At 44.2% G+C, this 72,089-nt stretch overlaps 1 long non-coding RNA gene and 1 other non-coding gene across 3 annotated transcripts; both read right to left on the reverse strand.

Moving 5' to 3' along the window:
- Nucleotides 1-1,654: 1,654 nt before the first annotated feature.
- Nucleotides 1,655-19,970, reverse strand: LOC125963130 (uncharacterized). Of its 2 annotated transcripts, XR_007474932.1 has the most exons (4): nt 19,800-19,970; nt 18,831-19,133; nt 5,659-7,671; nt 1,655-4,333 (listed from the first exon to the last, which is right to left on the reverse strand). It is a non-coding gene; the product is annotated as an uncharacterized LOC125963130 (long non-coding RNA). The 2 variants fall into 2 exon arrangements; XR_007474933.1 differs by lacking the exons at nt 1,655-4,333; nt 5,659-7,671 and adding an exon at nt 10,018-14,591.
- Nucleotides 19,971-33,161: 13,191 nt separating this feature from the next.
- Nucleotides 33,162-33,233, reverse strand: TRNAE-CUC (transfer RNA glutamic acid (anticodon CUC)). The gene has a single exon. It is a non-coding gene; the product is annotated as a tRNA-Glu (tRNA).
- Nucleotides 33,234-72,089: the final 38,856 nt, after the last annotated feature.

Genomic DNA, 72,089 nt, shown 5'->3' on the forward strand with positions numbered 1-72,089 from the left:
TGAGACAAATAGGATCACAGTGAATTTCAATGAACTGTCCAGATTCTTTTATTTGAGTTTGCTGGGATGATTGGTGTGTGGAATCAGAGGGCTGTGGGTTGAAGCTCGGCAATTGTTTCATTAGGCAAAAATTCCGGTTGCCGTAGTGCTCACTGTAACAGAGTCTGAATTGCATGTCACATTATCTGTACTAATGAAGGACAGGAACACCACCAACAGATGTCAGCTTGAGACGGGTCACAGGCTTCCTTGGAGCCCGTGGTTCTTAAATCTCCATCTCTACCACATCTAAAATTTAGCAAAAATAACATCATCTTGTTTTCTCATGATACCTCCATTCCTAGGAACTCTTACCCGTTTTCATGAAATCAACTGTAGGAATATTGTAGAAGAAACTGAAATTATAGATGAGGGACTGGACTCCTTGATTTTTGAGGTTCTTTTAGGTTCCAAAATTCTGGGCTCATCTAAGCTCTCAATAGCTCAGTTAGCTAGGAAGATATGGCCCAATTCTTTTTCTTTTTCCCTTCCCCCCACCCATCCCCCCTGGTAACCATAAGTTCATTCTCTAAGTCTGTAAGTCTGTTTCTGTTTTGTAAATAAGTTCACTTGTATCATTTCTTTTTAGATTCCGCATATAAGGGATATCATATGATATTTCTCTTTCTCTGTCTGACTTACTTCACTCAGTATGACAATCTCTAGGTCCATCCACGTTGCTGCAAATGGCATTATTTTGTTCTTTTTTATGGCCGAGTAGTATTCCGTTGTGGATCTGTACCACATCTTCTTCATCCATTCCTCTGCTGATGGACATTTAGGTTGCTTCCATGTCTTGGCTATTGTAAATCGTGCTGCAATGAGCAGTGGGGTGCATGGATCATTTCAGGCCATCGTTTTCTCTGGATATATGCCCAGGAGTGGGATTGCAGGGTCAAGATATGGCCCAATTATTGGCATAAGTCCAGAATTACCTATATTTATTAATTCAGCAATTAGATACTATTTGCTCACTCTGGGGTAGGCACTGAAGACATAGAGATGAAAAAGCTTGGATGGTCCCTGCCCTCCAGGAGCACTCTATCTAGTGAAAGAGATGGTCGTGATGACTCCAATAGAATGTCTCATCATCACCTCAGCTTTCTGTATTGCCTGCTGGAATATAAACCTCCTTAAAGGCAAGATTACTTCCTATAAACAGATCTGTCCCCCAAATCCAGAATAGGGCTTGGCACTTAGAAGACATTCAAATAATATCAATCAGATTAATAAATTTTTGGATGAATAGCATTAAGGAGATGTGATTAAAATATGGTAGGGAGAGTAGACAATTTCCTTTCTTGTTTTGAACTGTGTTTCTATTTTTTTTAACCTTTTATTTTGTATTGGAGTATAGCCGATTAACAATGTTTTTTCAGGTACCCAGCAAAGCGACTCAGCCGTACATATACATGTGTCCATTCTCCCCCAAACTCCTCTCCCATCCAGGCTGCCATATAACACTGAGCAGAGTTCCCTGTGCTATACAGTAGGTCCTTGTTGGTTATCCCTGTTAAATATAGCAGTGTGTACATGTCAATCCCATACTCCCTGACTATCCCTTCCCGCCACCCCTCCCCCCAGTACATATATACAATGGAATATTACTCACCCATTAAAAAGAATGAAATAATGCCATTTGCAGCAACATGGATGGATCTAGAGATTGTCATACTGAGTGAAGTGTCAGAGAAAGAGAAATATCATATGATATCGCTTACATGCAGAATCTAAAAAGAAATGATACAAATGAACTTATTTACAAAACAGAAACAGACTCACAGACTTAGTGAACCGTGTCTCTTTCAATGCAGCTGCAGTAGGACCTTAAACAGTACCATAAGATTGGTCTTTAATCCCCATTTTCCCATGAGGAGACTCAAAGAGGGGCAGGAATTTGCCGAAGGTCATACAACTAAGTAAATGACCTAAATGAAAATCTAAATATCTGATACATACCTAAGTGAAACTTGACTTCAAGCCTGTGTGCTTCTACTGGACTCTTCACCATAACTTGTCCTAACCACGTAATGAAAATCTTAAGCACTAGGTCCTTTAAATAAGTCACCCTACCTGATTGTTAAAGGAACCTGCAAGGTGGGTTTTGGTCCTCTTCCCATCCTAATCACTTTTCTTCAGCTCACCAAGGATTGGCAGTGACCTTGTGTTATTGCCCTTCTATAGATTAGAAAACCAAAGGTGAGCAGTGAGTAAATGTCAGATATGTCAGTAAATGTCAGAACATTGGTCTTTCTGTTTCCAGACCACACACACTCCACAGCACTTTCACACCATGTGGGTGTCTTCAGAATCCAATCACATGTTTACTCATTAAATGTACAGACAGCTGGACAGTGGCTAACTTTCAGTTGCATTGCCCACACCTATACCTGTATGGTTACCTTTTTGTTTTGTTTTGTTTTAATCTTAACTTCTGACACACTGTTTTATTTTATTTTTTAACTTTTTATTTTGTATTAGAGTACAGTTGATTAACAATGTTGTGTTAGTTTCAGATGTACAACAAAGTGATTCAATTATACATACACATGTATCTATTCTTTTTCAAATTCTTTTCCCAATTAGGTTGTTACAGAATATTGAGCAGAGTTCCCTGTGCTATGCAGTAGGTCCTTGTTGGTTATCCATTTTAAACATAACAGTGTGTATATGTCAGTCTCAAACTCCCTAACTATCCCTCCTCCCCCCCTTCCCCACTGGTAACCATAAGTTTGTTCTCTAAGTCTGTGAGTCTGTTTCTGTTTTGTAAATAAATCCATTTGTATCATTTCTTCTTAGCTTCTGCATATAAGCGACATCATATGATATTTCTCTTTCTCTGTCTGACTTACTTCACTCAGTATGACAATGTCTAGGTCCACCCCATGTTGCTGAAGATGGCGTTATTTCATTCTTTTTTAATGGCTGAGTAATATTCCATTGTATATATATATATGTGTGTGTATATATATATATATATATATATATACCACATCCATTCTTCTGTTGATGGACATTTAGGTTGTTTCCATGTCTTGGCTATTGTAAATAGTGCTGCTATGAACACTGGGGTGCATGTATCCTTTTGGACCATGCTTTTCTCCAGGTATATGCCCAGGAGTGGGGTTGCAGGATCATATGGTAGTGTACAGCTCCCTTTTTGGACCTGGCTGTAGGGCTTCACATTTTTTTTTTTTTTTTTTAATGGTGAGATGGAACACATCAGACTTGAATCAGCTCTTAAAGTTTGGTCATTAGCACACTTTGTCCTTCAGAATGAGGAGTACAGCAGCAAAACTCAAGCACGTGAGAACAGAAAAGCATTCGTTCCTCGCTCTGAGTCTCCCCTGTCCCTTGGTGAGGTAGAGGACCAAGTTTCTGAATGACTGGGGAAAACTGTATAAGTAATTGATGACCAGAAAAACACTACTTGTAATTCTATGCTTGACAGTGAAGATAATGTCTTATCTTGGCAGTTTTCATTAGGGTCTCCTGCCATCAGCCCCTCCTGATACAGGTCACAAATACTGGCAATCTAGACCCTCTGCCGGCCCCACTCTCCTAAGCGGGCAATGTCCACGGGAGAAATGCCTGCTGTAACTAGACTATGTCATACTGTTATAGCCTGTGGGGCAGATATAATAACAGAAAGCAGGAAACTTCCTTTCCTCCATTCACTCCATCGTCTAATTTACAAAATGGGTGCATGACATACGTCATGCCACACAAATGCCATGGTCATGTTGTAGAAGATGATTAGGGCTGGGATCTGCCCTCAACTGTGCTCAAATATTCTGTGACTTTGAGACATCACCTCCTTCTTCTGGACCTCGGTTTCTCCATTAAAAACAAACATATGAACAAGCAACAACAGTAAGACAGTCAAGATGATTTAACTTGAGAATCAGCAAGTTCTCTCTGAATTCTCATATTCCATGATGCTATTTTAGAATTTTCAGGGATATTTTAAGTCCATCAAGAATTATACAGGTTCCATACATATGTGTTAGTATATGGTATTTGTTTTTCTCCTTCTGACTTAATTCACTTTGTATGAAGTGAAGTTAAGACTCTAGGTCCATCCACCTCACTACAAATAACTCAGTTTTGTTTCTTTTTATGGCTGAGTAATATTCCATTGTATATATGTGCCACATCTTCTTTATTTATTCATGTGTCGATGGACACTTAGGTTGCTTCCATGTCCTGGCTATTGTAAATAGTGCTGCAGTGAACATTGTGGTACATGACTCTTTTTGAATTATGGTTTTCTCAGGGTATACACATATGGAATCTAAAAAAAAAATAGTTCTGATGAAGCTAGGGGCAGGACAGGAATAAAGACACAGATGTAGAGAATGGACTTGAGGACACGGGGAGGGGGAAGGGTAAGCTGGGACGAAGTGAAAGAGTAACATTGACATATATACTACCAAATGTAAAATGGATGGCTAGTGGGAAGCAGCCACATAGCACAGGGAGATCAGCTCATTGCTTTGCAACCACCTAGAGGGGTGGGATAGGGATGTTGGGAGGCAGACGCAAGAGGGAGGGGATATGTGGATATAAGTATACATATAGCTGATTCACCTTGTTATACAGCAGAAGCTAACACAACATTGTAAAGCAATTATACCCCAATAAAGATGTTAAAAAAAAAAGAATTATACAGGGCATCACATCCATTCTTCGGGAGATGCAGGTTCCACGTGAAACTCACATTTTCTAGTCATCAGGCTTGGGAAGAGAAATATCATTATTTCACAATGTCCCTCAAAGAACAGAGCTGCCAAACTGTGTCATTGTGTGGACTCCCCGCAGTGATACCCTCATGTGGTTTCTCACCGGTTTCCTCACAGGGTTAAGACAGAGGAGGTTCTTGTTCACACACAATTGAACAGGGGAAAGGTAAACACCCAAGCTACTTGAATTCAGAAGCACCTTTGTTTTGTCCTCACTTGAATTTAATTTCCAAATCACAATATTACAGATTTAAATAGAAGGTCCAGAGGTGCCAGGGAAGAGTAAAAATAGAAGCTAGAATGACAGAGGGGACCATCCTCCAGTAAGTGGTATCTGACTTATTAACAGACGAAACAGAAACGAAAATTGATTTATAAATGATCTTGGGGAGGTAAAGGCTGCTGCCTACATTTTAAAGTTAATGTGCAATTATATATGAAATTCTTAATTACACTTGTAATCCTTAATTACACAAGCAGTATAGGAATACATTTCCCTTTTCAAAAATTAAAACACTGTAGATAGGGCTTCCCTGGTGGTGCAATGGTTAAGAATCCACCTGCCAATGCAGGGGACACGGGTTCGAGCCCTGGTCCAGGAAGATCCCACATGCCATGGAACAACTAAGCCCGTGCGCCACAACTACCGAGGCTGCATGCAACAACTACTGAAGCCCGCGCACCTAGAGCGCATGCTCTGCAGCAAGAGAAGCCACCTTAATGAGAAGCCGGCACCACAACAAAGAGTAGACCCCCTGCTCGCCACGACTAGAGAAAGCCCACGCGCAACAACGAACACCCAATGCAGCCAAGAATAAATAAATAAATAAATAAAAACACTGCAGATAAGCTGATGTCCTCACTGATCAGACCTCACCCTCTCCATCCTGAGTTCCTGTTTGACGCATATCCTATAAGAACATTTTCCTTGATTTTACATAATTTTGATATATATTGATAGATCCATAAAATTATATCATTTAGTAGTACATTAATTGTTATTGATTTTAATAGCACATATAATTTTATTCTACAACTTGTCACTCTATGAAATGACTTGAGTTTCCACCCATATTCCTATATACATTTATGTTGTTTCAAGTTTTTCACTTTAAACACGACTGCAGTGAGCATTTCTGTACCTACCCCTCTGGGTACATATGGGTCGTGGGTGAACGGTTCTTCAAAAGCAGCTGTATCATTTTATAGTTCTACCGTTTCCTGTTTAAGTGTCAACACTTTATATTATTTCCAAACTCTCTTGATTTTGCCACTCTATGGGTGAAAAATGGTATCTTATTGTTTTAACTTGTATTTCTTTATGAGAGAGTTGAGTATCTTTTCATTGTATATTTTCTGTTGTTTACTGTATATATTATATGATCACTTTTCTATTGGGTTATTTGCATTGATTTTTAAGAATTGATTTTTAGGAATACTGATTTTTTCCAATATTTGTTACAGATGTATTCTCCCAAGTTGCAGACACCATGCCCCTTCCCCCCTTAAGATATTTGTGTGTGTTTCCTAAGAATAACGATATTCTTTTATGTAACCACAGTCCCGATATTAAATTCAAGAAGTTTTACATTGAGGCTATAATTTTACCTAGTCTAACCACTCATATTCCAATTATTTACTTGTCCCAATAATATTCTTAATAACCTTCTTTATTCTTTTTTTTTTTTTTTTTTTTTTTTTTTTGCGGTACGTGGGCCTCTCACTATTGTGAGAGGACCTGCTTGCCCTTTTCTCATACCTACTGAGAAAAATACTAGCCTGTATCCACCCAACTGCCTGCTTCTTCCAGTCCAATACCTTGGCTTCTGAATACTGTTGGAGAAAACTGAATAACCATGCAGATTAGGGTCATTACAGATGTGTGACCTCAGAGCTCAACAAGGCCTTCCACATTGCTTGGAAATACTTTCTTATTTCTCAAGTCAGCTTTCATTTACATTTTTTCTCAGTAAACTCTCCTGACACCTCCTAGCCACCCCACCACTCATCTTCCACCCACCTTCTCTTCCCCTGATATTCATGTACACATGTACACACTGCCCATCGGGAAAGTAGAAGTTGTCAGACTAGACTTCTTGGAGCTCAGTATTTTGGAAATCTGCTTTATTGTCCGGGGTTTTAGTTTTGATGGTGTCTTTTTAGTACTCATATAAATTCTTACTGTAGGTTTCTGGAAGGAAAACCTAATACAGTAAGTCCCCTACATATGAACCTTCAAGTTGCAAACTTTCAAAGATGCAAATGTGCATCTAGTTCCAGCAAGGAACCAGAACCTGTGCCATCCACGTCAGGCGTGAGTGACATCACCGCTCGCCCTCCATCTCCTGTTGCTGACGATCCTTCAGCTCTACCATCTCCCACCTCCTCTCCGTCCTCCAGTCAGTAACTCTTCTTTCCTGTTCACTCGATGTCAGCCCCTGGATGCCAGCTGTTGTACTGTACTACTGTACTTTTCAAGGTACTGTACTGAAAGAGTCAATGTTTTCTTTACTTTTTAATTGTTTTTTAATGTATTATTTGTGTGAAAAGTATTATAAACCAATTACAGTACAGTACTATATAGCCAGTTGTGTTAACTGGGTACCTAAGCTAACTTTGTTGGACTTAAAAATACATTGGACTTACGAATGCGCTCTGGGAATGCAACTCGTTCGTATGTGGGGGACTTAATGTACCTGTTCCAACTTTCCTAGTTTTCCTTTAATCAAAAAACAAAAACAGGGCTTCCCTGATGGCGCAGTGGTTGAGAGTCCGCCTGTCGATGCAGGGGACACGGGTTCGTGCCCCGGTCCGGGAAGATCCCACATGCCACGGAACGGCTGGGTCCGTGAGCCATGGCCGCTGAGCCTGCGCATCCGGAGCCTGTGCTCTGCAACGAGAGAGGCCACAACAGTGAGAGGCCTGCGTACTGCAACAAACAAACAAACAAAAAAACCCAATCCCTCCCCTCCACTACCACAACAACAACAAAAATACCTTCAAAGATAATGGAAAAAGTCAAAGTAGTACACAGGCAGAGAAATTAGTTTCCTAGAAGGAAAATCAGCTGGCTCAGACTTTTCCTTTACAATATTAAATTCCAGAAGATAATGAGAGCTTTTTGCAGAACGTTTTGGGGGAAAAGAAATCTAAATACAATAATTTTTTAATGAGAGAAGGCAAAGAATGACATCATAGATAAACACATGACCATACATCCCATCACTCAGATACCTTTCTTGCAAAAACTACTCAAAATTTTCCTGTGGACAGACAGATAAATTAAATACATGAGTGGAGAAGTTGAAGCTTAAAAGAAAGTAGGGGGGCTTCCCTGGTGGCGCAGTGGTTGAGAGTCTGCCTGCCGATGCAGGGGACACAGGTTCGTGCCCCGGTCTGGGAGGATCCCACATGCCGCGGAGCGGCTGGGCCCATGAGCCGTGGCCGCTGGGCCTGCGCGTCTGGAGCCTGTGCTCCGCAACGGGAGAGGCCACAACAGTGAGAGGCCCACGTACCGCAAAAAAAAAAAAAAAAAAAAGTGGAAGAAAGCTTGGAATTCCATTTAATGATAGAGTGGATTATATCTATAGTGTTTGCAAATACATTATAGTTAGAAAATTGAAGGAAAAAGCCAAAAAGTTTCTTGTAAAGATTTAGAAGAGAAATAACAACAATCATGTGAAGCTCATCTAACTCTTAAGTCTATGTAGACCTCACCACAACTGCCCATTCCCCAGGAGCTGGACCCGATAGACATGAACAGACCCCTCAGCTATGTCTGTACTAGGTGATTCTGCTTCACTGGCCACAGGTAGGCATCTGACTCAAGCTAAGCCATTAATCATCCCTACCAAGGGTCTGAATCTTGTACTGAGAGACGCAGCACCTGAGCACCTTTAAACTGAGCTATGTTAGAGTCCTCCAGAGTGAAGGCTCGTGAATCCCTCCAACTAGGACCACGAATCTGCCCTGGTCCCTGTCCATCTCAAGGCGTGGCCATAGCAACAAATGTCCTCTTTAAGTTAAGCTAGCCATGGTCCATCTCTGCTATTGTTGACCAAACGAAGCTTAACTAATGCAGAAGTTGCTGCGAGCAGTGGAGATTTTCAATTATCAGGATTTTAAAAGGAGTGTGGTGAGGAGAGAAGTGAGGATGTGCTTGAGACAGGCTGGGACCTGGGACCTGGGACACTTTGCTGCAGTGCTTGCACCTGGACACACCTCTCCTTGAGAAACAAAATACAAAGAAACTATAAGGGACTTAAAATAACTGCATGCATGCACAGTTGGGGTGAATTATGGACAACAAGATACAAAAAGACCAAAAACCCAAGTGCCATTTCTGAAGAGCGGGAACAAAAGCAGGGTACGGCGCATGTCCCCTGCACACGACACCACCTAAGGGGTGGGCAAAACACCTAAGCCACACCTCCAGCTCGACCCCTGGACACACCCCTACCCTCACCCCATATAAGGAGCAAGCTCGCCCCCCCCCAGCTAGTGAGCAAGGGAACCTGGTGTTTGTTCTCGCTCCCCTCTGCTGCAGCAGGGTCCCAATAAAGCCTTGCCTGAATTTCTTTTCTGGCCTCTGATCAATTTCTATTTATTGAGGAGGCCAAGAACTCTGGTCAGTAACATGCTCACCTTCCTATCCTTGTCTGGGAAGGTGGCAATCTTTTCCATGAAATAGTGACATAATTAGTGAAACTGTTGCCTATTTGCTCTTGGGACTTGATTCAACAGTAATTTCATAGGATTTTAGCATGTTTCAGTTACTTCTTTAGACTTTATGGTACAAGATGAGAGATACAAACTCCAGTCCAAGATAGCCATTCTAAAAATTGATAGAGAAGAGCATAAAGTATGTGACTCTGTGAAACAAGGCCTTTTATGGACATCACCAGAAATCTGAGGCAGCTGAGGATCAAATGATCATATACCTTGCCAAACTGCAGCAGTCAACTTGGCCGGTTCATCATAAAGCTAAAGTTAGTGTCCTGATCAGAAAACAGTAGAGTTACGGCACTTAGGAGATGTCATGTCTGGGAGAGGCCAGAGGAGTCTGGGCATCCTGGGATTTCCCGTTGCCTCGTTTGTTCCTCCAAATCACCTTCAAAAGAAAATGAGTGGAAGGGGACTTCCCTGGTGGTCCAGTGGTTAAGACTTCTCCTTCCAATGCAGGGGATGTGGGCTCGATCCCTGGTCAGCTAAGATCTAAGATCCCACATGCCTCGCGGCCAAAAAAACCCAAAACATAAAACAGAAGCAATAGTGTAACAAATTCAATAAAGACTTTAAAAATGGTCCACATCAAAAAAATCTTAAAAAAAAAAAAAAGAAAGAAAATGAGTAGAAGAAGGGATAATCCCCAAAGACTGGGAGCCTGGAAAAGAGAGGGTCAACATCATGTTAGATTTCCTTGCCAGATGGGACTTCAGCTCACCTCCCATAGGGGAAAAGGAATTTGGTGAATCACACGAGGTAGAGCCCTATTTGCATGTATGAGGGAAAAGGATGTGTGCATGTATGTTTGCACATGCGTGTAAGCCTGTATGCTGGGAAGTCAAGGGGAAGAATGTAGTGAACATCTATTGCTTGATTCGCTCGCCTTCTCTTATTTTTCTGGAAAAGGACTTTGTTCTCCTCCATCTACATGGAGAAGAGGAAGCCACGTTTACACGATATTGCCCTGTCTCCTGGCTACCTAACTCAAGCTCTATTGGATTCAAGCTGAATCAAAGTCTTTTCTCACCAATTTCAAATTTGAATTAAGATATTGAAATATCAGCCTGTCTGCTCTCTGTGTCCGGATGACACATTCTGGAGCCATTACCAGTGACTGAATTCCTTCATGTGAACTAGAGAAAGAAAGCTGGACTGCAGGGCAAGCGAAGTATCAAAAATGCATGCTGAGCAGAACACATAAGAAAGATCTGCCTGAATCTTTAACGCTGCTCCAGTGTGTCTGCGAAAGCTGACTGCATCCTTGACTGGGATTTAGGATTTCCTTGATTTGCATGATTCCTCTAAATTCTTCATATAACATGCTTAGTAGGCACCCTTGGGCTTAAGGTTTCTATTTCTAGCAACCAAGAGAATTTTAATAGCCATGATCATATATAGAATTTACATTTTTTACTTTATCTTACATATATCACCCTTCTCTCAAGTTTCATCAACAACTTTAACGAACTTTTATCACAGCTCTTATGACAGTGAACAGTAATTATTTTGCACATAGACCACCCACTATACTACGAATTCATGAAGAGTCAGGATGGTGTGTTGTTCATCTGTGTTTTTTTTGGGTTTTTTTTTTGAGGTACGTGGGCCTCTCACTGTTGTGGCCTCTCCCGTTGCGGAGCACAGGCTCCAGACGAGCAGGCTCAGCGGCCATGGCTCACGGGCCCAGCCGCTCCACGGCATGTGGCATCCTCCCGGACCAGGGCACGAACCCGTGTCCCCTGCATCGGCAGGCAGACTCTCAACCACTGCGCCACCAGGGAAGCCCTGTTATTCATCTCTTGATCCCCAGACTATCAAGGGCTAAGCTGTCTCACTGAGCACCTAAAACCAGGTGGCAGTGTCTGCAGTGGGAACAGAATTTCCTGCCTTGGCTACTGCTTCCGAGGGAAGCTCCTGACTCACCTGAGAGTCATGATGTGTCCTTGTCACCCCAGCACAAGAAGGCCAGGAGATTGAGATAATGGGAACAAGTGGAAAATTTCTAGGGGAATCACAAGCTCCAGCACGTCTAGAGCTGTACTGCCCAGTATCCCAACCAGTAGCCCCACGTGGCTCATTGAACACTTGAAACGTGGCCAGTCCGGAGTGAGATGTGCTGTTAGCATAGCATACACACTGGCTTGTGAAGACACAGTAGGAGAAATACAATATAAAGTATCCCGTTAATAATGTTTACACTGATTACATGATCTATACTATATTGCTTTATATAAAATATGTTATTAAAATTAATTTCACCTGTTTCTTTGTACCTTTTTTTCCAAATTCTGTTTTTTTATTGAGGTATAATTAACATATAGCATTATATTGGTTTTAGGTATGCTACATAATGATTCAATATTTCCATGTATTATGAAATGATCATCGCAATAAGTCTAATTAACATCCGTCACCACACATAGTTATAATCTTCTTCTTGTGATAAGAACTTTTAAGATCTATTCTCTGAAACAACTTTCAAATAGGCAATACAGTATCATTAACTATAGTCACATGCTGTACATTGCATCCCCTGGACTTATTTTATAACTGAAAGTTTGCACCTCCTGAACCCCTTTACCCATTTCACACCTCCCCCCGACTCCTGACCTCTGACAGCCAACAATCTGTTCTCTGTATCTTCCAGTTTGTTTTTTTCTTTTTGTACCTTTTTAACATAGCTACTAGAAAACAAAACGACACATCTGGCTCTCCCTGCATTTCTGCTGGACCGTGCTGTAGACTTTCTTTGACTGAGGATAAAGAACAGGGAAAAAGGAGGAGACGCAGGAGGGGGAGAGGAAGGTGAAGGAAGAGGAATTGTCTTTTTTCCGTGAGGAACTTTGCTTCAAAGTTAACATTCATTGAACACTTACTATGCTGTAGGCACCAAGCAGAGAACTTTTACATGTAATATTTCATTTAATCTTCACAACAACCGTATAAGGTTTCTATTACAACGATCCCCACGTTATTGATGAGGAAACTTAGGAAGTGCAAGTAATTGGCCCAAGGTCCTATAGAGAGGGAAATGGTAGAGCTGGGGTGTGCACAGGAGCCACACCCACACTCTCATCCTTTATTCTTCATCCTCTGTCCTCTGTGTAGTCCAAGCTAGAAGCTCTGTGTATGTTCTTGCTGACTTCTCCCAGAATCTCTGGGCCAAAGCTGCATTGTGTAATTTTCTTTAGGAGAGAGTTCACTGTTTTTTCCTTGAGCAAACATAAGAGGAGTCCTGGTGGATTCAGTGATTCTGGATATCCGATCTCAAACCCAGCCTCCCTGGGACCATCACCACCCTGCATCCCTTCATGGTAGAGATGGAAGACGCCGGATTCTCTGAAACCCTGGCTCAAGAAAATTGGATGGGACCTAATCAGCTGAAAAAACAAGGCTGCAAATTGATCCTGACATGGGAAGTTATCAAGTACCTGCAACGAAATTTCCAAGCTGTCAAAACTGTTCAATATGCATTCACTTAGAGCGTGTGGGATTAAGAATTCCAATTCTCCACCAGACACCAGTGATGAGCGGAGAAAATGAATGGGGCATTATGAATCTAATCTTCTGATGCTAATTATCCCTGGAATAGCACAGGACACAAACACCATCTTCCCCTGTAGCAGCCTTGAGAGTGCAATTGGATTTCCATCTGGTTCTTTGTAACCAGGGACCCCACCACTTGGAAGATGAGCTACAGTGCTTACTTAACACAGCAGGGATCCAGTCCTGATAATGGCTGTGCACCTTCTGGCCTCTCTTGGCACCAGACAGCAATGCTGGGTCCTTTCAAGTCAGGCGATGGCACCAGGGCTCCCTGGAGTTTCTCAGTCCAGGTCTGACTACAGGGCTGAATGCAGGACACACACCCCAGGAGCTCTGGTGTATCAGTGTCCTAGGGCTGTCATAACAAAGCACCACAGACTGGGTGGCTTAAACAACAGAAATGTATTGTATCCCAGTTCTGGAGGCTAAAAGCCCAAAATCAAGGTCTTGGCGGTGTTGGTTCCTTTTGAGGGTTGTCATGGAGAATCTGTTCCATGCCTCTCCTCTAGCTTTTTCTGGTTTGTTGACAATCGTTGGGGCTCCTTAGCTTGTAGAATCATCACCCCAATCTCCACTCTTGTGTTCACACAGAGTTCTCCCTGTGTGTGTTTGTCTCTGTGTCCAACTTCCTTCTTTTCATAAGAACACAAGCCATACTGGATTAGGGTCCACCCTGATGACCTCGTCTTTACTGGATCATCTACAAAGACCTTGTTTCCAAATAAAAGTCACATTGACAGGTGCTGGGGTTAGGACTTCAGCATCTTTGGAGGAGACGCAATTCAGTCCACAGCACCTGGGATGGCCGGTGTTCCCTAGGAGGACAATCCTGTCCCTAAACAACGGTCCAGCTTGGAGGCAAAGTCATCTGTCCACTTGACTATTCCCTGCCACAGACATGGTTTTTCCCTGGGACCCTTGCTGTGGTGGCTGGGGACAGGCAGTGCCCTGTTCTCTCTTGAGCCCCTGGAGCCCTTGGGAGAAAAAGTTCCAGAACCATGACTGTCTTGCTCTGTGCCACCTCGGGCACCCAAGGGTGGGGTGGGTGGGGGCAGAATGTACCTGTCTCTGTCTTTATTCTTCGCCTGCACCTGTAACAGGCAGTGTGTCACCTAGATCCATATTCAGGTCTAGGCTCTGCCATTTACCCTCCGTGTGACCTTGGAATGTTCTTGGACCTTGTTCACCCTCATTCTTCTCATCTGTCAGTAGGGACCAGGATGCTCACTTCCTGCCACACGTTGTGCTGAGGAGGTGGTTTGGGTAAGGCACGGAACACAGGGTCTGGCGCAGAGTTGGTGGGTAATAAACAGTAGCTTCCATCACTAAGCCTCGCTTAGGCAGAGTCTGACTTGGGAGGGAAGCAGCTCCCACCCTCTGAGAGGCCACCCAGCAGATGTCATTCTGAGGACCAGCATTTCCAGCAACCATTTCTTCTGACTAACCACATGCGTGCCTGGCTTCACACACTCTTGAAGATTCTCACTGTACAGCCTATCGGCATTTGAGTCCCAGAGACAAATGCTGGGCTCAGCAGCCCTGGAGTTGGGAGCAAGATGCAGAGAGGGAGAGAAAATGCATGTTAATGAAGGAGACTGGAAGACTAATAAGAATTCCATTCGTGAGGATCTACCAGAAAAACAACACCCTTTGACCAATCTCCCAGGGCCCAATTAGACCACTGCTTTGGCAAACTTGATTTTGAGAGGTGAGTATTCTTTCATCTGTGTCTTAGAGAAGAAAGGAGAAAAAGAGGGAGGGAGGAAGGAAAAGAAGAGAAGAGAGGAGAGGAGAGGGTAGGAGGAGAGGGGAGGGGAAGGGTGGGGAGAGGGACAGAGAAGGGGAGAGGGAGAGGAAGCAATTGAGAAAAATCTATGCTTCTCTTCCTAGAGTGCACGTTCATCTGCTCTGATGAACTCTTTCTCAAAAGACTGATGCACGAGTTACTCAGACCCCTCTGGCTCCAGGGATGGGTCAGCTAAAGGCACATGCTCATTGCTTCCACAATGCTCCATGGGTCGCCTTGGAAGTCTGTGCCATTCTTGTCTATTCATGCGCCTGCCATGAATATCCGGTGACCTCCTGGTGGCAGAGACTCTGCCTTATTCGCCTTGGACTCTCAGGGACACGGTAGGTGCTCAGAAGGTTTGTAAAACAAGGCAACGCAGTTGAGTTTTACAACGCAGATGAGATGCGTCCACTACCACACACATACGAGGAGGAAAAGAACGGTCAGCAAAGATGCTGTCCCCCCAAATCCTTGATGCCAGCCTGCATTTTGTCAACAGTTGGGATCCATATCAGGCCAGGAGTCCTTGGAGGGGTGTCATCGTCTCTCCTTCCTGCTGGCTTCACGCCTGGTGTAGGGTGGACCAGGCTGGCAAGACGGAGGGCTCTCCTTCTGGGAGCTGCTGTGTCCTCTCACTGTTGCCCTGCTAAAGAGGTATTGCATGAATGAAGTCACCTTCTGTCCTTCTCTGGGACTTAGTGTTTCCATCTCCAAGACAGGAGTGGGTGGACTAGACGACCTCTAGGTGTCCTTTCACTATCAGCGCGTCTCTCTACCAACCACCAAGGCAGGTTGCATTGTGCACAAAAGTTACCCAACTGAGGAAGCAGGTCACTCTGGGAAACCAGCGTGCACTTCATGTGCCAGGCTTTGCTCCATGGCTGAGGCCACACCCACAGGAGAACATAGGCACCTGTTCCTCCTTTGTCTGCCCAGAAGGGTTACCCTTTTCTAATCCAACTGCCCAGGAGGGGCTATTTTCTGATTTGTCCATGAAAGGGAGTCTTTCTTCTAATTCAAAAAGAAGTACTGGGACTTCCCTGGTGGTCCAGTGGTTAAGACTCCATGCTTCCACTGCAAGAGGTACGGGTTCTATCCCTGGTCGGAAAACTAAGATCCCACATGCTGTGTGGTGCAGCAAAAAAAAAAAAAAAAAAAAAAAGATAATAGATTGAAATGTCAAAACATAGCGGAAATTAAAAAAAAAAAAAGAAGTACTGTGTGGGCTAACATCCACCCTACAACCAACTGCAACAAGAATGACCCAGTAATTTTCATCCAAGTGTGGGAACAGGAAGCTCATCTTAGGCTTCAGTTTTCTAGATCTTTTCCAGAATGTTCTGTAAAGCCAGGCTTTGAGGTTATGCTCCAAAAGGTACTTTCCTTTCCTTGAATCTTCATGATGCAGTGATGGGGGGAGGGTGGCTTCCCATTGATGTCCATTATTAACACCTTCCTTATGTGTTAGAGCCCCAGGCTTACCGCGCTGGCCCACGCCATGCCTCTTTGAACTTACGTGACGGTTAATTCTGTGTGTCAACTTGGCTAGGTCACCATTTCCAGATATTTGCCCAAACACTGATTCAGACACTGCTGTGAATGCATTTTTTAAGATGAGATTAACATTTAAATCAGTGGACTTTGAGTAGAACACATTAGCCTCCATAATGTGGTGGGGGGGCCTCATCTGATCAGTTGAAGGCCTCAAGAGAAAAAAGATGGACTCCCCCAAAGAAGAGAGAATTCTGCCTCCAGACTGCCTTGTGGGCTCAGGCGGAAGCATCAACAGCTCCCTGAGTCTATACCTTATTTCCAGGCTGTCTCCCTCTCTGACTTGGTCCTAGTTTTGTGCCCCCTGTGAAATCTAGGTCTTCAGGAAAGGGTGTGCTAGGAGAGTGAATGAAAGAATTTTTCTGGGTTTCCAACCAAATACGTCTCTCCATATCTGTTGAGGATGCCAACAGGAAAACAAGTCTGGGTGGAAGGGCTCGAAGCTAGGTAGCGACAGGCAAGCCTGTGGGTGATAAAAAGTCTGACCCCTGGGACAGAAGAGGGTAAGCTGCCCTCGCCATCCAACTCAGCACCTGCTGACCCAGGTGAGCCACCCAAGCCCGCTATTCGCATCCTAAGGTCCAGGGCACTGCCCTCCAGATTCCACTCCAAATGAGCCTGGTTTAGGGCATTATACTTACTGAAAAATTGACGAGTCATATATCTCAGACGTTGGACCCATTTCCTGAAGGGCCTACTCTAGTTACAGAATCCTACCTTCAAGCCCATTCTACCAAGGAGAATTCATAACCAGTGACATCCGAAGGGAAAATCGCCTGCCAGGAGAAGGCAGGACAGTGCCTGAGAGTGGACAAGAAATTCCTCGAGGGGAGATGTTGGATCTATTGGCCTCAAGATCTCCAGGACCCAGCACAGGACCTGATACAAAGGAACAAACCTCTGCTCAGCCGAAGGCCAGAACAGAGCCCGGAGGAAAAGCCTGGAACACGCAGGATGCAAAAAGGAAACTGCAGGAAAAGGAAGGCATCTGGAAGCTTGGAATGGGCACAGGATTAGGACTTTTCGGTTTATAAAAAGTACTTTCTGTTACCCTCCATCAGCTCTTTCTGAAGCCACGAGGATTGGGGTACACATGTCTCAATCCCCATGTGATAGACAGAATATCAGGAAAGTCTATCGACTTGCCCACCCAGTCAGAGCCGGAGCTTGAACTTGAACCATCTCCTTCCAAATTCCAAGCCCTGTGGAGGGAGGAAGGTCCTAAGAAAGGAACTGGGGTGTTCTTTTCTTTTTTAAGATTTTTTTTTTTGATGTGGACCATTTTTTAAGTCTTTATTGAATTTGTTACAATATTGCTTCTGGTCTATGCCTTGGTATTTTTGGCTGTGAGACATGTGGGATCTTAGCTCCCCGACCAGTGATTGAACCCACACCCCCTGCACTGGAAGGCAGAGTCTTAACCACTGGACCGCCAGAGAAGTCCTTGGTGTGTTCTTGATGAGATGACTCATTCCCTTCATAATAATCGGCCTGGGACAGAACTGGATGAAAGCTACCTCCAGGCTAATTATTTTTCCCACCAAAGAAAAGCCGCTATCCACAGATGCAGTCTAGTCCCCCTCATTCTGACACCGATTCCCATGCGGAAGGACACGAGAACAGCTCAGCTCAGCTCAGACCAGTCCCACTCTGTAGCCTTGCTTCTAGCAGCTAAAATTATCATCTTTGTGCATCAATTCGTATCAGGTTTGCAAATTTACCAGCAGCACTCCGATTTGCAAAGAAAACATAACTTCTTCATTTTCCACGATGGATGTAAGGAAATTCAATCTGATCTAATAATGTAAAACAGTCTCTTTAGAGAACTCAGCTTCTTTTGGATAAACGTTTTGTACTTTTTAATCCCTTTTCACCTCGCTTATCTCCAAGAGGGCATCTGGAGGTGTTGATACAAGAGAGCTGGTCTGTGTGACCTAAAGGTGACGAGAAAGACCTCGGATCCACACGGGCCACAGGCCCACGGTCCCTTCCGGCTCCTGTAGTCTGTATGAGGATGCCGCTGTCCACCTGATCGACAGGAGCCCTGCTGGCACCAGAGGCTGAAGCCTGCCCTCCTTGGTTCTGTCTGGGCTCGGCAGTCCTGCTATCTGGAGTCCAAGTCAATCCTCTCTAGGACCGCGTGTCCCCTGAGGTCTAGCTGTGCTGCATGGCCAGTTCTTGGTCGGGATGATCTGCCATCTGGCCCGCAGCTACAGTGTCCCTCACCACAAGGCAGCAACACCCGTCTCCCCGAGTCAACCTCCCAGCCAACGCCATCAATCCCTGTGATCTTCTAGGGGGACCAGGAAAAAGGGGACAATGTCCTCGCCCTCCCGCCCCAGCCCCAGGAGCTGAGGAAGCCTCTGGAGGCTTAGCTGGGAGGTTCCTCACTTCAGCTGGGAGAGGGTCAGAACACACCTCTTTCCCTACTTACTCACCTGCTTCTGACAGCCTCCTTCCTCCCGCAGTTTTTTTGAGGCCAGAAGGGGTGGGCTTTCCCCTTCCTTCTTCCCTGATAGAGACATCCCCTATCCTGTACTTTTAGGAGGCATTTGTAGTCCCCTTTCCTGGCACTTTGGTGGTGGAATGGCTGCCAGGAAACGTCACGTTTGGGTGAGAAGGACGAAAAACCGTCTGGTACTTTTGAAAGATGACCTCAGTACACAAGAACACCAGTTCCTCTGGCCAAGCTTCCAGACTGGGCAGAAGACCACTCTTCTGACCACGCGCGCTCTTAACACCTCAAAGGTAGGCAAGCAGAAGGGAAGGGAAATTACTTAGACCCGAAAGAGAACCGATGTTTTATAGCAAGGTGAACATTTATTCCAACACAGAGCAAAAAGCTACACTTTCAAATTGGTCAGGGGAGCCTCATGGCTGAGGTCCAAGCACTGAGCCCCTAAAGACACAGACTGACCTTGAAAAATGTTCGTTTTATAGGAATATTTTGCTAGTAGCATTCGGGGCAAAATGCTCAATATCTGGCAATATCTGAGGTGTCCAGCCCAAACGTTTGACATGGCAGCCTCATTTGCCAAGGTCGTGCCTCTGGTTCCCGTATGGAATGAGAGGACTCTGGTTCCAGGACCACAGGCTGGCTCCCTGGGGTAGGCCAGCTGCAGCAGAAGTCTGAGCTTTTGGTGTTAACGGGAGGCAATATGAGTGAGTGAGTGTGGCTGACTCAACACCGTAAGTTATCCCTTTGGAAAAAAATGCATCTTAAAACTCACATTCTACCAATGTAAGAACCATGGTTCATAACCCTCCTGAATCTGCCAACAAATCAACAAAATGTGTGTGTGTGTGTGTGTGTGTGTGTGTGTGTGTGTGTGTGTGTGTAAGTGAGAGATGAGGGGCGTATAATTGATTTGTTTTGTTTTTTCCAAACATTCAAAGGAGTATCAGACCTGTATCAGCGTCCGATGGAATGAATTTACTGCAGGGACTTGGTTACACTGGTGAAATGTGGAGAGGAGGAAACAGCAAATAATAGGAATTAATGAAATAGGGACGAAATCTGTAAGAGAATCAGCAAAGCAAAATAATGGTTCTTTGAAAACGTTAATAAAATCGATATCTTTCTATGGGGGCTTTTAAATGTGTCCACAAATTCTCTGACAATCTTCTCAAAAGTGGACCCTAATCCTGCTCTCTGTGTGTGGGCTGTACCTCTTAACTCTCTTCCAATGAGAGGAGTAAGTGGAACTGATGATGTGTGATTTCAAGACTTTGCTGTCACTTGGATCCCTATCTCTGGGGGAGGCCACCTACTATGTTGTGAAGACACTCCAGCAGCCCTAGAGAGAGATTCACATGGTGAAGAACAGAGGCCTTGAGGAATCCGAACCGCCTGCCAACAACCAGCAATGACATGCCAAGCATGTGACTTAGCTAACGGGGAAGGAGACCCTTCAGGTCCATTCCCAGATGAGTGCAATCTCAGACGGCACCTTGACTGCAACCTCGAGGGAGACTCTGAGCCAGACAGCCAGCTAAGTCATCCCCAGGACCCACTCCCTCACACAAGTTGTGTGAGATAATAAATGCTTCTAGTTTGAAGCTACTGAGACTTAGGGTAATTTGTTATGCAGCAAGACATAACGAATACACCCGTTACTCCCAAAGGAAAGCTAATCAAGGAAAAAAAGAGAGAAGGCACAGGTCAATATCAGGGATAAAAGAGAGGATATCACAAAAGACCTAGCAAACATTAAAAAGTTGTAAAAGTTATTTGCAGAATCTTGTGGTCATAATTTAAAATTTTAAAAAGAAAAAATTCTTAGAAAAACACAATTCACCCAAACTGAACCAAAAGAAATGGAAGACTTACAGAAAGAAAATTCCAAGCCTGGGTCCAAAGAATGCCAACTCGTTTCATGAGGCCAGTAAAACTGTGATAGAAAACCTGAGAAGGACATTACAAGACAAATCAAATATAAGCCAAACTCTTTATGAATATAGATGCAAAAATCCTAAATAAAATATAGCAGTTCAAATCCAGTGATATATGAATTTTTTTTTATTTTAGCAATGTATGGTTGCTTTAACATTCAAAAATTAATTATTATAATTCACCACTTTAATGGAGAAATAGGAGAGAGGTCATATGATCACTTCAAATACGCACAGAAAAAGTATTTGGTGAAATTCAGTATCTGCTTATGTTAGAAACATTTAGAAAGCTAGGAATAGAAGAGGATTTCCTTAATCTGATAAAAGGTATCTACAAAAAGCCTGCTGCAGTCATTACACTTATGGAGGCCTCCCCTGAGGCTGATAATGTATCAGTTTCTTGCTACCCTCAGTTTACTCAACACTTCACAGGGGATTCTAAACCATTGCTAAAATAAGAAGATAAAGGAATTAGAAATGAAGGGGAAAAAATTATGTTTAGTCATAGATGGCCTGGTCACATAAGAAAAATCCAGAGAACATGGATATTTTCCTCGAATTGGTAAGTGCACTGAGCATACAAGCTCCCTGTTGCCTGTACCCCAGACCCAGGCTTCCAGAGCAGTTTCTTTCTGGAACCTTGCCAGTCATCAGTGTGAGGAGAAAGAGCTGATGAACCATGATCTGACTCTGAAATCTTTTGCCCGATGTAACCCGCATTACCTGTGTCACATGTCGTTGGCCAAAGCACGTGACACAGCCACTCTACAGGGTAGGGCACGTCATCCTCCTGCAGGGAAGGGCATGGGAGAGGGGAAGTGATGCTACAACCTGTCCTAAGAGTAAGGGGCAAAGGTGTGGAGGACAGAGAAAGAAGCAGGGAGAGATACAGGTATGATGGCAGGTGACAAGACACCAGGATTACAGGAGAAAAGTAGCCAGTGAAAACTTCCTGGGGCAGAGTTGCCAAAAGAACAGGTAGGTCTCATCCTCATCTTTATACAGTAAGTCCCCTACATACGAACGGGTTCCGTTCCGAGAGCGCAATCATAAGTCCACTTTGTTCGTAAGTCCAGCAAACTCACCCTAGGTACCCAACTAACACAATTAGCTATATCATACTGTACTGTAATAGGTTTATAATACTTTTCACACAAATGATACCTAAAAAACAAACACACAAAAAGTAAAGAAAACATTTTTAATCTTACAGTACAGTACCTTGAAAAGTACGGTAGTACCAGCTGTTTTACTCTTGTTTCCGGACAGCCTAGGCTTGAAATAAAGATACTGTACTACTGTGCTCTACACAGTACTGGACAGTAAAGTACACAAAACCACAACCACTTGTAGACGATGCATGCACGTGATAATGTACACCAGACACATGAACTAACTTTTGTGATTGGACATGCAAAAGCAAGTTCGCATCTTTGAAAGTTCACAACTTGAAGGTTCGTATGTAGGGGGCTTACTGTACTTGTTTGCTTTGGTATAACATGAACTCCTATTTCACGAACATCTGATAAAGTCCATCACATACATAAACGCGCCGCAACAAGAGAAGCCACCACAATGAGAAGCCCATGCATTGCAAGGAAGAGTAGCCCCTGCTCGCCGCAACTAGAGACAGACTGTGCACAGCAACGAAGACCCAACACAGCCAAAAATAAAATAAATTTTTAAAAATAAATAAATTAATTAAAAAACATAAAACAAAAACTTAAATAAAAAACTTAAGGAAATTAAATTTTGCACGTGGTCAAACATGTGCTGTGTGCCAGCACATTGGACGTTGCGTATCGTATGCACCCTTCTGTCTACGTAGACAGAGCCTTAGAACAAGTAAACACCAGGTCTTCATCTATCAGCATTCAGTCCATGTGCTGGTTTGGGTTTCCTCAAAGACAGACTTTACGTTGAGGGTGTGAGTGCAGATAGTTTATTTAGGAGGTGATTCCAGGATGCAGTCATAGGAGGGAGGAAGTGAGATAGGGGAGAAAAAGTAACCAGTAAACAGTGTGTTAGCGTGCAAAAACCCGACTGGGATAAGGAGAAAACTGGATATTAATCCTAACCCAGAGCCATAGAGCCAATGTAAAATACTTGTGTCAGAGTATTGCCAGAAGGGGCAAGGGAGCTGGGGTATACCCCAGTTGCCTTCAGTCATTCGTTAAGGGCTCCTTGAAGCAAGGCACTAATTCTCCAGTACTTCCAGCTTGTCCCAGGCTCTGCCATCTACAAAAGCCCTCAGGCAGAGGGATGCAGAGACTGGCAGATGGAAATCAGCCCTACTAGACCATAATGCCCAGAGCTGAAGAGACACAGGTGGGGCTCTGACAGCCACCTCTGCTTCCATTACATCTCCTGTCTTCCAAACCATCCCTGTTTGTCTGTTCCTTTATGTTCTAGCATTTCTTGCTGACTTCTATGCAGATTTTGATGAGGGATAGGGGGTCTCCTGTCCTCTGCTCTGCACTACCCTGTTTTAAGAACCGACATCAAATGTTTACCCACCAGTAGGGTCTGAAGCGGATGCAACAGAATGACCAGGACAAAGGCTTAAAGTGATCAAAGTGTTTTCCATCCCGATCCACAATGAAGAAGCAGCCTCCGAAATTAGCCCCATGGTAGAACAAGCGTCAGCCAGCCGGCTGCTTCATTCTGCCAGCGTAGGCTCCACCCTTATTCTGAGACACTCGCTCCCTCCTGGAGAAGAGCCCCCATGTGCTCTCTCGAAAAGCCTCACCAGGGACCTTCAGCTGTAAATAAAGCCGTGGCTGAACCAAGCCCCGCTCAGAATAGCAAGTATCTAAGCAGATCTGCATGGCACTGTCTTCCCAGCAGGGAAACGCTGCCACGGTGCCCATCACACCCTTCCTTAATTATCTCAGCATAGCACAGAAGCTAGAAAGCCCCCATCATTAACTTTTATGGAGGATGTTTTCCAAGAGGATGCCCATGTCCCACCCCACTCTTCAGAACTGGCAAGTGATATACCCAGAGCTTGCAAAGAGTTTGAAAAGTTGAAGGTGGCCACGATCCATCTAAGACAGTTATTCTCAACCAATGGTGTTTTCTTTGTTGTTGTTGGTTTTTCTTTTGGGCCGCTCCGTGCTGCATGTGAGATCTTGATTCCCCAACCAGGGATTGAACCCGTGCCCTCTGCAGTGGAAGCACAGAGTCTTAACCACTGGACCACCAGGAAGTCCTCAACCAGGGGTGTTTTTGCTCTCCCCTTCCACCAGGAGACACTTGCAACGTCTGGAGAAATGTATGAGAGTGTGCAGGTGCTAGCTGGCATCTAGTGGGTAGAAGCCATGAAAGCTGCTGAGTATTTTACAAGGACAGGACACCCTCCCACAATAAAGAATTATCTTGCCTAAAATACCAGTGGTGTTGAGGTTGAGAAACCCTGTTCTAAGGAGATAATTCTGCTGGACCCTTAGACACCCCCTTGCAATCGTATTTCATCCCTTCAACCCTGACTCTGCCCCTCGCAGACTTCCTGTTTTGCTAATTAAGCTCTAAACAAGACCTCCTTCCACTCCCCAACCCTGTTATGGTCTCAGAATTCTCTCCTCAACTCAGCAGCTGGTCCCTTTCATCATTCTAGTCTCAGAATTTCTCTCGCAATGTCCCCTCCCCAAATCTCTTACATGTCAAAGTTCCTCTTCCAGCAACCATCTACTTTTCTTCATTCTAAGCCCAGAATGTCCCCATCTCTGCTGTGAGCCCAGCATCCCCCACACAAGCCTTTCTTGGTTCTTGGATCCCAATGAAGAGGAACTTCTATGATGCCCTCCCAGCTCTGAAACAGCAGCTCTGGAGCCAACCCTGCCCAGGGAGCAGACATCCGAGTGTCTGGCTAAGAAGATTCTAGGATTCGGGTTCTGACAGCTGGAGCTCTCATTTCGGGTGCCCATGCTACCCGGTAATGGTGAGATGGAGGCCTCTCTGTGCTGGCTGCGATAGCAGACAGGCTCCCTGCTGTAGTAGCCAGCCCTCCCTCAAGCAGAGTCTTCTTTGGGCCTGGGGTTAGGATGAACAACCTGAAAGCTTGAGCACTGAAGGTCCAGGGATGGTTGGCTTGGGACTGTCCTGGTTTTAAAAATGAAAGTCCTCCTGGGCTTCCCTGGTGGCGCAGTGGTTGAGAGTCCGCCTGCCGATGCATGGGACGCGGGTTCGTGCCCTGGTCCGGGAAGATCCCACATGCCGCGGAGCGGCTGGGCCCGTGAGCCATGGCCGCTGAGCCTGCGCATCCGGAGCCAGGAGGGCAGAGCAGAGCTGCGGCCTCACTCTCCACTCGGGCTCATTTGGGACAGGGGGGTTCTCCCTGATGCTTCTTGGGTTTAGGTCTGGAAGTCTGTCTCAGAAACTCAGACTTGATAGTTTCACGCCATGTAGTTAGGTTCAACAGACCTCCTCGGAGCATTGCAATATACTTCCTACTCCTTGCCATGGGGACAGAAGACACGAGACCATGGCTCCTGCACCGGAGGACCTCTGGGTCTAGTGATGTGTGGAAAGACAGACAAAGTGCAGAGTGGCAAGAGCTATGACAGAGGCCAGGGCTGGGAAGGAAATGGAGAAGGCAGTCAGGGAAGGCTTCCTGAAGGTGTCAGCACCACAGAGTGCAGGCCGAAAGGACAGAGAAGCTTTGCCAGGCAGCAAGGGAGGATTAAGGAAATATTTTCCAGTTGAATGAAATAACAAGAAAATAAATACATTGAGAAGCCTTGGCAATGCTTATAGACTTAGATGGAGTGGAGAGAAATGCAATTCTCTTTGATCATGGAATGAAAGCATATCTGTATACTTATAAGGTAGGCTTACCATTTTTGAAGACGTATCTCCACCTACTGCCCCGTTTTTCATTTTCATAACCCCCGCTTGAGGGTAGAGACAGAGACTGTTATTCCAATTTACACTGGGGGAAGTTGGTCCCACAGAGATAAGCAGTTTGTGCAACTCACATGTCTAGTTAACGTCTCCAAGTTTTGACCTTGAGGGAGGCTGCTGAGTACAGCGTGGACCGCCTGGGCTTTGGAACCAGACAGACTTTGCAAGATCCCACATTCTTTTTTGTTTTGTTTTGTTTGTTTGTTTTGCGGTACGCGGGCCTCTCACTGTTGTGGCCTCTCCCGTTGCAGAGCACAGGCTCTGGACGCGCAGGCTCAGCGGCCATGGCTCACGGGCCCAGCCGCTCCGCGGCATGTGGGATCTTCCCGGACCGGGGCACGAACCCATGTCCCCTGCATCGGCAGGCGGACTCTCAACCACTGCGCCACCAGGGAAGCCTGATCCCAGATTCTTTACTTACTAACTCCATGACCTTAAGCACATTACTGAGCCACAGTTCTCTCTTGTAGGAAATGGGGAAAATAACATCTCCTGTGCAAGGGCTGTCGTGAGGATGAGATGAGGAAACTGGTTTCAAGGGTCTAGTAAGAGCTTGGACCAAGTAGGCCATTAAGAAATGGTTTCTAACAGACATAGAGAACAAACATATGGATACCAAGGGGGGGAAGTGGGGGGAGATGAATTGGGAGATTGGGATTGACATATATACACTACTATGTAGAAAATACATAACTAATGAGAACCTACTGTATAGCACAGGGAACTCTACTCAGTGCTCTGTGGTGACCTAAATGGGAAGGAAATCCAAAAAAGAGGGGATATAGGCATAGGGAGAGTTGATCCACTTTGCTGTACAGCAGAAACTAACACAACGTTGTAAAGCAACTATAATTTAAAAAAAAAAGAGAAACCAAAAAAAAAAAAAAAAGAAATGGTGTCTACAAGAGTTTGGGCTCTTAATTATGAAGACCAAAGGATAAGTTTGCTGTTAAACTGAAGAATTTCCCCTGCTTAGATCTTTCGTTTGTGGGTTTGCTTGCTTGTACTTCCATAACTCGATTCTCGGTGTGCTCAAATTAATTAAACAACCTTTCTTCAAGGATGAGAAAGCCGATGTGCTTTTGAGGGGCTGCTAATTACACTTGATGTCTCCTTTAATAATGTGAGATTAAAAAGAGCTGAAAGTGAGATTCTTAAGTGCACAAGACAACCATGGTGATGACACGTGGATCTAGACTGAATCTGTAAACTTGTGTACTTGGATTCTTTTCTTCGTGTAGTGCTTATATATATATTGAAACCAAGGAGCAGAAGATATTATCACTGATAAGCCACTTCAAATGGCGATGCAGTCCAACCTCCACGCTTTTATGACAAGCAGCTGAGGAGAGTGGATTCATGCAGCTCCCTTATCCCTGACCCAAAGCCGCTCATAGGATTCACCTTCCCCCCTGACTGCCTGGTGATGGCCTTGGTCATTGTTGCTGGCTTCAACTTCAGTCTTATTTGTTCCTTTTAAAAAATAAAAAATAATAGCATTCTTCTTCCCCTTTATCTACATAGAAAGAACAGCTACCATTTCCTTGGAGATGCTCTTTCTCTGCCAACGTTGAGGGGTGAGGACCCTGAGGGGACATTGACCCCATGTCTGCCCCCAGCTGCTCCAAGTCTCCCTACTTCATCTAGGAAACAGCAACACAGATGAGAAAGAGCACAGGCTGGTTAGACAGGCCTGAGCTCACATCTTGACTCCGCCACCAATACTGTGACAAGGACCGTGTTTACAACTTCCGCAGAATCTCCTTTGCCTCTAAAATGCAGGTGGTGAAAGCTACTTGTAGAATTGCTATGAAGATTAAATGTGGCCAAGTCTGTAAAGCACCTAGAACAGGGCCCACACAAGGTAAATGTTAAATCAATGAGGTTTTCCCCTTGCACGTGGTCACTGCCTCAAAATCCAGCCACTGCATTCATTACTTTGAGTCTCGCAAAATCTATTACAAAGACCTGAAAGCAGATGAAACCCAAAGTGATTTTAGCCAGTACCACTGCTATAGTCATTATTCCATCATAAGACTCCAAGGGCTCACTCCAATAGATAACCTACACATCAGAGTCTACCATGAGCCTTCTGTGTGCCAGGCACTGAAGTCGTGTCTGTGACCAGGACATACATACTCTCTACCTTCTGGAGATGATAAATAATGGGTTAATGTCCACCTTCAAAGTAGCATAGATGGTTTCTGGGGGCTGGGGAATAGAGATGGAGATTGTTACCCACAAGGAAGGTGGCTATGATTTTCCCAAAACGCAGCAGGGCAGGCAGAAGGGGCCATAAGCAAGAAGAACCTCCATCGGGGAAAGGTGCCTATTTCCAGTCAGGGCTACAGTAAACCCCGGGCGCTACCTGGGAGGACCAGTAAGAAGTATCTCCTAAGGAGAAAAAAGCAATAAGGGGCAAGCCCAGTCCAGGGAAAGTCAACGCCTTTGATCCGGCTCCGCCGTTGCTACAACAAGGCTCTAAGAATCCGAACATCTAGGATACCTTAGTAAACGATGCTTAGATGAAAAGTCACATGGTGCGGGGGAAGGGTTTATCTAGTAGCCATTTGACCAGAAGCGTAAAACTGCCTAAGAAAGCAGAGACTGATCAGTAGCTAGAGTCAGGCAATCCTAGTACCAGCGCTCTAGCTGGGAGGCATTTCTGCACCATGGGGTTTTATGCAATTCTCAGAGAAAGAGAGGCTGTGCCGTGCTGACCTGTGGCTGAGGAGAAGAATCCTTGGGGTCTGAGTCACAGGTCAGGATCCAGATGCAGCAGGAGGCTGGATGACCTCTGTACACTGCAGCCAGTTCAACAAGCCCAAAGTGGAGCTCAAGAGGCCACGAGCAGACGTGACATCACAGTGGTTCGTGGGGGGCCAAACAGGATGATGTCCTTGGACAGAGTCCTTGGTCACAGCTGCAGCTGTTCACAGCACAGACAGCAACCCCTAACCAGAAAACATACAGCAGGCACTACTATATCTTCTTTGCATATGCCAAGGGAAATTATTTATATTGAACTTGGATACACATTTAAAATTGTTTTGATTCTGTTTTTGCTAAGTCACTTGTTTACGCAAAGTCCCAAAGGTCTCTTTGAATTAGAAATTTTAGGTCTTATTGAACTACAACGACCCCAAACTAACTACACCCAACTCATCATCCCGGGGCAGTGGTTCTCAACTGGTGGTAATTTTGCCTGCCTCCTTCCCCACGGTCCAGGGGTCATTTGGAAATGTCTGGGACGTTTTTAATTATTGTGATCGGGGCGGTGTTATTGGTGTCTGGTGGACCCAGGGATGGTGCTAAAAATCCTACAATGTTCAGTACAGTTCCCACAACAAAAAATTATCCAGCTCGAAATGTCCATATTACTAAAGATGGGAAGCCCTTCTTTAGGGCAGCCCTGCCCCTAATATTCGCAGGGTCTAGAACAAGTATGCAGACACAGGGCCTTGGCTTGTGCCTGCCCCACCCTTCCCCTCTGCCCCAGCTCCTTCCTGCACTGGGAGAGGCCTGGCACACACTTATGCAGACAACCCTGTCAGCACGTGGAACTCTGTCCACACCCCCATAAACCTAGACGAGCACGGATCATGGGGACAGCTGCAGGGAAAAGCAATACAGACTCTGGTTGCAGACTTGGGGACCATCGGGGCAGGGAATTCTGAGGTCCTGAATACTTGAACAGTGATGTGGTGGGGTGGGGGGTCACAATTTCATTGCCCCTTAGAGCAAGGTACAGCCAGAGGAGAGCTAGGGCAAGGCCCTGTAAAGCCTGGGCCCTGGGCCAGGGGCCCTTCAGCCAGAGTCTGTGGGCAATGCCGCTGCAGGCTCTACGCAGGTGTGAACCATGAGTCCAGGGCATGTGACGCCACCAGAGCCGGGAGCTTAGGGATGGTTAGGAACTAAACATGACCCTCTGAAGACCTTGGCTATCTATTCGGCCCCGGCCCCCCTCTGTCAGCTGTTCGGACCCCAGAAGGTGGGGAAAACCAAGTTTCAGAAGAAAGGCTCATCAGAGAGCAAAGGCCTGAGAGCCTGAGAAAGAAGGAGATCCCAGGGTGAGGACAGCAGAAGGGGAAGAAGCAGCGTGAAAACAGCCATGAAATTCCAACCATCTGCCAGTCCTCTTTGATTCCCCTGACTCTGAGATAGAAACATTTCAGCTCCTTTCCCTCATTTGACTTCACCTAACTTTATGCTTTGGAAAATGACCCGGTGAAAATGATGTGCCCAGACGTAGAAATTGGAGAGTGGAATGAATGACCCGCTGCTCCCAGACGTGTGATGTGCGATGTCTACCTGCCCTGGCATCCTTACCTCCCAATGTCCTTCCCATCATTCCCCTTGCTCCACCCCTCCCCCACCTCCATCACTGTCTCAGTTCAGGTGCTCATTATTTCTCCCATGAACCATGGCAACTGCCCTAATTGGTCCCCCGATAACAGTCTCCACCAGTGCATCCTCCACATAGGCTGCTGGAAAACCCTTCCTATAACACATCTCCAGACACGCCACCCCAAGTTCAGAACCCTTCTGTGGCTCCCCTCGCCCACAGAGTACTGCCCACCTGCCTTAGCATGTCACTGTCCCCTGACTCGATGGTTTCTGCTCCAACTTCAAGGTTCCTGTTTTCATGCCTGGACCCACCAACCGGGGGAGCTTTCCAGGTTTATCTCCCAGAACTCAAAGCCCTGTTACATCTGTAACTTCTCCAATAGTGCCTCTCAGCCCTGACACCTTCAGGGCCCAGAACTTTTTCTACATTTCCAGTGTAAGTCCAGGGGAACGGCCAACAGAGGCATCATCACCGCATCCCAGAGGCGCTTCAGAAATACCATCAGGGACAAAAGCTGAAGAGGTTTGTAATAGACACCGAGATGCACTGCCCAACTCTCCCTTCCAGGAAGGACCTACCCAACTGCAAGGCCAGGAGTCAGCAAACAGCTGTGGTTGTCAGCTCCTCCAGGGCCACCTCTGCTGCAGAGACCTGCCTTGCCGAGATGCCCTTCCCTGTGCAGCTCTCACCTTGTGACTGAGGTGGGAGTATAAAGGCCTGGTCATTTGGGTCCAAAAGAATGCAACTCTAATGACCACTGCTTGCTCCAGAGAGCCCTCTAAGAGCAGCAAGGTTTTGTTAAGCCTACATTGCATTTTCACCTCTCCTTTTGCCCAGTGTGACTGGAACCTCCAGCAGAGGATTCGGTTCTATAGGAAGACGAGAAAACACACTATTTACCAAACCCAGAAGGAATGCGCCCCCACTGCACTAAGTCCAGCAGGGGTCTCCTCTGTAGGCCGGGGCTGACAGCAAAAGAGGCTGTTACAGAATCTGGCTTATGCAGGGCATGGGGGCTTAACCACCAAAAGCCAAGAAGTTGCAATTATTGTAATGACCAGTGAGGACAGAGCGGTAGCTATGGGACCATGACCCATAATAGACTATGGAATCTCTAGAGGCCAAATGTATGGGCAATAAACAAAGGTACTGGCCAGCTTATAGCAGCAGAAGAATTCAAGGCTAGATGACCAGTAGGTTGACAGAAGTTGCCCCAATGTACAATGCTACAACTTTTGCCTGGTTTCTGTACCTGAGTCAAATTTTAGACTGAGAACTCATAGACTGAACAGGTGGCTGGGTCCCCAAGAGGAAGGATCCCGCAACATTCTGGCAAGTATGCACATCAAATAATCTTCCTGTCCTTTCACAAAGGAACCTACAACTATGTGCTAAGGTAGCTGTATACCAAGGAGAGGAGAACGCCCAGATATTTCAAGGATTGTTAGTCACAGTTGACATTGATCCCTAGAGACCAAAAACTTCATCATGGCCCTGCTGATAGGGAAATATGGGGGCCAGGTAATAAACAGATCCCTTCCCAACGTCCAGGTTATAGAGGGTCCACTACATCCACAGACTCATACAGTGATCACTTTCCTGGTCCCCAAGTGCATAATTGGGATTGTAACACTCAGCAGTTCATTGGGTCCTTGGCCTGTGCGGTACTAGCTGTCTAGAGGAAAAGCCAAATGGAAACCTCTGAAATAACCCCATCCTGACAAGAGAATAAATCAGAAATCATATTGCATCCCTGGGAAGGAGGCAGAGATAAGTACTACCCTCAGGTAGGAGCAGAGGTGTTGTCACCTGCATGTCTCCAGGTAATTCTTAAGTATGGCCCCTCTGCAGAAAGCCCATGTATCCTGGAGGATGGCTAGAGACAACTGCAAGCCCAACCAAGTGATAACCCTGATCACAGCTGTAGTTTCTTTATTAGGACAGATTAATATGGCTTCAGGTACATGGTATGTGGTCACTGATTTGGCAAATATGTTCTTTCCTATCCCATTCAGAAAATAGGAATGGAAATAGTTTGTATCCACATGGAATGGACAACAATATACATGTACGATTTTGCCCCAGCCTGTTTGTGTGTTCGGTGAGACCAATGGGAAGATGAGAGTGTGGATTCACTGTGGGCAAGTTGATGCCTCATAGACCCCCTTGTGCTCTGAGATTATACAATTCTCTCTCTTATTAAAGCCCAGAGCACACCTTTTCATCTCCCGAACATTCCCAAGGAACCAGAAGCCATTGATGTGTATCAGCAATTTAAATTGTTTTGTCGATGTGCATTAAGTTGCACTTATCTGCATTAAATTCATTAGCCATTGGACCACCTAATTATCCCATGTTTGCAGAGATTTGAGAATTCATGGTCCTTCCCTTCCTAACGAAAATCATTTTTTACGGGCCACGCCTCTGTCTCCGTGCCTTGCCAATGCTTCAAGGTGGCAGGCATGCCGAGTCAGGCAGGATGGCCTTGGAAGCTCAGGAACTGACTCAGCCTGGACGGGGGGAGAAACAATGAAAGAAAGGCAGCCTGGGGTCCAGAGACACCAGAGGGTGGCTGCATCACCCCTGCTCTTGCCTTCAGATCTGGCCCAGCATCCTCCTTCCCTGGACTCATGACACATTTAATCCTGGCTGCTGCCCCAGCAGCCCCATGTGCTGTGGGGCCCCAGCCTGCCGTCTATGTTCCGACGGGATGAGAAAGGGATGAGAAAGGAGGACAAAGGAAAAGAAGTAAAACCTGTAAAATTCATCTTTCATAGGCTATAAAGGGGAGTTAAAAGTTGTGCTTGTTTAGAAAGTTTAGAAATGGTGACTGTAGCTTTAAGAATGTTCGTGGAATATCTCATTGATCGTAAATGATTTTTTAAAAATTAGAGGGTTACTTTTTAAAATTCTTTAAGACAGAAAATGAAGTATAAAACAATCGTTTATCAAAACACACATCAAAAATCAAAAGAGAAGACAGAGGACAAGTAGACATAAAGTGGGATGACAGATGATAAACACGGTGTGGTGTTTATAAAAGTGAATGTAAGTGGCCTACCAAGCTATTTAAAGATTGTACAATTTTTCTCTTTTTGGCTGTGCCTCTCGGCCTGTGGGATCTTAGTTCCCCGACCAGGGATTGAACCCGGGCCACAGCAGTGAGAGTGCCGAGTCCTAACCACTAGACCACCAGGGAATTCACTAAAGATTGTATTTTTTTTAAAGTTACCGTTAAGTTGTCTGTAAGATATGTTTCTGCAGCAGAAAGATTCTAAAAGTTAAAAATAAATTCATGGGCCAGAATATGCCTGTCAAATTCAAACCAAGGAACAGCCAGATGAATTCTGGACAGCACAGTGCTTAAAAGCAAAAATTTTACATAAGACTTGCAAGCACAAGATGCACAAGAAATGAAACAAAATGCACAAGAAATGAAACAAAAATGTGCTTTTTTTGTTGTTTTGGGAGGGAGAAGGTAATTTACCGTTATCAGTCTATTACAGATGCAAGTAGACAAGAGATTAAATAAGGACATAGAAAAAACGAAAGACACAATAAATGCAGTACCTATAACAGACTTATACTAAGTTTCATAATCCACAAATGGATTACTTTCTCTTTTGAAGTATACATACCTGGTCTATAAGCAAAAAATGATTGCATACTAAATCATATCTATAAACACAAGGGCAGAAGTTTTATAGATAATACTTTGAGATCACAATGCAATAAGTTAAAAATTCAAATGGATATTAAAAAGAAAAAATACTCAGACATCTAGAAACTAAGAATAACGTCTTGCATGTTGCTGAGACAAAGAGGAAATTGAAATGGAGAGAGACAGAAAGAGACAGGGAGAGATGGGAGAATAAGCGAGAATGAACTTAACACTTTTGTAACAGAAAATCACATCAAGGGAAAAATAAAAGAAAGAAAACAATACCAGAAAAATAACTGAAAGAAAGAAGCAATGGAATAAGAAGAAAAGAAAAAAGAGAAAAGCAGTGAAATGTAGGGTTTAAAGGGCTCCAAAGGGGAAGTCAAATGGACCTGGGTTGCTTGTCTTCACTCCAACACACACAGCTCTGCAACCTTGCAATATCTGGTTAATTTCTCTGTGATCCATTTTCCCATGTTTCTCATCTGTAAAATATGGGTAACAGTGCCATTTTTATAGGGTTGTTGTAAAAGTTAAATTCAATAATGTCTGGTAAAGCTTAAAGCACAGTGTCTGGTAAAAAACTGATAAAGGATGAATGAATCTTAAGAGTTTGAAGTGGTAGTTACTGTTTCTGTAAGAATGGTAGTAGTAATAGCAGTGTTATTAAAAGCTACAACTCTTAAAGGCAAACAGAACAATCAGAACAAGCCTCTGGTCAACCTTTTAACAATATAAGAAATACAAAATAGATCATTAAATATGAGAATGAGATTCTAGTAACAGTACAGGAAAAATTTTAAGTATATGGCAATATTACATATAGTTGTAGGATAAGAAATTTATCCATTTCAAGGATAGTTATTCTTCAGGTGTGTGTGTGTGTGTGTGTGTGTGTGTGTATGCATGCGACTGTCTGTATGGGTATGAGTATGTATAAAGATGACACAACACACACTCACACACCCCTAAAACAGACAGGGTCAAAAGCAAAAGGAAACACGAATAAGTCATTAAAATTTCTCAAAGGTCCTCACGGATTTATTGATAAACCTGTCTAAATATTTAGGACATTTACAATCTCCACCCAACACCATAAGTTCTTAAGTACTAAAAAATTTTTTAATTCATCCTATTTGTTTCTAATTTCTACATCTAACTGAGAAAAAGTTTGAAATGGATTAGAAGAAAACATCAGAGAATATTTTATAGGCTGAGAGTAGGGAATTATTTCTTAAAGGTAAAAAGCACTGATCACAAAGAAAAATATTTTAAAATCTGACTACATCAAAATGACAATTTTTTTATTTGAGGTATAACTGATGGACAATATTATGCAAGCTTTAGGTGTACAACATAGTGATTCACAATTTTTAAAGGTTATACTCCACTTATATTTATTATAAAATACTGGCTATATTCCCTGTGTTGTACAATATATCTTGTAGCTTGTTTATTTTATACATAGTAGTTTGTACCTCTGAATCCTTTACCCCTATTTTACCCCTCCCCCTTCCCTCTCCCCACTGGTAACCACTAGTTTGTTCTCTATATCTATGAGTCAGCTTCTTTTTTGTTATATTCACTAATTTATTTTATTTTTCAGGTATCATACAGTACTTGTTTTTCTCTGACTGACTTAATTCACTTAGCATAAGGCTCTCTAAGTCTATCCATATTGTTGCAAATGGCAAAATTTCATTCTTTTTTATGGCTGAGTAATATTCCACTGATATATGAACCACATCTTCTTTATCCATTCATCTGTTGATGGACACTTAGGTTGCTTCCACATCTTGGCAATTTGCTGGTATGAACATTGGGGTGCATGTACATGTTGGAATTAGTGTTCTCTCTCTCTCTCTTTGTTATATATCGAAGAGGGGAATTACTGTGCCAAATGGTAGTTCTATTATTAGTTTTTGAGAAGCCTCCATACTGTTTTCCACAGTGGATGCATCAATTTACATTCCCACCAACAGTGCACAAGGGTTCCCTTTTCTCCACATCCTCACCAACATTTGTTATTTCTGGTCTTTTTGATGATGGCCATTCTGACAGGTGTGAGGTGATATTTCATGGTGGTTTTGATTTGCATTACCCTGATGATTAGTGATGTTGAGCATCTTTTCATGTTCCTGTTGGCTAACTGTATGTCTTCTTCGGAAAAATATATTCAGATCTTCTGCCCATTTTTTTAATCAAGTTGTTTGTTTTTTTGCTGTTGAGTTGTATGAGCTGTTGATGTATTTTGAATATTAACCTTTTATCTGTCATATCACTTGCAAATATTTTCTCCCTTTCAGTAGGTTGTCTTTCAGTTTTGCTGATGGTTTCCTTTGCTGTGCAAAAGCTTGTAAGTTTGACTAGGTCCCATTTTTTTATGTTTACTTTTATTTCCTTTACTTTAGGAGACAGATCCACAAAAACAATACTACGATTTATGTCAAAGAGTGTTCTGCCTATGTTTTCTTCTAAGAGTCTTATGGTTTGGGTCTTACCTTTAGGTCTTTAGTCCATTTTGAGGTTATTTTATCAATATATGATGTTAAAGAATGTTCTGAAAATGACACTTTTTGGCATGATAAAAATGCAATAAAGTTAAATAAAAAGATTAGAAAATATATGTGTGGCACTTCTAAAGACAAAGAATTAATTTCCAAAATACCTAAAGAGCTTCTACAAATTAACAAAGACAAGAACAACAGAAGAACAGAAAAAGAATGAGCAAAGATAATGACCAGGCGATTCCAAGATATATGATGCACAACATAAAAAATACAAATACCTCTATGATCTCTAAAAATAACAAAAATCACAGCAAAACCAGGGAAAATACTCTGGAAGTATCCCTATCAGCCATATTGCAGTGAAGTGATACTTTGGTTTTGACTCTCTCTCTCGCCATCCCCATCCCTGCACTGTATTAGGAAATGGAACATACATATATCTGTGTATCTTGCACTGAATGTGCTGGGCACATAGGCCCACAATCAATGTGGAACTGCTGAACTGAATTATGAATTATATTAGGGGCACAAGGAAAATGGTTATTTACAAAAGAGTAAATCTGACTAGAAAACTGACATATGGAAAAAGATTTAGGCTCCCCAGTGATCAAAAAATTGCAAATTAAAACAACCAGGCATTACCATCTTTCACCTACTTCATCAGCAAGAAGTCAAACAAGATCACAGCCTGGTGGCCTCAAGCAACAGGGCAGCCAGGTTGTGACCACTCTCGCCCCCTCACTGGAGCAGAAGTTGCTGAAGATTTACCATGGTGGCTTCAGCAGTGCTGTTTCTTTGATTTGCTTACCAAAAAATGCAGTGAAAACCAAGTGTAAGCACCTTGGCTGCCAGAGACCCTGAATGCCCCATCTTTCCCTACTAGCAGTTACCGAAGAACCTCAGAAGGCCATTTTAATTTCCTCTCCCTGTTCATCTGAGATCTGGTTTCTCAGGCAGCCGAGGTGCTAGATGAACGCAGGGAAACCCATCCATCAATTCTGTGGCTGCCGTAGCATGGCGATTTTGAATCTTGCAATAAAACAAGATTAATGGGCTTGACTTCAGTCAGTTTGACATTTCAGCAATGAGGGTTGTTTGCCAGGTTTCTACACCCCTTTCCTTCTTGTCTCCCAGCCATTTTGTAATCAACAGCCAGGTCCCTCCTTCTCCTTTGGATTCCTGAAGATAAATCATGGAAAAGGAACAAGTATGGCAAGCTTGGAAAAGGCAAATCACTCTGATTTCTGCTCGCCTTCAAAAGCTAGTGGGGATTTCAGTGGGAAATGGACTCTCACAGCCATGGTGATGGGACCAAGCATTAATTGTTGAATTGTCTGAGTGATCATTTCATCCAGCCAAATGCGCCTACCATGTATCCAGCACTGTGTGGGCAGCTGGGAGAGGGGAGAGGGAATATAGAAAGAATTCTAAGGTGTCTTCTCTAAAGGGGACTGAGGGCTGTTGGCGTGATTAGAGCTCAGGGACGTGGTTCTAAATAAAAGTACAAGGAAAGAGCAAATGGGTTAGAGAGCTGAGGACAGGCTTCTTGGGGAAAGTGGGATTTGAGTTTTACTTTAAAAGAAGATGGGGGGGTGGAAAAAGATGGCGGACTAGGAGGACACGGAATTCACGTCTCCGCACAACTAGGGCACCTACCAGGCACTGGTAGGGGACCACAGACACCTAAGGGGATGGGAAGAACCCCCAGCGACCAGGTAGGATGTGGAGCATGGGGAGGACTGAGGGGGGAGAAGTGGAGGCGGGATGAGACTGGCGCCCCTGAGGGGTGGCGGGGGGAGAGGAAGGGATCCCACGCCCAAAGGGGGTTAATTGGGGGACAATTTCCCAGGGCCCAGGTTTCGCCTGCCCACTTGGGGAGGAGTTCCTACACCCAGCGGGACCCACCCATGGTTAGGGGTCCAGTGGGGACGGGAGAGACCCTGGGGGAGACAGTGGGGAGGAGTGTAAAGTAACGGAAGGGAACACGGCCAGTGCGTTCCCTGGCCACTTAGGCACCAGGGAGCCTATTGGGCTCCCAGGCCTAAACCTCTGCCCTCGGAGCCTCCCTCCCGCCACGCAGAACCCAAGCCCCGCCCCACACCCCCACCCAGGGCCCTACATCTACACTCGGAGACCCCCTCCAACTCGCTGGGCCTAAACCCCACCCACATACCCTCACCCAGGGCCTTACCTGGAAACTCCACACTCCAGAGGCCCTCCTTTCCTGGTGCTGCCTCTCCCCTTCCACACAGGTCCTAAGCAGAGGCTCCGCCCCTTGAACGTCCCCCCACCTAGGCCCCGCCCCAAGGCCTTTTCTGGCTGCTGTGTCCTGACCCTAGGCCCCGCCCCACACTCAAACATCACCCCCCACCCTGCAAGGTCCACCCCACCCTAAACCCCTCCCCTGCATAAGTTCCAACCCCACCTAAACCACACAACCATAGACAAGGCTTTTTTTTTTTTTCCTCTTTTAGATTGGGGTTCTGTTTTACCTTGTTGATTCATTGTTGTTGATTCATTTATATTTTTATTTCTTCTAATAAATATTTTATTTTTCTAATTTTATTTTATTCTTTATACTTTGTTATTGTTGTCTCCTTTTGGCTTGTTCCCCCGCCCTCACCTTTTGTTTTTCTTTTTCCTGTTGTGGTTTTATTTTACCTTGTTGCATTTGTTTCATTATTTATTTTTTTAACATCTTTATTGGGGTATAATTGCTTTACAATGGTGTGTTAATTTCTGCTTTATAACAAAGTGAATCAGTTATACATATGTTCCCATATCTCTTCACTCTTGCATCTCCCTCCCTCCCACCCTCCCTATCCCACCCCTCCAGGCGGTCACAAAGCACCGAGCTGATCTCCCTGTGCTATGCGGCTGCTTCCCACTAGCTATCTACCTTACGTTTGGTAGTGTATATATGTCCATGCCTCTCTCTCGCTTTGTCACAGCTCACCCTTCCCCCTTCCCATATCCTCAAGTCCGTTCTCTAGTAGGTCTGTGTCTTTATTCCTGTCTTACCCCTAGGTTCTTCATGACATTTTTTTTTAATTCCATATATATGTGTTAGCATACAGTATTTGTCTTTCTCTTTCTGACTTACTTCACTCTGTATGACAGACTCTACATCTCTCCACCTCATTACAAATAGCTCAATTTCTTTTCTTTTTACAGCTGAGTAATATTCCATTGTATATATGTGCCACATCTTCTTTATCCATTCATCCGATGATGGGCACTTAGGTTGTTTCCATCTCTGGGCTATTGTAAATGGAGCTGCAATGAACATTTTGGTACATGACTCTTTTTGAATTATGGTTTTCTCATAAACCTTGGAAAATTTAAGAAAATTAAAATCATATGAAGCATCTTTTCCAACCACAATGTTATGAGATTACAAATAAATTAGAGGAAAAAATGGTAAAAAACACAAATACATGAAGCCTAAACAGTGTGCTACTAAATAACCAAGAGATCACTGAAGAAATCAAAGAAGAAATTTAAAAAATACATAGAAACAAATGACAACAAAAACACAACAATCCAAAACCTATGGGATGCAAAGAAAGCAGTTCTAAGAGGGAAGTTCATAGCAATTCAAGCTCACCTCAAGAAACAAGAAAAATCTCAAATAAACAATGTAACCTTACACTTAAACAACTAGAAAAAGAAGAGCAAAGAAAACCCAAAATTAGTAGAAGGAAAGAAATCATAAAGATCAGAGCAGAAATAAATGAAACAGAAGAAAAGAAAACAATAGCAAAAATCAATAAAACTAAAAGCTTTTTCTTTGAGAAGATAAACAAAATTGATAAACCTTTACCCAGACTCATCAAGAAAAAAAGGAAGAGGACTCAAATCAATAAAATTAGAAATGAAAAAGGAGAGATTACAACTGACACTGCAGAAATACAAAAGATTATAAGAGAATACTACCAGCAACTATATGCCAATAAAATGGACAACCTGGAAGAAATGGACAAATTCTTAGAAAAGTACAACCTTCTAAGATTGAACCAGAAAGAATTAGAAAATATAAACAGACCAACAGGTAATGAAATTGAAACTGTAATTAAAAATCTCACCACAAACAAAAGTCCAGGACCAGATGGCTTCACAGGCGAATTCTACCAAATATTTAGAGAAGAGTTAACACATATCCTTCTCAACCTCTTCCAAAAAATTGCAGAGGGAGGAACACTCCCAAACTCGTTCTATGAGGCCACCATCACCCTGATACCAAAACCAGACAATGATATCACAAAAAAAGAAAATTATAGACCAATATCACTGAAGAACATAGATGCAAAAATCCTCAACAAAATACTAGCAAACAGAATCCAACAACACATTGACCATACATACACCATGACCAAGTGGGATTTATCCCAGGGATGCAAGGATTCTTCAGTATATACAAAACAATCAATGTGATACACCATATTAACAAATTAAAGAATAAAAACCATATGAACATCTAAATAGATGGAGAAAAAGGTTTTGACAAAATTCAACACCAATTTATGATAAAAACTCTCCAGAAAGTGGGCATAGAGGGAACCTACCTCAACATAATAAAAGCCATACGACAAACCCACAGCAAACATCATTCTCAAGAGTGAAAACTGAAAGCATTTCCTCTAAGATCAGGAACAAAACAAGGATGTCCACTCTCACCACTATTATTCAACATAGTACTGGAATTCCTAGCCACAGCAATCAGAGAAGGAAAAGAAATAAAAGGAATACAAATTGGAAAAGAAGAAGTAAGACTGTCACTGTTTGCCAATGACATGATACTATACATAGAAAATCCTAAAGATGCCACCAGAAAACTACTAGAACTAATAATTAATTTGGTAAGGTTGCAGGATACAAAAGTAATGCACAGAAATTTCTTACATTCCTATACACTAACAACAAAATATCAGAAAGAGAAATTCAGGAAACACCCCCATTTACCATCACAACAAAAGGAATAAAATACATAGGAATAAACCTACCTAAGGAGGCAAAAGATCTGTACTCAGAAAACTATAAAATACTGATGAAAGAAATCAAAGATAAAATAAACAGAGGGAGAGATATATTTCCAAAGAGGACATAAAAATGACCAATAGGTACAGGAAAAGGTACTCAACATCACTAATCATCAGGAAAGTGCAAATCAAAACCACAATGAGATATCACCTCACACCTGTTAGAATGACTATTATCGAAAAAATAAGACATAATAAGTGCTGGCGAGGATGTGGAGAAAAGGGAACCCTTGTGCACTGTTGGTGGGAATGTAAGTTGGTGCAGCCACTATGGAAAACAGTATGAAGGTTCCTCAAAAAATTAAAAATAGAACCACCATATGATCCAGCAACTCCATTCCTGGGTATTTATCCAAAGGAAATGAAAACACTAACTTGAAAAGATATCTACACCCTCATGTCCATTGCAGCGCTATTTACAACAGTCTAGACATGGAAACAACTTAAGTGTCCATCTATTGATGAATGAATACAGAAAGAAAAAATATCTGTGTGTGTGTGTTTGTGTGTATGTGTGTGTGTATAAAATGAGATATTGATACCATTTGGCCACAATAAGCAAGGAAATTCTGCCATTTGTGGCAATATGGATGAACCTTGAGGGCATTATGCTAGGCGAGGTAAGTCAAACACCACACGGTCACACTTATATATGGAATCTAAAAAAACAAAACAAAAAACCTAACTCATAGATACAGAGAACAGATTGGTGGTTGCCAGAAATGGTGGGGGGAAGGGTGAAATGGGTGAAGTCAGTCAAAAGGTATAAACTTCCAGTTATAAAATAAATAAGTCCTGGGGATGTAATGTACAGTACGGTGACTGTAGTTAATAGTACCTTATTGCTTGTTTGAAACTTGCTAGGGAGTAGATCTTAAAATTTCTCATCACAAGAAAAGAAAATTTGTAACCTTATTCATAATCATATTCATATGCATATTATTCATATTCACATTCATAGTATAATCAAGCATATGATACTGGCATAAAAACAGACACATAAATCAATGGAGCAGAATAGAGAGCCCAGAAATAAACTTACACATATATAATCAACTAATATTTGACAAGGATGTCAAGGTGTGGTGATGGGTATTCACTAGACTTATTGTGGTGTTCATTTTGCAAAACACACATATATCGAATCATTATATTGTACACTTGAAACTAATATAATGTTATATGTCAATTACATCTCCATTTAAAAGAATTTACTTAAAAACGGATATGAAATGACCAGCAAGATATTAGTTAAGTGAAAAAGCTAGGTATAAACCAATATACCATGTGTGTAATATATATATCCATATATATACACACATACACACATATATACATATAATTAATATATATACACATATACATACATATTCATATATGTACCTATAATCTGGATATGCATGCAATATCTCAGGTAGGATATATAAGATTCCAGTATCACTAGTTGCCTTTAGAGAAGGGCAGTAGGTGAGGGGGGCCAAGGATGGGGGAGGGATCCTTTCTTTTCCCTATGATCCCTTCTGAGTGTTTTAAATTTGGTATATATGTGTATATTGCCCACTTAAAAGCAAACAGGGAAAATTTCTGAAAAATATGTCAGAAACTATTCCCACTAAAACAACTACCAAAAAACTATTACAAACAAACACTCTAAATAGGAAGTCAATTGGGCAAAAGACGAGACCAAACAATTCTCAAAAGCAGAATGGTCAGGGACTTCCCTGGCTGTCCAGTGGTTAAGACTCTGTGCTTCCAATGCAGGGGGCATGGGTTCAATCCCTGGCTGGGGAACTAAGATCCCACATGCTGTGCAGCGTGGCCAAACAAACAAAAAACGGTAATAAAGGTGTATTACAGAGAGCAGTCAAAATAAATGTCAACAACTGGTCAGTCTCACAGAGAAACAGCCACCAAACCCCACAGTTTCTCAACCCAAAGTGCAGGACGGGCCAGTGATCGGCTTAGATTCTCCAGCGTGGATCCCTAGAGGGAGGGGGTAAAGAGGAAAGGAGGGAGTTAGGAAGGAGCGAAGTAGGAGAAGGAGGGAAAGAGATAAGGATGGAGGGATGACACCTGATCTGGTCCTTGGGTGGGGAGTGACAGGCAGGAGACTGGGACAATTTTCTCCCCTGAGCGGGAAACAGGATCCGAGGCTACATGTTCACTTTTCCAATCTAAGGCTTATCATCCCTTACAGTATTTATAATCACAGCCCCATGCAAACTTATGTGAATTTTCTTCCCTTTCCCTGTTTTAAAGTAAAACCTTAATGAGTCAAAAAATGGAGCCTTCAGGAAGAGATTCTGAATGAGCTCAACTGCCTCCTTCACAAGTTAACTGTTTCTAGAATAGTCATAATGGCAATTAGAAACAATCCAAATGTTCAATAATTACAAGCTGTTGGTTGCTCTGCTCTACTTTGCATCTCACCTCATTGAATTCCCCCAATAGCCCTATAAGTTAGGATTTATTTCCATTTTATAGATGAAGTGGTGGAGGCTCAGAGCATTTCATAACTTTCCAGGCATCCCACACGCCAAACGTGGGGTAGCCAGGGTTTAAAACCAGGCTGCACGGTCCTCTTACATGATTTCCATATGGAGACCATTTTCTCTCTACCTCACAAGGCCGTACAAATAGTGTGGAAGGGATGGCCACCTTTATAGCCAGGGATGGGCATGTCCCACCCCACCTGTCACCACACCCCACAAAGATCAGAGCCAGAGTGGGGAGACAGAGCCAGGACGGGTCACTTGCTGACATTAGAACAAAGAGAAATGATTAACAAATCAATGAGATGAGTTTCCATGGAAGCCATCCACCTAAAGTGAGATCAGTGTGCTCCTGGATGGATGAAGGAGCTTCTGAAATCTTAATAACCAGCCTCAAGGAAGACAGGCTGTCAGGCTGAAAATTGTAAGATCCCATTGTTCAACCTTTGTTTAAACACCACTGGGCCAGGCAGTAGAGTGGACAAGAAGCTCTATTGCAGCCAACAAAGCTTCTGTTGACTAATAAGGAATTTAAGAAAAGTGAAGTTGGATGAGTCACTAGTACTTGTCCGTATCTATCCAGGAGTGAGACCTATCTGAAAAGCACCACCCCAGACACTACACGTCATCTCTCGTCAGTCCTCATGTCACTGCGCCTTTGTGCTACTTGATCACACCTGCCCTCTCATCTTCCTTTCCTGCCTCTCTGTGTTACTCTCTCAGTGTCCTAACCTGGGATCTCTTCTCTGAACAACCCCAGTTGTTTGTCTGTCTTCCACTTCCTCTAGTGACCAGGACTTTCCAGGAGTGCCTACTGACAAGCCCCAAGCAGCATGTTCAATCGTCACCCCATCTCCACCTGATGTCTCTCTAGCACTTGTAACCTCCTCCAAGCTGAAATCACCTTCCCCTCCTACACTTCTGTTCTCCTTCAGTGCCTATCTTGGGTAAAGACACCACCATCCTGGACCTAGAGACCATCACACAGAGTGAAGTAAGTCAGAAAGAGAAAAACAAATATCGTTCAATATCACTTATATGTGTAATCTAGAAGAATGATACAGATGAACCTATCTGCAAAGCAGAAACAGAGACACAGACGTAGAGAACAGACGTATGGATACTGGGGGCGGGGGAAGGGGGAGTGGGATGAATTGGGAGATTGGGTTGACATATACACTACTGATACTCTGTATAAAATAGACAACAAATGAGAACCTGCTGTACAGCACAGGGAACTCTACTCAATGCTCTGTGGTGACCTAAATGGGAAGGAAATCCCCCAAAGAGGGGATATATGTATATGTATAGCTGATTCACTTTGTTGTACAGCAGAAACTAACACAAGATTGTAAAGCAACTACACTCCAATAAAAATAAATAAATAAATAAATAATAAATAAGAGACCACCATCCTTCCAAGCACCTGAAGGCATAGACTCAACCATTCCTTTTATTCACCTCCAGCGTTTCATCAGTAATCATTTTCTAATTGATCTGCTTCCTCAACATCTCATAGATCTAGCATCTCTTTTCCATCTCCGTTTATACAACCTCGGTGTGGGTCCCATCATCTTGAATCTTGCTCTATTGAAAGTACCTCCTAATTCGTCTTTTTGCAACTTACCTAACCCTAGCTATGTGCCATCATTAGTGCTAACTTTCTACAAATCCAATCATGCTTTCACTGTTTAAAAGCCTCCATTGTTCCTGAGTCCACTCAGCACATTAAAATCTGACCTCATCTCTGTTTTATTCTTGTCCTTGTTCCCCTCCCTCCTCTGTCTCACTGTCCCTGGTCACTCACGGAAGGCAGTGTCCAGCCTCCGGTTTCTTGGTTGGGACCCTCATGTCCCCTCTCCAGTCAGGGGAGACCCACTCTTCCTTCCACACTGGCTCTGATTCCCTCCAGAGGGAAAGCCTTTCCTGACTTCCTGGAGAACACCCCTCTCCTCTGCTATGTGCCCACAGCTCTTTGTTCATCAAGATAAAGAAGACGAGGGATCAAAATAACAGGAGCCAACTCTTCCTGGGTGCTTGTGAGCCATGCACTGTGCTCATCGCTAACTTGGTGAATCCTCACCATAGCCTTCCGAGCCCACCTGCTTTAAAGGCGAAGAAGCCATTATCAGCACGTGTGTTCCGTATCCTCTGTTTCCTTACCTGTCTCCCCATTAGATTGTATATGAGCTCCTGGGGATAGAAACGGTGGTGATGTGTATATTCTATTCGCAGTGCCTGACAAAGACCAGACACGTGATGAAAAGCTCATTAACCCCTGAATGGAGGGAGGAAGAGAGGGCGGGGCGATAAAAGGGAAGCGGGAAGGATAGAAGAAAAAACAAAGGAGAAGGAGAACATTCCAGACTCTTATCACAGCCTCAACCTGCAATTCCACAAGAAGATCCTGCTCCCTTTGCTCCAACTTCACACATACCAAGCATCCTTCTGACTTGCAATCTGTCTCCTGAGCACACCTTCCCTGTCACTGGTCCAGGCTCTCCAATAACAAATTAAGAAAGTATCGCTGGACTATACTTGGCCTCCCGTGGGTTTTTAAAGTTTTCTTTTATATTTATTTTATTTATCATTATGTGTTTTTGGCTGCGTTGGGTCTTCATTTGCTGCGCGTGGGCTTTCTCTAGTCGTGGCGAGCGGGGGTTACTCTTCGTTGAGGTGCGCTGGCTTCTCATTGCGGTGGCTTCTCTTATTGCAGAGCATGGGCTCTAGGTGCGTGGGCTTCACTAGTTGTGGCATGGCGGGCTTGGTAGTTGTGGCTCGCGGGCTCTAGAGCACAGGCTCAGTCGTTGTGGCGCATGGGCTTAGCTGCTCCGCGGCATGTGGGATCTTCCTGGACCAGGGCTCAAACCTGTGTCCCCTGCATTGGCAGGCGGATTCTTAACCACTGCACCACCAGGGAAGCCCCTCCCGTGGGTTTAATGTGACTTGTGTTCCCCGGATCTGGCTCCTCTGTGTGACCAAATAAAGCCAAGGTTAAGATCATCCAAAGCTGGTTCCAGACCTCGTGCGGCCTCCAGGAAGGTGTAAATCTGCCTTGCCCTGTTCTACCATCCCCCAGGCTACACCTAAACACTTTCTCTGTCTCTCCCCCTACTGTCTCTCAAACCACCTTCACCACAAATAGACAAGCGATGCACCAAAACTTGACTTTCCCATTATTTCAGTTTCCCTCCCTAGACAGCTCTTGGGGCCTAAAGTTGATCTCATATTCAGATCTATGTATGTCATGTTGACAGAAGTATCCAGGCTGGCTGGCTCAACAAGCTGAGTCTTTCTTGCATTAAAGCAACAAAGAAGCTGGCTTCTGATCAACAAGGAAATGACTCGATGGGAGAAATTTCCCAAGCTCCCATCCAACAATTCATATAAGGTCAGAAGAGGGTACTGTTCAGAAGGCAACGCCACAATATTGATTTCCTGAGATGATATATCGGAGCAAGAAGAAGGACTTAAGGAAATCAGTCTCGCTGAGGTTGGCTGCACAGAACTGGTTTTGTTGTGTGATGTAGTCCCCAAAGCTCAGTTACTTCTTTAATGCATGTGAGTCTGTGCCTCGTTTTTCATTAAATCTGTCATTTGACAAATGCAGGCTTCCACATGGCCATCCCCGGGGGTGGCTGGCTGGGAGAAGGCCTGTCTGGAATGGCCATTTTGGGATCCAAGGGAAATTAAAGTAAACCAAGGCCATAACAAAGGCCCTGTGCAGCCTGGGGCTGGGGTAGGGACACAGGGTCAGGCTTGGTCATTGTTCCGCATTAGGGGGAGCCTGTTCCAGGGTCTATAACCAGACCAAGAACACAGGAGAATCAGGTCTATTCCAGTCCCTTCCTTTAGCTGATGAGTTTGCTTTTCTCCAAGGAAATGAAAGGGAACAGAAAAAGGTTCAGCACATATTAAGCACTTACTGTGTGCCAGCCACTGGGCATTGTACTCTCTATATACCATCTCATTTAATTCCTACCGCAGCACTTTGATCAGGACATTCTACTTCATGGATGAGGAAACTGAGGCTCAGAGCTAGTAAAACTTTGCCCAAAGCCACATAGCTAGGAGAAGGTGTTGCTGGAACTTGGGGTCAATTTCCTTTGGCCTGTGTGTTGTGCTCCTGGATAATTTTGGCCAGAGGGACAAGGACTAGTCTTACAAAAGGGTCTCCCAGGCCATTAGATGTCTTCAGGCCCAGAGGAGACCCTGTTACAGAATGAAACTTCCCAGTGAAAGGTGATTCAAATCCTGTAATTCATACTGCCTGCACAAAATAATCTCACACATTACAAGGCTTCATACATGCATAAAAAATTACTTAAAGTGAATCTATCCATTGATACTTAGATAAATAAGGTGTTTATATACTTGATATTAACCAGGTCAGTCTGTGTGTTTTGTATTTATATCTGAAACAAGGCATGTGTCCAACACGCACATGACAACACAATAATATCTTACATGATACCATGGTGAATAGGAAATGCAGTCCTAGCAAAACAATGAAGATGTGTTTGATGAAAAAATATTCTATACTACTTTAATTTTTAAGTTTAAAGTAATTTAAAAAATAAATAATTCAGTTCCTCAGTTGTACTAGTCACATTTCAAATGCTCAATAATCATATGTAGCTAGTGGCTGCCACACTGGATACCACGATTTTATATTACTTTAGTTCTACTTTCTTATTAGCCTTCCAAAAATTAGTTCTTTGTGATATTATTAGTTTGACAATAAATGCTTATTTAGATAACTTCTTATATCCCAAATGTTCTTTTGCACCCAGTGTTTTTCATATTGTATTATATTCTTTAGTAGTTGTTTCAATAATGATCTATAAGTAGTAACCTTTTATTCAGACTTTGAAATTTTTCTCTTATAGTCTCTCTCTTGAATAATAACTTACCCAGGTTTGGGATTATAAGTTGTCAGTTATTTTTCCTCAGTACTTTGAAGAATAACATTTAAATTTTTATAGTCCCTAATGATGTTGAAAAGAAGTCTTCTGTCATTCTAATTATGAGAAGTTTTTTGCTTTGTTTTTAGTTTAATGACTTTTTTGCTTTTAAGACATTTTGTTGTTACTGATCTGTCATCTCATTATGCTATGACTAGTTACGGAGTTTATCTTGCTCTGTATCAATGCACTTTTTCAATGAACAGAATTGTATCTTTAACTTGGAAACTTCCCATCTACTATTTTTGCAAATATGTTCTCTGCCCACTCTTTCTGGAACCCCTATTAAATACATGTGAATCTTCTCTTTCTTTCTTTTATGTCTCATATTTTCTATCTCTAAACTCTGTGCTATACTCTAGGTGGGTTTCTCAGATCTATCTTCCAGTTTACTAATTCTTTCTTTAGCTCTGTTTAAACTGCTCTTTAACTGATCCAGTGTGTTTTTCAGTTTAATGACTGTAAATTTAATGACTATATATATATTTTATCTATGTAGGTTCTGTTTTTTTCCTATATACTTTTTAATGTATTGTTTAGTTCTTCCATTATTTTAATCACTTTAAACAAATTTATTTTGTGGTCTCAAATGGTTTTAATATTTCTAATTGTTTGGGCAAAAATCCTATTTTTTTGTTGTATCTGCTTTACCTCACAGTGATCCAATTCCTTATGCAGTTTGTAGTTTATTATTGTGAGCTCATATTTACTAGATATTGTTTTTTTCCCTGAGATGGCCCATATGCCATAATTTTGGACGTATCTTACAGAAGGATATTTTATTTTGTTGGAGCCCCAGGAATTCTGTCCATCCTTGATGCTTACAGTTTACACATCTGGTGAATAGTAAAAACCCATAACCTATACCATGTAAGGTATAGGCTTGGGACTTCAGTTTCTACTCAGAGCCCCAGGTGTGTAGCAAGCTCCCCTGCAGTTTCTCTGGGCTAGTGGATAGAATTTCTATTGCTTCTTTTTATAGTGTAATCCTAGCATGTTCAGGTTCTTTATACAGTTTACTGCCTCAAACATGCCTAATATTTATACTGGGACAGGTTTTGTCCCAGTATAAATATTAGAACCCTCAGTACCTATATCTGGTCCCCCTACCTCTTAGGGTTTCCACTGCATCTGCTCAAGTGACCTCCTTCATTCCTAGAACCTAGGGACTTCTCTCCCTTTTTTCAAGCTTGGCTACATATTTCAGAAAAATTATATCATTTTTTAAAATTTTATTATTTATTTATTTTTGGCTGTGTTGGGTCTTCATTGCTACGCACAGGCTTTCTCTAGTTGCAGCGAGTGGAGGCTACTCTTCGTTGCGGTGCATGGGCTTCTCATTGCAGTGGCTTCTGTTGTTGTGGAGCAGGGGCTCTAGGCGCACAGGCTTCAGTAGTTGTGGCACGTGGGCTTAGTTGCTCCATGGCATGTGGGATCTTCTTGGACCAGGGCTCGAACCCGTGCTCCCTGTATTGACAGGCAGATTCTTAACCACTGTGCCACCAGGGAAGCCCAGAAACATTATGTCTTATAAGCAAATGAGCGTGTTTGTTGTGGGAAGAAAGCATACACCCATGTCTCCATGCAAAGGTTTTTGTCTTGGATGTTCCTCCAGCAACATTTGAATTATACAGTATGAGCAGAGAGAGAAACAGCATTTATCAAGCCAAGGGGAAAAAAAAGTCTTATTACTATCTTCCCTCAAAATTGAAAAATACTGTTCAAATTCTTTCTTCCAGGGCAAGAATGTCTTTTCAGATCTCTTACAGATGTGGACAGAATTTGTTAACTCTTAGCTGCTCTTACTGACAAAACCATTAAGGCACTCCTGTGCCTGCCCTGCCCTCTCCAAAAGACCTTATTTTAAGAGCAGGGCAGCTCAGCAGGAACCACGGAGAGCAATTCCGTCCTTAAACTCAGAAGCCCTCGTATATATCACTCTAACACTTGGTTTTTCTTATTCCTAAGACCAAAGAAATGACAGCTTTAGGAAAGAGAGAGTGGTATGAGAATAAGTTCCAAAAAGCAATTGATTCATGTGGAACTCTCAGGAATGCTTTTGTTTGTTCCTTTAGGACTGTAGGGAGGTGGATAGATAGTCTGGCCGGTTGGCAGGGGCAGAAGTCAGTTATACATCCCATATAAGCTGAGTCCAAACACACACACCAGCTGCTTTCTCCCCTCTGGTCCTGGGACATAGCCGTACTCTAAGTTGCCTCTTTCCGTGTTATCTCCAAGTGCATTAAGGTAAAAGAATATGGAAAAATGCATTTACTCCTTTAGGGAACAGAGCTTGATAAAAACCTTTATCACAGTTTTGTGTACTTATCCATGCTTACCTGTCAGGATCCTTTGACTTCAAGCAACAGAATTGATTCTAATTTAAAAGGAATTTTTTTGCAGGAATACTAGGAAGCTTGCTTTCCTTGTGTCAGTCTTCATATTCCCAGGCAAGAGAGTCTAAATGGCATCACTTGGGTCACATGTCTATCCCTTGGTGATGGTGGGGGTGGGGAAGGAGATGGGGTATCATTACTGACAGAATCAACCATTCCACAATGAAAGGGGAAGGGATACAGGAAGACAAAAATCAACAAACCTCCAAGGCCTTACGGGAACCAGATACAGCTACTGGGGCTGCAGCTTTCACATTCATACTGAGACAAGATAATGGACTTAAATTACTTAGCACAGGACCTGGAATATAGCAGGTACTCAAAAATATATTTTAGTTCCCTTCTTTCTTAGAACTTTACTTTAAAAAATACACCTCGGGCTTCCTTGGCGGCTCAGTGGTTAAGAATCCATCTGCCAATGCAGGGGACACAGGTTCGAGCCCTGGTCTGGGAAGATCCTACATGCTGCAGAGCAACTGAGCCCGTGCACCACAACTACTGAGCCTGTGCTCTAGAGGCTGTGAGCCACAACTATTGAAGCCCGCACGCCTAGAGCCTGTGCTCCACAACAAGAGAGGCCACCACAGTGAGAAGCCCACACACCGCACCGCAACGAAGAGTAGCCCCAGCTCACCGCAACTAGAGAAAGCCCACGCGCAGCAACGAAGGCCCAATGCAACCAAAAAAAAAAAAATTAAATTAATTAATTAATTAATTAAAAATACACCTTCGCAACACCTCTAATCTTTTCTAATGTAATGTGATTATTTATCTATCACTTAGTTATTGAACAACTGAGTTTCAGGTGTTGTGCTTGGTGCCATGACCAGCTATGTCCTGGAGTGAGACGTGGCCCCTGGGAGTAGAGAATTTGGATTGGAAGAATGTGAGGGGTGGAAAGGACCTTAGAAACCATCAAATCAGAATTTCTCTTTTTCAAATGGGAAAAAATGAGGCCCAGAAGTGATAAATGACTTGCCTATGGTCGAAAGGACAATTTGTGATGTAGTCAAGGGTGGGACCCAGGTTTCTTAACTCAGTGAGATACCCTAAGTAAAGCACCCAGTGCTGGACCTGATATATAAGATGTTTCAGGGCTTGGGAGCTTCCTCTTACCTTCCAAACTCTAAGATAAGAGCCCATAGGGACCAAACAATAAATAAACGAGTAAAGTAAATAAATGAGGCAAGCGTTAGAAAACCTTCACAGTGAAAGAAAGATGGTTAAGGACAAGTGACCCTCGGCTCAGTGGTGGGACTGAGGCAGACTAGACTTCCCACAACCTAACCGAATCCAGAATTGGCCTCTACCAGCCCCAGCTGGCTGCTGCCATGCTGTGAGGCAAGCCCAGTGATGCAAGAGCTCTAATTTTTCAACAGAAGCTCATATTTGGGTATTTATATGAATTCTCCATGTTTTAAAATGTTGATTCAAATTACTTTTTATTATAGCTTCACAAAACATAGTTTGGGTTCACTCTAACCTCGGGGCTACCTAATTTACCTTCCAGGAGTTTCTATAGCCTGAAACTCTGTGGAAAGAATTCAAGGGATCTGTGAACTTGGTTGAGAAAAAAAATTATACCTTTATTTTCACTTACCTCCAGCTTAAATTTAGTATTTAATTCCATTTTAAATGTAGGTTACAAGTCTCATTATCAATACCTGTAACTTTTGTCCCCAGTAGAAATCACAGATACTTTTATAAGGCAAATCAGTTGTCATAGATATTTAGAAATATAGTTTACACTCCCACTACTTTGAAATTAAGGTGGATATTAAACTCTCCCCTGGATTTCAATCTTCCTGCCTGCAAAGGCCACAGCCGACCAATGATTGAGCATGCCTGCACCTGGTAGAAGTTGATGAGGTTGTGCGATTTGGTCACTCCCAGGGGATGACCTAGTCACCTATGTGGCTTTCCATCATTCCCTCTATCTGCAATTGCTGGTTGATTAATATGAGAAAGATGTGAGTCAAAGATTATCCCAGGGTAAAACGTTCAATTCAAGCTAAGCCACAACCAGTTCATTATGTCTTTAAAAAATAAAACTTAACTTTAACTTTCCTGAATTTTAAACACATTTCCTCGTTATTTAATGGGTTAATAAAGAAGTACAAAGTGACTATATCTCATATTCTTCATATCATTTTTAGTATTTCTATAATTATATGTTAATACATTTGGTTAACTCTGTAGTCCTTTGTATTTTATTTTATGCATTTAAAAACTTGATTCCACTATCTAAAATATGACACAAATGAGCTTATCTATGAAACAGAAACAGACTCACAGACATAGAGCAGGCTGGCGGTTGCCAAGAGGGAAGGGGAGTTGGGGAGGGATGGATTGGGAGTTTGGGATTAGTAGATGTAAACTATTATATATAAGATGGATAAACAACAAGGTCCTCCTGTATAGCACAGGGAACTATAGTCAATATCCTGTGATAAACCCATAATGGAAAATAATATAAAAAAGAATGTATGCATATGCATAACTGAATCACTTCACTGCACAGCAGAAACTAATGCAACATTGTAAATCAACTATACGTCAAGAAAAACAAAATTTTTAAATAAAAAACATTTTAAAAACCCCGACCATGCTACTATGCCCTGGAAAGCTAAAGTGAAAACAAAAACAAACAAAAAACAAAAGACTTGATTCCACTAAATGCCATGTGGTATCCTGGATGGGATCCAGGAACAGAAAAACGATTAGTGGAAAACTGATGAAATCTGAGTAACATCTGGAGTTTAGTTCATAGAAATGTAGCCTTGTTAATTTCTTAGTTTGATATCTATACCATGGCTATGTAAGCTGTTAACAGTAGGGGAATCTGGGAAGGGCATACATGAATTCTTTTACTACCTTTGCAACCCTTCTGTAAATCTAAAATTATTTCAAAATAAAAAGTTTAGAAAATACTCTCACATTTCCAAAAAAAAGTCCATAGCCTCATAAGACTGCTGTAGGAGTCCACAATGCAGAAACAATTAAGAATCTGTGCAAGATAAGACAGGTTTTCTTAGAGCCAGGGCTCTATTGATGGGAATTTGGGCTAAGCTAGAGGGTGGACACTGGTTCAAGTCCAGCAGGATCTCAGAGGAAAGAAAAGGATCTGACTGCATTCAGGGAACTTCTGGGATCTTAACCAGCATCCTAGATTCCCTTCAATCAAAGCAGAGCCTCATTTCCAACCAGTCTCCAGAATACTTCTCAAATTTCAGCTATGATGAGATACTGGCTCCCTCTCACTTCCATGTCTCTGATTCTCTGACTTCTTTTCTGGATCAAATCATATTTTTCCAAGATTCAGTTTACTCACTACCCTAGGAAGCTGTCCTTGATCTCCTACTATCACATCCCTGCCTGCGTCCAAGCTGGGACGCATGATTCCACACCCGTGGGGATTCCTCGGGGATTCCACAGAGCCCAGGGCTTCCACCCATGTGGCATTTTCATGGCCTAGTGTGTTCATCTCTTCCTTTGTCATCCCCCTCACTAGGCTGTGGGCTCCTCCATGGCAGAACTGTATCCTGCTCATCTCTGTATTCCACAAACAGACTCCCTGAGATGAAGTAGGTACCCATTTGTTGAAGGAGTGGGACAGGCAAAGACTCCGTGTGGAGAAATTAAGAAACGATGTCTTTAAGGGCAATAACAGGCATGTAAAGGCTTCCTGAGACCTTGAACTCTTGTGCTACTCAAGTCCAGGCCTGGGAGCTCCTGAACTCCTTCAGAGGACCCCAACAATATTAGGGACCATGTTATCAACCTTAGCAGGACCCCTGAGCCCCAGAATCAGCATTCAGATCCAGATGTGTTTCCTGAACTAAGAATCTCCTGGCCTCACAACTCCTGGAGCTTAGGAAGTAGGATGGGGTTTTTCTCTCCTTGCCCGACCCAGAGGAATGAGAGGGAAACCCTTGTTCCAGAAATAAGCTCCACAGACCTCTATCTCCAGCCCAGCTGTCCCCCACGCCCACGTCAGCCCCACAAGGTTTCCATGCCTGGCTGGTCTCTGTGCCCACTGACTCCAAAACATTCCCCTCTGTAACGTCTGAGACCCTCCTGAAAGGGGGAAGCTTCGTGGCAAAGAAAACAGGCTTTGCAGTCCATAGAACACGGGTTTAAAATCTGGCTCCATCCCTTGGCAACTCTCTGAAAGGGAGAGCTCCTTGCTCTCTCTATGTCTCAGCTTCTGAATCTAGGGTAGGAGTGGACATAGGACCATGTGACCATACATGAGCTACTGCACGTGAAGGGTTTGGCATGACCACAGAGAGCGGCTGTAACAAATATAAAAGGCATCCTTCGCTAGTAAGAAGAACAAAGTCTAACAAGGAAGATAGACAAATTAAAAAAACAAAACTATCAATGTGCAGTAAACTGTGTGGTCTACTAGAAATAGATGGAAAGAAGTCCCAGGAGCCATGGTAACCCAGAGTTAGTGATATCTGACCTGTAATTTCAGAGATGGGCCAGGAAGGAGTCAGTGGTGGTGGTGGAGGGGGAGGGTACATATTGACAATCCTAGAGATGAGACAAAAGCAAGGCCTTTCTAGGGAATTACAAATAGTTCAACAGGGTCAAGAGAGGGCCTGAGCAGTGGGTGCTGCCTGAAACATGAAGCCAGAATGTTCAGCTCAGCCTCCCCTAATCCCCTGGCATTTGCTAGGGCCTCAGATGGGGCTCTTGCCTCAAAGCCTTGATGATACTGCAGTTCTACCTCGGGTTGAATTTGCCAGAGACTCTTGTGCAATTTCTTTTCTGGATTTTATAGCAGATCATCGTCAGAGGGGTCTTCCTCTGTGTCTCTCAGATGTTGTTCCCCATCCTTTATTTTGCAAGGTTTTTTTTGGTAGAACCCATTTCCATCCATGTGGCACTCTCATGCCCTAGTGCATTCATCTCTCCCCTTGTCATCCCCCTCACTAGGCCGTGGGATCCTCTAGGGCAGAACTGTAACCTGCTCATCTCTGTATCCCAGGAACAGACAGCGTCCCTGAGATGAAGTAGGTACCTGTTTGTTGAAGGAGTGGGACAGGCAAGATATGATCGTTAGCAAAGAAGATGGTTGTAAGCAAACAAGGTGGGAAGACTGCCCTTGATCTGACTTTCTGTCTCCTTTTGAAATAGCCAAATGCCTTCCTTAGATCACAGTCGAAGATAAATGGACATGTGCAGATCCCAGTGTAGTTCCCAGATTCCAGACAACGTCTATCTACTGGAACTCTAGTGAAACTTCAACCCTGGATGCCATTTCTCTAATATCACGGACTGGGGGAACTTTGAAATTCCTGTTCCTAGCATACACTGACTGCTTTCAGAGGTTTCCCACTCTTTCAGGAATTGCACTTCCTGGGATATGATGTGTCACTTCCTTTCCTACTTACCACAGGGTTCTTTTCTGGGAGTTTGCTGTCAATAAAGCAGAAGTAGCGGGCAGCCCATGAGGAAACAAGAGCCGGAACACTTCATATATCACGCGGGCCGTGGGCAGTTTTCTAGGTGGCACAATCCCTGGTCACTGGATCAAGAGAAAGATACAGGAGGCAGCTGGGTACCATCTTTCCATGAGCCTTCAGGTGGCCTTGGCATCATGCCGCATAGCCCAGGACTTCCATGGGAATCCTGGTGGGGGTCCCTTGACCCAGCTCTACCGACTCGGCGATTAGTAGAGCTCCACCCAGATTCAGACACAGGTATGTCTGTCAGCCCTAGGCGTAGGGGGAGTGAATCTCTATTTTCGATGTACCTTCACAGGTATAATGGGGGCTGTGGAGAAGCTGTGATGAAGGTTGCTGGGCAGACATTGTTATAGACCTAAAGCCACCAGTGGTCTGTTACTAACAAACCTGAAGACATTTTCTGGCCCCCTCTTCTCGGATTCTCTGTGTTTCAGACACTGTCGGCTGTTTCCTCCCCATCTGCTCCCACCTCTACTCCAGCTCTGCCTCTGCATACTGCTGCAGAAACATCTGCAATTCTCTGGACCCGTGGCTCCCACTCTTCTGAGACTTTCCACACTTCCTTCTTTTTGGCCATTCCTCTACCCCTTGCCTATCTAGAAGTCTCTCTCATTGTTAAATACCCTTGACTGAGGTTAAGTTTCCTCGGCTCTCCCACAACATGAGCCAAAACAGAACTAAGTTGACTCATGGACACAGAGGTATATTTCTTGCACACATGAGTTTGCAGTAGAAGATGTATTGCCTCTCTACGCCCCTCTTGGTCTAGACTGGGATACTTAACAGAGGGGTCCGTGTCTTATTCACCTTTATCTCTCTAGCGTCTCTTACGGAAATACACTTATATAAATGCTCAATGAATGTGTACTGAATAACAGTTTTAAATTAAAAAATGATTCTCAATTATCTTAGCATATTAAACTGACATTCTTGACTGGCCATCTGACTTCTCCATCCGATGAGGAGGTCCTCAAAGGCAAACACTATGTTATTGCCTCTGGATTCCATTCCCTACGTTTAACTCAAGGCTGGGAGCATAGAAGACAGACACTCAGAGATGATGGCCGATCAAAGGAATGGATGAAGAAGTACATGAAAGAGTATGCTGGTGGGAAAGAGAAAAAAGGAAAGCTGCCTCTTTCTGAAACTTCCTAGCTGATTTCCTCATCCATAAAATAAAGATAATATCTATTGCACGGAAATGTTTTGACGAGGAAGTTAAAGGCAACAGCGTTTGCGAAAAGACTTTGCAATTCAAAGCATGCAGGAGGCATCTTAAAAATGTGAAAAACAAACAATCAAAAATCTTACTCATTGATTACCTACAGATATGCCATTTGAAATATTCATTTTTCCCCCCCAGATCCAAAACAAGAATAATAGTCCCTGTCTCTGTGGAATGAGATCTGCTTGGAATTCCTTATAGGTGCATAGATTACAATTGCAATTTTGGTTAAAAAAGAAATAAAACAGAAGAAATTCCCTAGAGAATAATGTTATTTTTTTTAAAAAAAAAGGAATCCAAAGTCAACCCCTAAAACGTTTATTTAAAAATTGAAATTTGTGACCCCTATCGCAAATACATTACCGTTAGATTACCTGACATTATGATTCATAAAATATCACCAGGCTGCTCAAGTACATATTATAAATCGTCTTCCAGACACCTGGCTGGACAGTGTCTCTGACAGCTGTTCCCACAGCCAGGAGTGTCGTCAGCGTTGGTGGGCACCTCACCTCGGGAGCTATGACTCATACAGACCCGCTGGGAAATTCAGTCATTAGAAGCAGTGCAGTAAGGCTACAAAATGGCAGAGCAAGGGGTCCCCTTGGAGGCTTCCTCCATGCTTGCCAGCAGGGGTGAAGTGCATTCTATGGCATTTGAGGTCACATAGCCTCCCAACCTGCATGCTTCCTTTTCTCCACTGTAGCCTCCAGGGGAGGGGGGCATGGATTACTTTGCTCAGAAGACAGAATCAGCAGATGTTACTGATAGGGGACTGGAATTCTGCACTGTGGCTACCACACAAGGCTTTTTTTTTTTTTAAAGCCAAAGCAGCATCAGTAAAGGTTTTAGCAATAAGCCTGCAGTTGCCATTTTAATAGATTCAATGTTGGGTCATACGCAAGATCTGCTATTTAAGATGTGCGTTTACAGGCCACCATTGAAAATAGCTGCCTTTAAAATTCCTTGGGCTTCAGACTTTCTGCACGGGGCAAGACTCTGTCACCAGAGTTGTAGTTTTTATCAGCATCTGTCTTCCCTGGCCTGCTGGAGACCCTGGCCTCCTATTGCAGACATCTCTACTAGGGCATGGGATATGACATTTGCCCCCTTTTTGTCTCTGATAGCAAATGAGAGATCAAGAACACTGGGCATTGGCAAATGAGAGCGAAACAATCTAAAAAGAAATAGAATTTAAAAATCTTCTCTGTGAACGCTCTGCCCCTAAGAGTATGCTCCAATCACATGACCTTGCCTTCGACCCATCAGTTTTACTCTCCAGGGGCTACTCATGTGGAGTCTTGAGCTTCCCCTAGAGGCCAGGGCACGTTAGGATCAGGAACCACAGCTCCACCTGAGAGGAGGACATCGCCTTACTCTTGTGGCCAAAGATTTAGCACCTGAGGAGAGCCCTGGACATCCTATGTCCATCAGGTCAGAGTCTTTCCCTGACCCTCACCTTCATTTCTGAGTCCAACACAAATGATACCTCCATTCCCTTGCCTGGCGTCCCCAGCTGATAACTGTTAGGCTGGGTGGGGACCAGGATGCTGAGCCCTGACCTCAGAACTTCCAGCTGCTGGGTGCTGCTCTGAATGGTCCATTCACCCGGAAACAAGATGTCCATGATGACACAGCACCTTCTGTCCTTACGCCCCACCCACCGGAGCACCCCTACCACACACACACACACACACACACACACACACACACAGAAATGGCCGTGCCAGCCAGGGATAGGTCAAAATCAACCCCAAATCATTATCTAATAAACCTTGATTTCTCTCCAAGGGCCGCTTACAGCCCGGACGATGCTCCCAGGCTCCAGTCCTGCAGAATCCGAACTCATCTTCCCTTTCCATTAGCCTTGGGGGCTGAGGTATCCACTTGCCTAGGCAAGTCTCCCCCAACCCCTCATGAGCCAGGCCCTGTCCCCAGCACCCATTCTGAAGAAACACAGTTCCAGAAGTGGATGGGTTCACTGTCTGCTCCAGCAGACACAGAGGTTTGTCCTTCCTGAGAGGAGAGTTAAGCGCTCCCTCTGCTATAGGCACTATGTCAGCACACCCACAGGACTGGGTTTCCCACGAGGTCTACTAAGCAGATGGGCAAGGCAGAGAGGTAAAAAAAATGGAGAAAATAATTTTTTAAAGAATATGGATATTTCCAAAAAGGAACTTTGAATTATCATAAAAGGAAAAATCAGAATTTTGGGGGACTTTCTCTCACAGCTTTTATCGTTCTGTGGTGTTTTAATTTGAATTATGTATGAGACCAAGGTGTCAACATGGATCTTCATGCTAAGGCCTCTGAAGATCAAGTCCATCTCTTCCTTGGGGGTTCAGGAAAAGCTCCCCAACAATTGCTTTCTGGAGCCATTTAGACAAAGAAGGGAGATCCTCTTCTGCTTTATACCATGTTTCACTGCCGTCTTGTTTAACAGAAAAATAAACCTGTTGGGGATGGGTTTGCATGTCTCTGGCTACAGTTAAGGACAATGGGTAATATATTGTCTCAACAAATACGTAACCACATTTCACAGTACCCTGGGGAGGGGCCGTTTGCTGCTGCCAGCGGCTGGCTCTATATCTTCGAGAGAACCATATTCTAAGCACTGCAGACATGATACATCAGCAGAAAAGGATGGTATTGTATGAGCCATATGAATGGGAGCTGTAGGAAGAGAAGCTTGAGATAGCGGGGTGGGGGGCGGCACATAAGCTTCATATAATTACTGCCCCTGGATCCAATCTTGAGATCTGCATCACACCCTGAGATTCTAAGGGGGACCACACCCCTGAGTTGGATAAAATGTTAAAATGCTCACTTTCTCTGGCCTGCTCTCTTGTCACTAGCTGTGCCCTTGAGATGAGTTTGAGATAAGCTGGGACCTGGGACCCTTTGCTGGGATCTGGGACCTTTTGCTGCAGTGCTGCAGTGCTGCAGTGCTTGCACATGGACACCCCTCTCCGCGAGCAACAAAATACAAAGAAATTGTATGGGACTAAAAGTAACTGACGGCATGCGCAGTTGGGGCAAATTCTGGACAAAAGATACAAAGAGACCAAAAAAAAAAAACAAAAAACAAAATGCTACTGCCACTTCTGAAGAGCCCAGAGCAAAAACTGGGTGTCGGGAGCAAAAGCAGGGTACTGTGCATGTCCCCTGCACAAAACACACCTAAGGGGTCGCAGAACACCTAATCCACCCCCTGGCCCGACCCCTGGACACACACCTACCCTCACCCCATATAAAAAACAAGCTTGCCCCTCCTCAGGGAGCGAGCAATCAAGGGAACCTGTTGTTTGCTCTCACTCCTCCCTGCTGCACAAGGGGTCCCAGTAGAGCCTTGCCTCTAGTCAATTTCTACTGATTGGGGAAGGCAAGAATCCTGGTCGTTAACAGGTTTAAAAGAGCCCGTTTATCCCTAACTCCCCTACACAGTATCTTGTACCATGCAGAACCTTCAGATGGGTTGTTTCCATTTGTAGAACTTTCCTCTCTCTGCACTCCCCTTCCCTCCATTGTCTGTAGTAGTTCACCCTGTAGGCCTCCCTATTAGATAGCAAGCTTCAGAGGGTGGACACCACATCTCACCCCTTTCTGGTCATCCATCTCCCACCAGGGGTTGGGCTGAGCACATGGTGAAGAATGGGTGCTTACTAAAAGCTTGTTGAATTGAGATTCATCAATTCAGATTCATCAATTCATCAATTCAGTCATCACAATTCAGATTCCTGAAGATTCAGTTCCCGAGTTTAAATACATCAGAACGATTTTCTTCACCTTAACACAAGTTAGCAATTTCCCCAGCTTGAATCTGCCGTGGTGAACTCCTCCAGCAGAAGTGAAGCAAGACTATAAACTGTGCCCGAGTTTGGGAGCTTTTTAAGGAAATGGGAAGTGACACGTTTGTTGGCAATACTCACGAGTGGGAGCCCAGGTCTGGTCTGAGTAGACGAACAGAGATTCCTCCGGCTGTTACAACTTTCAACTGGGTCAACCTGTGGGAAATATCCACATCCTCTTAGCTCAGTAAAATCACTGTCCATTTCCCTATGTATCAATACAATGCAAAAGACCAGATTTCAGAAGGTGAAAGCCAGGCATCTGAAAGACCAATGGCTATCTGTCTGCTCGGAGGTCCTCGGCTTGGTAACACCATGGAGCTGCAGAGCAGTTACAAGTATCATTGGCTGAGTTCCTCCTAAGTGCCAGCATGCAGACCACACAGGTTACTTAGGACAAGGTCCCTGAGCTCCAGGGGTTCAAAGTCTATCTGGAGACAGAAATGAGTAATGTTACGTAGTCGTTGCTGCATAGAGTTAGCAACAGGGACAAGCGTGGTGAAGTGGCACTAGACCTGACCAGGAGTGGAATGCCAACCACAAAGACTTCCCAGCCCCCTGAACTGCATGTTGAGAGACAGGAAAGGATTACATGGATGAAGGAACAGTCAAGGGATGAATGAAGATCGCTGAGGCCTCCTGCAGGAGGGAATTATATGTAGTTCAGAATCGCTGAAGTGTGCATGTGGAGGGGAGAGGCTGGGGAGGTCTGCCTGGAATGGGACAGGGTAGGGGGACCGTGCTAAAGAACATGAGCAGATGTGTCAGCCCAGAAGCAGCAAAGAGTCGCGGAGGGGTCTTGGGTGTAACTGGGGACTTGCTCTGTGTTATAGAAAGATCATTGAGACACAGGTCTGGAAAATAGATTTGAGAAAGGTAAGTCTGGAGGCAGGAACACCACTTAGGAAGCCACCAGGTGAGAGGCAAAGGAGAAAGAATCGAAACCTATTAATCAGATTAAATTAGTGAAGCCAGTGATTAAAATAGACACAGACAGGAGAGGAAAGCAGAAGTAAAGGATGCTCGTTCCAGGTCTCTGGTAACTGGGAGGAGGACAATTCCATGGGAATGGCTGAAGGAAAGCACTGAAGAACAAGGAGGCTGGTTTCCAACGTGTCTACTTTGAGGTTCCTGCAAAACATTATACGGGGGAAATCTACACAGCTAGATGTATGGAGCAAATCACAGGAGAAGAAGGCTGGGCTGGAATTAAAGTTTTTCACAAAATATTATTGCCTGTGCCTTACAAAGGGAGACTGAGTAACTGAGTTTGGGAATACTGTATTCTGTATCCTAGACTATACCCCCATCTTGGAGACCCTCAAGGCACTGTAGCATATTAAGTTTCCAAGATATCCTGCAACAAAGACATCTTCTTCATTTCATGTTGCCCAAGCTTATTTGTCTGTGGAACGCCTTTTCCAATAAGGAAATGGCAACCAGATGTTGACATTGAGGGCCACAGCTGAGGATGGCCGGTCATAGATGATGGGTAAAGCCACAAGAGTGCAGATTGGTCCGTGTGTGTGTGTGTGTGTGTGTGTGTGTGTGTGTGTGTCTGTGTGTCTGTGTGTTGGTGAGGTGAGAGTTAAGGACAGAATCCCAGCAATATTCACTCATAACATCTATTTAAGCCACTTGAGTCTACCCTTACACTATGGTGCTGATGGCCACAAAAGGAGAGCTGTGGCCTTTTCTGCCTCATCTTTGGTCATCACTGAGTACCTGCCTCACTTGCCTATTGACTTTGCGTAACAAGCAATATGCATTGATTGAACAATTACTTAGTGACCAGCACTGTGTCTAGAGAGACAAAGGAATCACTGGCTCATGACCTTGGGGTTGTACAGTCTCACCTACCTACCAGTCCTGTCTCTTCTCATCTGCCCTACTGTACTTCAGACTGTCTTCTAAGGACCTAGAAGACTTAGGCTTACTTCACTGGTCTTTTCCCTCTGCTGGCCATCTTGATTAAGACTACCTTCTCTGATTTGTAGCCCCAGAATCCAAGTCTGTGAGCAGCCCTGCCTAGACTTTGGAGGACTTTTAGAGAGATCACAAAATGTATTGATGTTGAGTAGGGAAGGGAAACTTGCAAACTTCCAAAAATAAAAAATAGTACTCTGAGAGATAAGAAAAAAACCAAAAGAGTTCATATAAGTCAAAATAGAAAAGCATTTCTAGGAGATTGATCAAGAGTATTCAATGTCCAGTGAGGTCCAGAAAGGCAGCCATGAGACCTGGCAAGCAGACACCATTAAGGACTTTCATGAGAAGGATTTTGGAGATGGACTCAAACACTGAATTCAAGTGGTTCAAAAAACGGATGGGGTGAAGAGAAGGACACAGGTGTTAACTTCTCTTTTGAGAAGTATCATTCTGAAATAAAGTGTAAAAGAAGGCCATGGATAAAGGGAAGAGGGCTAAGGGATACTTTCCAGATGAGAGAGGGTGAAACAATTTGATGTAGAGGAAGAGTCAGGAGAGAGGGAAAGTTGAAAATACAGAGGGTCACAGCAATCCCACTCCTGGGCATATACCCAGAGAAAACCATAATTCAAAAAGATACATGCACCCCAATGTTCACTGCAGCACTATTTACAATAGCCAGGACGTGGAAGCAACCTAAATGCCCATCAACAGGGGAATGGATAAGGAAGATGTGGTACATATATACAATAGAATGTCAGCCATAAAAAATAACGAAATTGTACAATTTGTGGAGACGTGGATGGACCTAGAGACTGTCATACAGAGTGAAGTCAGAAAGAGGAAAACAAATAACGTATAATATCGTGTATATGTGGAATCTAGAAAAACTGTATAGATGAACTTATTTGTAAAGTACAAATAGAGACACAGATGTAGAGAACAAATGTATGGACACCAAAGGGGGCAAAGGGGTGGGATGAATTGGGACACTGGGATTGACATACATACACTACTATGTATAAAATAGATAACTAATGAGAACCTGCTGTATAGCACAGGGAACTCTACTCAAGGCTCTGTGGTGACCTAAATGGGAAGGAATCCAAAAAAGAGGGGATATATGTATACACATAGCTGATTCACTTTACTGTACAGCAGAAACTAACACAACGTTGTAAAGCAACTATACTCCAATAAAAATTATTTTAAAAAAAGAAAATACCGAGGGTCAGAGAGCTACTTCAAGGAGTGAGATCTCTGAGAAGCTGGGAGGGATAGAACCCAGCGCTCAGGAGAGACTTGAACGGGAGGAAGGGCACCAGGGCTGGAAGGAAGGAGGAGAGACTAGCATATTAGTTTCCCAGGACTGTTATAACAAAGTACCATAAAATGGGTGGCTTAAAACAACAGACGTTTATTATCTTGTAATTCTGAGTCTAGAAATCCAAAATCAAGGGGTCAGCAGGGCCTTACTCTCCCACATTTGTAGGGGAGAATCTGTTCCAGGCCTGTCCCTTATAGCTGCTGGAGTCACCGGCGATCCCAGGCTTTCTACGTCTTGCAGCTGCGTTGCCCCAACCTCTATTTCCACTGTCACTTGGCACTGTCCCCTGTGTGTGTCTGTCCAAGTTTCCCCTTTTCATAAGGACACCCAAATCATACTGGGTTGAGAAGGTGGTGGTCTGTTTTTAAAAGCTTCCTCAAGGTAATTAGAAAGAAATGTTTGGATGTGAATTGCCACCGGGTGCCTACTATGGGGCAGGCTGTGCATTTGCATAAAGTACCTCATGCCTAGTGCCCAGAAATTCCATCCATCGTTAACTTTAACGTTCCTGGAAGAGAGCTTTGGTTCCGGAAGAAGCGCCAGATTGGTCTATGGATCAGTGATTCACTCAATTTACACCTAATGAGACTCATATAACTAATTCTGCCACTTTGTTGCTCAGAAAATTGCACTGGTTCCCCCTTTAAAGTTACAAAATAAAGTCCAAGTTCCTCATCTGATTCTCAAGGCCCCCACGACCTGTGTAACATTATTTCCTGTTATTTTCCTTTGCATACCCCACACTAGAATACGCCCCTGCGTTGCATCTTCCCCATCGCTCACACTCGGAGGGAAGAGTGTGTCGGGTCTCACACTCTTCCCTCCGTCAAGCACACCTGCCTCACTGCCATCACTGCTGTCACCCTGACTGCTTCAAGATCCACTACATATGCCAACTCCTTTAGGGACTTTTTCCTGACCCTTTACAACCGGAAGTAACATCTCTCCTCTCACCTGCACACATTTATCTGCATCCCCTGTGACATGACCATGATCAACCTATCACCACTCTCAAGTGAGAATAAATAGGGAAATTTTATAAAGGTGAGCTTCTCAAAAATCAGAAGAGACCACAGATTATATGATTCCATTCATATGAAATGTCCCCAGTAGACAAGTCCATACAGACAAAAGTAAATTCGGGGTTTCCAGGGAATAGGGAGTTACTGCTTAAGGGGTTCAGAGTTTCTGTTTGGGGTGATGAAAAAGTTCTGGAAGTAGTGATGATGACTGTACACATTGCGAATGTAATTAAAGCTATGGAACTGTACACTTTAAAACGGTTAAAATGGTAAATCTTATATGTATTTTACCACAATAAAAAAATAGTAAGAAAATCAGGTGGTAGATTTTTACATTTCAAGTATAAGAGAGACTATACATTTACTGTTGTCTTTTTTTTTTTTTTGCCGAAGACAACACCCATAATAACCCTCATAATTCCTGCCATCTGCCGTCTGGGTTCCCCTTTTGGGTTCCCCTGTCCTCGGGCTCACTTTGCTGCAGTGGTGATCACATACAATGTTTGCTGGGCTTGTGGACACCCACGGTGAACCTCAGGACTTAAGCTGGTCTGCCTGCACTGTTCTCAGGGCCGGTCATACGCAGCTGGGTCCGCAGAAGCCTGTGGTCCACAAACAGATGGGAGTTTCCTCTCAATTTACCCCCTGTGAACTCCTTCCACACCACTTAGCAGTCTCCTCTCACAACCAGACCCTGAGGGTCAATTTGGAGGTTGATGACACCCATATGGACGATGCTTGAACTGAACGTGGGTGCAGCTGTTGGGGGCTACTAGGACCAGATGTTCAGCTAATGATCTTCTCGGGCTCAAGAGGAGCTCGTCTGAAGTGGTGTTCATAGGAGACTGCCTGCTGAGAAACTACTGGTCTGTCTTAGAGAACCACTGTCTTTCAGTGAGCCTTAAATAGCCTGAGTTTCAAGGACTTAAGGAGAGAGAGAGAGGCGAAGGTGTGGAAAAGCAGAGGTCACCCACTGGTAGGTGTGTGCCTTGCAGCTATGTTTTGCTCGGCCCTCCCTGATTTTTAAAACTCAGTTTCCATGATTTACAAATTGCTCACCCAGTCGCCACCTCCTACATCTCACACCTGGCTTGCTTTCTCTTCTTCACTTCACCTGCCTGGCCAGAGCATGCGTTCATGTTTGTTCTTCCCAGTTTTACCACTCTGAGGCATGAGGGTGATATCGACTAGGGTTCTCGGGCCTTACCCAGTCAATAGAAATTGACTAGAGGCCAGACAAGAAATTCAGGCAAGGCTTTATTGCGACCCCTCTGCGGCAAGGGGGGGGAACGAGAACAAACAACAGGTTCCCTTGCTTGCCCGCTCCCTGAAGGGGGGTGAGCCTGTTCCTTAGATGGGGTGAGGGTAGGGGGGGCTTAGGTGTTCTGCCCGCCCCTTAGGTGGTGTTGTGTGCAGGGGGCATGCGCACTACCCTGCTTTTGCTCCCAACACCCAGTTTTTGCTCTGGGCTCTTCAGAAGTGGCAGTGGGGTTTTTGTGTGTGTGTGTGTGTCTCTGTATCTTTTGTCCAGAATTTGCCCCAACTGCGCATGCACGCAGTTATTTTTAGTCCCTTATAGTTTCTTTGTATTTTGCTGCTGGAGGAGAGGTGTGTCCAGGTGCCAGCACTGCAGCACTGCAGCGAAAAGTCCCAGGTCCCAGTCAGTTTCAGCAGGATTCAATGACTCCTCCTGAGCTGCTGTTCCTGGGTGAACGTTGAAGAGTAGCTCATAGGCAGAATAATCATGTCTTGTCTTTGTTTCTCTAAAATGGAGGAAATCTGTTTTCAGCTCCCCTTCCAAGAACACAATGATTCTTTTTAGCGAAAGGAGTTTTGAAGCTCTCACCCGATCATGCAAAGAATACAGCCACATCAGAGATCCTGTAGGCCCACGGGGCAGTCAGATAAGGGATCCTGAGTTCTGAGATCTCAGCCGCGACTGTCACCAGCCACCTGTTGAAGGAGGCAGAACATTCGTACGTCTCAACTGATACAACCTCGTCCGTCGAGATGGTTCTTTGTGGAAAGGGCATGCCGCAGACTCTCATACCCCAGTTCCTTGTCCTTCTGGGGGTTCAGAGGCCACATTTCCCAGCCTCCTTTACGCTTTGGCAGGGCTTGTGGCTGAGTTCTAGCCAGCTGGGCTGAAGCAAGGTGTTTCCCACGCACAAAGCACCATCCTCTCTCCCTTTCCACCGGTGGCACGGAGAGGGGCTTGGATGTAGAACGGAGCCACGAAACGGAAGAAGGACCCTGGGTTCCTGAGTCGCCGCCACCTCCCACTGAAATGACTGCTCTTCCCCTGCTGTCCTTCCTCATTCCACACTGCGAATCTCAGTGCTCTCCAGCATGGAATTTTCAGTCCTTTCCTCTCCTCATGACGTGTGCTCTCCTTATGTGACCTCAGCTACCACCTATGGGCTAGTGCCAAACACCAAACACCAGTCCACATCCTTTCTGACCAGACATCTCCATCCCAGGGGAAGGGACATGGAGAATTCACGGGCACATGCATTAAAAAGTAAGAACACTCTAGATAGTGATAAGGGCTTTGAAGAAAATGAAAACAGGGTAATGAGACAAAAAGGGCCTGAGAGAAGGGACTTATTGGTTTCCATGACGTGCTTGGCCGAGTGAATCCTGTGAAAGATGAGGATTAGTAACAGCTTCAGTCAAAGCCTGCAAGCTGGACCAAGCTCAGTGAGTCAAGGAGACTGAAGGGGGGCCAGAGTGGCCAGAGCCCTGTGAGAAGATGGAAAGGAGCAGAAGGAAAGACCAGAGAAGAAGGCAGGGGCAGATGGTGCAGAATATTTCCAGGCTTGCTAGAGACTTGCACTTTTAATAGTGCATTAAAGGGCTTCCCTGGTGGCGCAGTGGTTGGGGGTCCACCTGCTGATGCAGGGGACGCGGGTTCGTGCCCCGGTCCGGGAGGATCCCATGTGTCGCGGAGCAGCTGGGCCCGTGGGCCATGGCTGCTGGGCCTGCGCGTCCGGAGCCTGTGCTCCGCGGCGGGAGAGGCCGCGGCAGTGAGAGGCCCGCGTACTGCAAAAATAAATAAATAAATAAAAAAGCCATTGGAGGATTTTGAGCTTGCGGTTGTTATCATCTGATTTACGTTTTTAAAAGATTACTCTTGCTGCTCTGTGAAGAACGGAGTGTCAGGACCACGGACCAGTAAGCAAGCACTGCAGTAGTCCGGGGCAGGGTTCCAGGGCCTGGGACTAGGGTGGTTACCAAGGAGGTGAAGAGAAGTGGGATCTGAGAGCAAGGCCAGGTCTTGCTGCAGGACTGATGGAAGGGATGAAGAAGACAGAATCAAGATTACAGATTCGTCATTTAGGCAGATGGAGTGGAACGATTCAATAAAGTAGGGCAGGCTGCGGGAGGAGCAGGTTTGGGAATATAATGAATTTAGTTACAGTTGGTAGTGATAAAGACAGTGGTCATGGTAGTGGTAGTAGAAGCAAGGGAAGGTAACTTTGAACGCCATGAGAAAGAGTTCCGACTTTATTCTATAGCCCCTGAGGAATCAGCAAAATGTTTTAAACATGAAAGTAAAATGATGAGGTTTGTGATCAATAAAAATTATACTCATGATGATATGGAGGAGGAACTACAGGAGAGACGCCGGATGCAGGAACACCAGTTAGAAAGGAGGCTGCTGGCAGTAGTTGAGGGGCAGGCTCCAAATGGGATTGTTTGGAACACGATTCCCCCACCCAGCCTGTTACGGACGTAGGAAACTGGGGTGTGGATCCCATGAACCTGGGGTCAGCAGCACTGTGGGACTTCTCAGGAAGAGCACTAGGGAGGAACTAGAGAGAACAAAGGAAGGCACAAGTTGTATTCTTGTGTACAAGTGCCAGTCCAGTGAGACTCATCTAGAAATTTTGGGCACAGCAGATTCACTGTGGGCAATAAACAGGTGGGCACATAGCCACGGTGTCTCCCCTATTCACTACGCAGCCTCATAACCAGAAGAAGCCTTGAGGCAGAAGACAGCTGGGCTTGGCTTTCCTCATGCCCCGTATGAAGGTTCTGGTCTAGAAGCAGTCTGCACAGCTTATTGCTGATTGCTGTCCTGACCCTTCCTGAGACAGCAGCATCTAGACCTGCTCCGTCACCTGACGAGCAGGTCCATTTGGCATTTCACAGGTACCGAGAGGTGTGGAGGGAAGTCTCATGCCAGAAGCCTCCAGAGTTGGTGCCCTGGTTTCTGCAGTGAAACAAAGACAGATGGGTTGGAAACAGGAAGCAAAACATCCTGTACAGAATCACACGGGGAGGGGCACCCCGACAGAGCAGTTGTCTCCCAGGAGATTTGAAGCTTTAAAGGAAACAGCTCCAAGCACCTTCTAGGAAAGGAGAATGTTTAAAGGACGCAAGGCAGTGTTTCTCCCTTTCCCTCTTGTCAAACATCATTTGCTAAACTGATTTTTAGCAAAAGTGGGTGTCTTATACTCAGAGTCTCTTTTCACATTAAATATACCCCTAGTTCATTTCTTTCTAGCCTGGGATGAATTTGACACGGCATTGAAATTGTCAAGGGAAATCAGTTGAGGAGACAGTGTCAGAAACATTGTCTGAGCTGAGAGCTTGAAGAAGTTATTTTCAAACAAAACAGCAGCCACAAAGAGGAGATGGGCAGCTGTCTGTGGGGTAGGGGGAGAGAGGGAAGCACCTAGGTGCCCCCAGGGGCGGGGTGCAAATGTGTCACAAGGAGGTGTCAGACAGTCCATGCAGAAGGATTCTGAGCGTCACACCATCAGACATCACCCACTTCCAGACATCAAATGAGATAATTCATGTAAGAGCGCTTTGAAGATATAAAGCATTCAGGAGCCATAAATGTCATAATTATTGTTACTCTCATTACTAAATCTGTGGTGCTGGCTGTCTCTCTTGGGGAGGACACTTTCAGACCCGAGGAGGATGAAAAATGTCTTTAATACACATTTGGGCTCTCTTCTCTATATTTCTCAACTCCCACATATGAGTCAGGCTTATAAAATGGAGCAAGACAAGAGGACGCTCTGTTTCAACAATAACCATCCGTCAGGTGTGCAGAGGAGCTCACAGTCTGCAAAGCACTTCCACTCCCATCACCTCGCATCTCCCCACCACTGTCGGGAGCTGAGTCCTCTCCCCAGAGTCAAGGACAGAACTCTTGGCCTTTCTGCTTTTGTCTCCCTAATATAAGAACTCTGCCCTCTTGGTTCCTCTGAGGTGATCCATCTTTGGAAAAGAAAAGACAGAACAGTTGGAGGGTGCACCAGCTCATCGACTCTTTCTGTTCCGGAGGCCCTTTGTCAGAGAAAAGAATGTGTGCAGGTAACTTCTTCCTTTAGCCCACACTCATGGTCATCCGTGCATCTGGGAAACACCAGGGCTGGCCCCTTCCCTTTTATTTTCACATGTCTACGTGCCCCACCAGACGGTGCGCAGCTTATTCACTGCAGTAAGTACACTGGTTAGCACAACATCAGGCCTTAGGAAGTGTCCAATAAGAGACACTGAATGAATGAATGAGTGAAAGGCCTTTGGCATTGCCAAATTATTCCACTGGCCAGTGGACTCCAGTACCTGGGCCCTAGATCCTTGTTCTTTCCCACATGCTACAGAGGGTGCTTTTTTTTTGCCATTCCCGCCTTCTTCCTTCCTGGCGGAGCATGATTTGTTCTGGAATCTACCCACACTGCTCTATGCTTCCAGATCCAGCTCATGCTCAGCTCCAGAGATGGACCCTGATGAGCCCAAGCTCAACATTTCACTTTACACGGAAATCCTTTAGAGTGCTCATTGAAATGCATATGCCTGGGCCCCATCCCTAGTGAATCAGACTCACTGGGCCTGGGAATCTGAACTTCATGAGCTCTGCAGGTGATTCTTCTATTTGGGTAACTCTGGCGTGCCTCATCTAAGCTAAGTAATGTGTCAGCCCCTTGGCAGTTTTATTGGTTCAGGACAACAAGACCTAATCAGACTGAAGGGAAGTGTGAACGTCCTGTGGTATAGGGAGAGGTCTCTCAAACTCTGTAGCTGGCTGTGAACAAGAAAGAATATATGTTGTCCTGAAGGCTGCTGCCACCCTCCTGTACCCACCGGGGGAACCAGCCCAAAGATCCAGCCACCTGCTCACCGGGGTTGGTAGAGAGGAGAGACAGA

This window comes from Orcinus orca, chromosome 2 (genome assembly GCF_937001465.1).
Source record: "Orcinus orca chromosome 2, mOrcOrc1.1, whole genome shotgun sequence".
Taxonomy (NCBI): Eukaryota; Metazoa; Chordata; class Mammalia; order Artiodactyla; family Delphinidae; genus Orcinus; species Orcinus orca.